Source organism: Psammomys obesus, unplaced genomic scaffold, assembly GCF_907164565.1.
Source record: "Psammomys obesus unplaced genomic scaffold, mPsaObe1.curated_primary_1811, whole genome shotgun sequence".
Lineage (NCBI taxonomy): Eukaryota > Metazoa > Chordata > Mammalia > Rodentia > Muridae > Psammomys > Psammomys obesus.
Window position 1 is genome coordinate 7,509,936 of NW_026596079.1, and position 63,923 is coordinate 7,573,858.

General features: G+C 41.6%; 1 pseudogene; it reads right to left on the reverse strand.

Moving 5' to 3' along the window:
* Positions 1-32,504: 32,504 nt before the first annotated feature.
* LOC129690813 (leucine-rich repeat protein 1-like) lies at positions 32,505-36,195 on the reverse strand (annotated as a pseudogene).
* Positions 36,196-63,923: the final 27,728 nt, after the last annotated feature.

The window sequence follows — 63,923 nt, forward strand, 5'->3', positions numbered from 1 at the left end:
AATTAAGAACAAGTTTTGTTGCTCCCGTTTATGTATATTTCTTATTTAACATTAGTTGTTTATATATTCAAAGTTACAATGATATAAAATGAATGTCTGGGTATAAGGAAATAGTAGAGGCAAAAGAAGGAAAAACATAAAAAGGAGGGATATAGGAAAGAAAACAAAGGAGGGAGGAATGGAGAGAGGCAGAAATGAAGGGAAGGAGCAAGACAGGGAAGAAAGGAAAGAGGCAGAATCTTTCCAAAGTAAAAATCTCTCCTATCACAGCAGATGTTAAGACTCTGCTGATCAAATTCTCAACAGAAAGAAGCTGAGCATTGGGAGCAAAAGTGTAAGAGCAGGATGACAGTAAGAGTCATGACAAGGATTGTGAGAAACAATGACCAAAGGCACGAAAAGAGAAGACGGTGAGAAGAAAGCGAAGTCACAGATGATCCAGTTGATGTGGGGTCTAAAGCAGCACCGCTATGCCGGGTTTACTGATTGGAGGAAGGCCTGTGATCTTTTATGATTGCCTCTTCTAATAAGTGCCGTCTAGAGAAACATGCTTCTATCTCCAAAACTCAACTCTTGTCTTAATGTCATGATCACAGTGATATTTATTTTTCAAAAAGAACAGAATATACAACAAATAGAAATTGTGATTCTGAAGAATACATTTATTTTAAAAAATGTTAAATTTCTGAGCTGCTGGCTGCCCTGAGTGAATACTGCTGGTTTTTGTTGCTGGGACGGGCTACAGTATAAACTGTCACAGGGTTCATAATGAACCAGAGACCACACGCTGCTCCACTGGTGCAGATTCTGTATCAGATGTACCTAACCTTCACCCACAGTAAACATCCTGAGTTAGTGTCTTAAAAAAAATCCTGCAAGAAAATCTTAACACTTACTGAATGAGAGCTCTCAATCTGTCATGCAAAACTCTTTTGGAACCATATATGTCTTGCTCTAGAGTATTACTAATTACCAGTCCTATGAAAACACTGCTACTATAGAAAATAAAGGGCTTTCTATCCACTTTAAAAATAACGTCAATAAGAAAAACAATAGGGCTGGAGAGATGGCTCAGCCGTTAAAGTCTAGGCTCACAACCATAAATATAAGAAAAACAATAAATGTGAGTCTGGGAATGTGGCTTCATTGATAGAGTGCCTACCTACTCTTTACGAATTCCTTGGTTTGATAGGAAGCACTGAAGACACAGGATAGCCTGTAAAAGTAACTTTTATTTTCCTGACATAATTGTCATCTCAGGGGCTTACTACCTCCATCTTCTACCCTAGGTCCAGTCCTGGAAGCTTTTAGCCTCCATACAATCTAATATAGACCTAGAATGTTTTCAGTCTCTAAGACTTACTAGTGAATAAATTCACCCTTTCTAGCTCTCTCTGAATTCTGGCTGGCTGGTTCACCTCAACTGCTCTAGCTCAAGCTCTTTTCCAAGCTGGCTGATTGAAACTGGCTTCTCTCAGCTTCTGACTGAATTGCTCTGCTTGGCCACCAATTAACTCTTAGAAGTATGTTCTAACCTCTGACTCCTTCTAATTCTCTTGCTTGTTCTGTCTTTACTTGTATCTAACTTGTTCTCTCTTCAACCAGTCTATGTAAAACTCTCCCAGTAAAATGGCCTCCTCTCGCTCTTCCTCTTCACTGCTTTCTCTTAAGTCACCTCTCTTTTCTCTCTGTTTTCATGACAACTGGGCATATCCCAGTCTGTCAAGTCTTTCTCTGATTCATCACTTTGCATGCCTTTCAATTTGACACCACTTTCAAACATTGTTCCTTCTTTTTACAAACTAACTTTAATGAGATTAAAGGGGTATACTAAGGGCATATATTCATTCCAGCTGGATCACACAGATGTGATGTGATCAGAGCATCCATGTTGCTGAATTAAAATTCTTCTCTAACAGCCATGATAATCTTGGGCATGCGGAAAACTTAATGGAGTATCACAAGCCCAGATTCCAAGTTAAACTACAGAGCAATTATCATTAAAATAGGATTATACTGACATAAAAACAAACATATTGATCAAAAATAGAACTGAGAACCCACATGTAAGCCTACAGTTCTACATCTGATACCTGATTTTTGACAAAGAAACCAAACACAAATATTGAAGGCATAACAGCAACCTCAACAAATGATGTTGTTCAAACTTTGATAACTATGTGTAAATTAGTGAAACTACATCCTTGTGTATCTTTCTGTATTACTCCAATGGATCAAGAACCTCATCATGAGACATGATGCTCTGAACATAATAGGGGAAAAGTAGTAAATAAGCTTGAACTGATTGTCACAGGGATAGAATTTCTGGACAGGACCACAGCAGCACAGGCATTAAGACCAATAATTAATAAACAAAAACTCATGAAACTAAAAGGTTTATTTACAGCAAAGAACATCAGCATTTGAGTGAAGATGCCTCCTATACAGTGGTAATACATCCTTACCAGCTATACATCCAACAGAGAAATAGTATCTAAAATATGCAAAGAAATAAACAAGTAAGCACCAGGATAAGAACCCAATTAAAAAGTGATCCACAAAACTAAGCATGTCTCAAAGAGTAAATGAAAAGTTGTAAGAAACATATTTTTAAATATTCTACATCCTTAGGTATCAAAGATATGAAAATTAAAACTATGTTGAGATTTCATCTTACCCCACTCTGAATGGCTAAGAGTAAATTAATAAAAATAAAACAACAAAGGCTGGAATGAATGTATAGAGAAGAGAACATTTATTCACTGTTAGTGGGAGAGTAAAGTGGTACAGTCACTATAGAAATCAATGTGGGCATTCCTCAAAAAGCTAGAAATAGATCTACCATAAGATCTTTTTCTACCACTGTTGGTATAATGTTCTTGTGGAATATATACAATTTACCCTTGTTCATTCAAATGCTGATTTCTTTACTATGTGGTTTCAACCCAGACATTGCTTAGAATAAGCATCATCTGTCTCAAGTTTGTGTAAACATGCTTACCATTTGTTCTCTGTGCTGCCAATAAAAACAACCAGCCAATGCTGAGCAATGAATCAAATAACGTGGGATATCCTGGTCCAGAGTGGAGGGGAAAGAAGAGCATGGGAGGAGAGATGGGAGTGGAGTGGACCAGGAAACATCAGGAGAAATGAATTGTACCTAAGATATGACTAAAAAGCAAGTGTAATGTGGAAAATCTGAATGGGAGAAAGCTATTTGGGCTTGGAGGTTTAGGATGGAGTAATTATTGCCCTGCATTCTGCTCTAGGTTAAGTAAATAAATCCTAGTCTCAGTGTGGTGATTTGGGTATACAGCTGGTTTAGGAATAACCACTGATTAAGTATAAGATAAATATATATTAAATATTAATAGTTATCAACATACCGCCCTTAGAAATACACAGGAAGGACTCTGTCCCAATAACAGAGATACTGCTCATCCATATTAACAAGAGTAATGAATTGATGAATGAATAAAGAAAACATGACACATTTGTTTAGGGAATTTTTTTTCAGCTGTTAAGAAAAATAAAATTATGAAAGTGTGTCCTTGTTAGAGAAAGTATGTCACTGAGTATAGTCTTTGGGATTTCAAATGTTTAAAAACCTGCGCCATTTCCAGTTTCCCCCTCCCCTCTTTTTCTCTCTCTTCCTCTTTCTCCCTGCCTTATGCTCATGAATGAGATCTAAGCTCTCAGCTACTGTTCCAGCACCATGATTGCTTACCTAATGCCATGTTCCATGCAATGAGGGCTATAGACTTATTCTCTGAAACTGTAAACTCTTCTACAAGTTGCCTTGGTCATGATATATCTTCTCAGCGATAGTAACTAAAACAAACTTAAAGAGCCAGAATTTGTCAGTAAGTACAAGGACAGCAATGCTGTTGAACAAATGAGCTAACAGTAGTTAAAATAGCATACACAAGGCCTGTACAAATTCAAGTTGGACAAAATACTATCATGGAGAGGGAGTGTGAGCATGAAATCCTACCTTTAGATAAAGAGCTATTGGTAACTGATATCTCCTGGGAGAAAAGTCAGTTTTCTTTAAGAGTAGAGCCTCTGAGTTGGCCACACTCTAGTAGAAGTCCATACATCCAAGTGTATCTGAATAGCACCAATTTTACATTATGGTTTAAGGTGAAAAAGGGATCACCATGTGTAGTGGATAAGGCATGGATCCACCATGTTTAGTGGATAATGAGCTTTGGAGGACTCAGGAAAGAGTGTGGATATGATCAAAACACACTGTACAAGATACTCAAAACTAATTAAAGAGTGAGAAAACTATTAAGGGAAGTCAAAACAATTATAACAGGAAAAACCTACACTGAGATGTAGAGATGAAACCCATCTCATTTCTAGCAGAATGATTATCCTTAAAAATAAAAGGTGTACAAATCCTGGTGATGATATGAGGCAAAAAAAAAAAACTTATACTGTGCTAGTAAGAATGTAGAGTACAGTCTCTATGAAATCAGTATGGAAATACTCAGAAATCTGAAAAAGGAACTACCATATTATCTATCCATATCTTTCCTGAAAATATGGCAAAAAGAATATAAATTAGCCCATTGTAGAAAGAAACACCTATTCATTCACATTTTTCCATAGCAGCTGTGGAAATAGCCTAGCTTCCCATCAACAGATGAATAAATAAGGAAAATGTGGTGCATATATGAATATATATAACATTATTTTATTCTGCAAAAAGGAGAATGAAACTATGAAATTTGTAGGGAAATAGTTGGAACTGGAGAATATTATGTTAGGGAAGATAAGTCACACTTAGACAAATACTGTATGCTTTCTCTCATAGGCACAAACTAAATTTAAAGATGATAGATATGTAAATAGACAGATGATAATATAGATGATAAATACATAGATACATATAGATAGATAATAGATTGAATGATGATAGATGACAGACAACAAATGATACATGGACATATATGTGCATGAATATGTGTGTGTGTGTGTGTGTGTGTGTGTGTGTGTGTGTGTGTGTGTACATATGAGAGAGAATCAGAGAGTTCACAACACATGTGAGCCAGGAGGTAACAAGAGAGGATCAATGGACATGTAATTTGAAAGCAAAATGAGCAAGTATTTGAGGGGAAAAAAGAGGCCAGAAAGTAGCAGAGAAGGAAGATGAGATAATGCCGTGGGGGAGACCTGAGTAAAAGCAACTTGTGACATGTATGTGTGAAGATGTCATAAGGGAGCCCATTGTTTTGCATAAATAAAAATAGCTGAAAAATGTTAAAATATCACAACCTGTATACTGGGCATCTCCATCCTTCCCCTTGTTGCAGAATCCGTCTCCATGGTGCTGGGGCTGTTGATGACTCTGGTATTCTACTACATGCAGTATTTTCTTTTCAAGTTCAAAGTCTTTGCGTGTTGCTTCACATGTACGTGAATATTTGGCTTTTTGTTTACACAGTTTAAAATGTTAATGTGGTCTGACCATTATAAAGCTATTCAAAACTTGTTTGTGAGCACAAGAATGATTTTAGAAATCCGTCAAACACTTTTGAAAACACAAAAGAAAGGCCTGCAGAGTACAGGGAATCATATGAAAGAAGGGGAGTTAGTATGATGGGGAAAGAATAGGAGCTCCACAAATACCACAGGGTCTTTTCTGAGACTGACATTCAACCAAGGACCATGTATGGATATAACCTAGAATTTCTGCTCAGATGTAGCCTGTCATAGCTCAGTAACCAGTTGGTGAGGGGAACAAGGACTATTTCTAACAAGAACTCAATGGCTGGCTCTTTGACCTACCCACCCCACAAGGGAGGAGCAGTCCTATGAGGCCACAGAGAAGGGCTTTGCAGCCAGTCCTGAAGATACCTGATAAAACAGGATCGGATGAATGGGGAGGAGGTCCTCCCCTATCAGTAGACTTGGAAAGAGGCACGGTGGAGATGAGGGAGGAAGGGTGGGATTGGGAGGGAATGAGGGAGCGGGATACAGCTGGAATACAGAGTTAATAAAATGTAACTGATAAGAAGAAAATAAAATAAAAAAAGAAAGGCCTGACCACAAATGGCTTTTAATATTCAAAATTGATATTCAATTTAATATTCAAAATTACACTTTAGTGTGTTTTGAAAAAGCATTCTGGAATATTTCCTAAAAACAAGAGATAATGTACAGACTCTTAAATTGTGTGTTTATAAACAATATATTCTTAGATCATCTATAAATCTATGTATTAAAAAGATGAGAATTCAATTAAAAATAATGGAAAAAAATTAAAAAGTGAAGGTGAAAAACAATAAAATGCATCTTGACATTTAGAAACAAATTATAACAAAAATTATTCTCAGATCACAAAAATGTGATTAGCTACTACAATTCAAAGTTAGCCCACTCATAGCAACAACATTAGCCTCCTTGAGTGTCCTATTTCTCAACTGCTGTAGACCAATGAATGGCTGGTATATATAAGTTGATAGTAATTCTAAGTATTTACATGACATGACTGAAAATGGCTCAAAAGGATGAAAACACTTTTCCTAAACTATCAGCATAAACATCTTAATCAGCAATGCTAGAAGAAAGATTATTTTACGCTTTCTATTTTCTAATCAGAAATTATTGCAAAACTGTCTCATAAAGAGCCAAAAAGTATACACTCCAAATCTCAGAAGAAATATACACTATAGCTGTGCCCTCTCAAAAATGCTTAATTAGTTATTTTTCCAGATTTCGTCGGAGGGATTTAGATTGTGTAGATATTAAGATACCTAATTTGTTACCAACGTTTTCATTTCATAGATAGATGGATTGATGAAGACAGATGAAAAATAGATAGATACATACATAGATACATTAATAGATTATAGATAAACAGGAAGATAAAGATAAATGGTAGATAGATAAATAGATGGATGACCGATAGACACATAGATACCCAAATAGATACCTAGATAGAGAGCGATAAACAGATGATAGATAAAAGGTAGATATTAGATGGATTATGATGATCGATAGGACAGGATAGGATAGGATAGGATAGATAGATAGATAGATAGATAGATAGATAGATAGATAGATAGATAGATACATGATAGGTTGATATTGAGACAGTGTCTCATATATTTCAAACTGTCCTCAAACTTGATCTATAGCTGAGGATGACTCTGAATTTCTAATTTTTCTTCTTCTACATCTCAAGTGTTGAGACTGCAGTAATCTACCACCATGCTAGCTTACACCATAGTGAGAATCAGTTTCAGGTGATTCATGAATATTATACAAGCACTCTATCGAGTGAAAGATATACCCTACCCAAACCACTCATTTTATATCTAATTATCTATTTTTAAATGTTTTCTTTTTCTTTTAAAATGCCCTGTAATTGTAGAAATTTCAGGTTCACAAAACCCATATTTGCCAGAAGTCTGGTGATGAAGCAGAAACAAGCAGAAAATGATGTCCTCTTCAAACATGCCCTCCCAACCACCCTCCTAAAATCACATCAACTTAACACTTTATTACACTTAGAACTGCAAAATAGTTGCACTGTTTTTCCTCTATAACTTGGAAGGGGAGCACCATGAAGACAACAGTGCTTTCTTATTCTATAGCATACCCACACTGCCTGGAGTATTCCTGATACACAAGAAAACCAATGTATTTTTAGAACCAAAGAGTATTAAAAGAAGGTATAAGCATATTTGGAGGAATATAAACACACATACCTGTACCTAAAGAACCATATAGAACAATCAGAAGAACACAAAAGAGTAATATCCAAGTTCTGCTTCTTCCTCTCATCAACCTGAGTTACTGTGATCAAAATACATGTGTTTCAAATTTCATTTAAAAAATAGTAATTATTGGGAAATTTTATTTATTCATGTTGATTGTCCTAACAAATATGAAAAATGGCAGAATACTTTTAAGTTATTAACATTAGACCAACAATGTCAAAAGAACGGCACAATCCTTTATAAGAGCATTCTATGAAAAGAGAATGTGCTATGGAACCATGGTAATAAAACCAGCATGGAACAAACACGAATGAAATAAGAGTTAAGTGTCCAGATACATAAGTCTCTAAAACTATAATCACCTCATTTTTTATAATGGGTACCAAAACTGTAGCTGGAAAAGACAGCATCTTCAACAAATGGTGCCACAAAAAATTAAAAATTAAAAAAAAAGATTTCAGTATACAGGAAAAAAATAATATTAGATTTTTATTGCTCATTCTGCATAAATAAAACAGTAGCTTAATTCAACCTTAAGGGGAAGATCAGGTAAGATGAGTTTAAACTCTAAACATACAAAAGTCTGTTCCCCTTGCTCTATTCAGATTTGTTCCCATTCTCAAGTAATTTAAAATTATATATATATATATATATATATATATATATATATACACACATATACACATATATGTATGTGTGTGTGTGTGTGTGTGTGTGTATTCTGTTTACTTTTTGTTGATGTGATAAACACCAGGACCAAAAACAACTTTGAAAAGAAAGTTTTCGTCTTGTAGGGCCCTCATCAATGGAAGCTGTGGCAGGAGTTCAAACATAAGAAAAAGAGAGGAACCATATAGGAATGCTGATTACAGACTTCCTCTCCAGTTCACTTTATTTTTAATTTTTTTTATTAATTACAATTTGTTCACTTTGTATCCCCCCATAAGCCCCTCCCTGATCCCCTCCCAATACCACCCTCCCTCCCCCTTCTTCACGCATTCCCCTCCCAAGCCCATTGATAGGGGAGGTCCTCTTCTCCTTCCTTCTGATCTTAGTCTATCATATCCCATCAGGAGTGGCTGCATTGTCATCTTCTGTGGCCTGGTAAGGCTGCTCCCCCCTCAGGGAATCAAAGAGCAGGCCAATCAGATTATGTCAGAGGCAGTCCCTCTTCCCATTACTATGTAACTCACTTGAACACTAAACTGCCATGGGCTACATCTGTGGAGGGGTTCTAGGTTTTTAGAACCTAGGATTCCTGGAACCACCAGAAACTAACCTCAAACACCTGAGATAGCCCAATGGGTAGAGGCCAGTGTAAAAGTTCAACCAACAAAAGCCAGAGCAAAATGGCATCTCCAGAATCCAGTTATCCAGGGGCAAGTAGCCCTAGACACCCTAGCATAATTGAAATTCAAGAAAATGACCTAACGTCCATGATCATGAAGAAGATAACAGAGGAAACAAATAAAATACGTAAAGAAATAAAGGGAGCTGCAGCCAAACAGTTTGTGGCCTTTAGAGAGGAAATGCTTAAATCACTGAATGAAATCAAAGAAACAGAGGATCATTCAAACAGCTGAAGGATTTGATGGAAAAACAGGAAAATACAGTGAGACAGATGAAGGAAACCAAAAAAACGACTCAAGATCTGAAGATAGAACTGAAAAAATTTAAAAACACACACACACACAAATGGAAGAAATTGTGGAGAGAAAGAACTTAGGGAAGAAAACAGGAACACAGAGGTTAGCATAAGCAATAGACTACAAGAAATGGAAGAAAGAATCTCAGGTGTAGAAGATACAATGGAAGAAATCGATGTATCTGTCAAAGAAAATGTTAAATCCAAAAAATTCCTGACACAGACCGTCCAAGAATTTCAAGACAACATAAAAAGACAAAACCTAAGAATAATAGGAATAGAGGAAAAGGAAGATTCCCTGCTCCAAGGCCCAGAAAATATTTTCAACAAAATCATTGAAGAAAATTTCCCCAACTTAAAGGAGAGACCAATAAGAATACAAGAGGCCTACAGAACACCCAATAAATTGGACCAGAAAAGAAAATCCTCCCGCCACATAATAATCAAAACAATAAGTATACAGAACAAAGAAAAAATACTAAAAGCTGCAAGGGAAAAAGGCCAAGTAACATATAATGGCAAACCCATTAGAATCACACCTGACTTTTCAACAGAGACTATGAAAGCCAGAAGGGCCTGGACAGATATCATGCAGACCCTAAGAGAACACAGATGTCAGCCCAGGCTACTATACCCAGCAAAACTCTCAGTCCTCATAGACGGAGAAAACAAGATATTCAGTGACAAAAACAAATTTCAACAATACCTACACACAAATCCAGCATTACAGAAGGTACTAGAAGGGAAAATACAACCCAAGAAAACTAGATACTTTCAAGAAAACACAGGAAATAATTAACCTCACTACAGTAAAACAAAAAGTAACCAAGCACACAATCTTATGACCACAGCCAACATCAAAATCAAAGGATCTAACAGCCACTGGTCATTAATCTCTCTCAACATCAATGGACTCAATTCTCCAATAAAAAGACACAGACTAACAGAATGGATGTGTAAACAAAACCCAGCAATCTGTTGCATACAAGAAACACACCTAAGGCACAAAGATAGACATTATCTGAGGGTAAAGGGTTGGAAGACGGCTTTCCAAGCAAATGGACGCAAGAAGCAAGCAGGAGTAGCCATTTTAATAGCTGATAAAATAGACTTTCAACTAAAATAAAAATTTTTATTAATTACAATTTATTCAGTTTGTATCCCAGCTGTGACTCCCTCCCTCCCTCCTATCCTCCCAATATTGCCCTCCTTCCCTCTTCTCTTCCCATCACCCTCCCACTGATAGGGGAGGTCCTCCTCCCCTTCCATCTGACCCTAGCCTATCAGGTCTCAATAGGACTGGCTGCATTGTCCTCCTCAGTGGCCTGATAAAGCTATTCCCCATCAGGTGGAGGTGATCAAAGAGCCGGCCACTGAGTTCATGTCAGAGACAGCCCTGTTCCCATTACTAGGGAACCCACTTGGATACTGAGCTGCCATGGGCTACATCTGAGCAGGGGTTCCAGGTTACCTCCATTAATGGTCCTTTGTTGAGTATCAGTCTCAGAAAAGACCGCTGTGCCCAGATTTTTGGTCCTGTTGCTCTCTTTGTGGAGCTCCTCTCCCCTGCAGGTCTTTCTATCTCCCCTTCTTTCATAAGATTCCCTGCACTCTGCCCAAAGTTTGGCTATGAGTCTCATCATCTGCTTCGATACCCTGCAGGGTAGAGTCTTTCAGGAGCCCTCTGTGGTAGACTCCTGTCCTGTTTCCTGTTTTCTCCCTCTTCCGATGTCCACCCCATTTGCCTTTCTGAATGAGGATTGATTGTCTTAATCACGTTCCTCCTTCTTGCTTAGCTTCTTTCAGTGTACAGATTTTAATGTTTGTTCTATATAATATGTCTAATATCCAGTTACAAGGCTCACTTTCATTCCTCTTTCTTATACAGCTCAGACCCACCAACCTAGAGGTGCCACTGCTCACAGTGGTTAGGCCTACCTCCATCAATTAATAATCAAGGTAATGTCTCACAGATACGCCCACAGACCAATCATATTTGATGGAAGGCAATTCCTTCTTTGAGGTTCCCTCTTCCCAGGTGTGTCTAGTTAACAACCAAGATTAACTACTATAATATGTTGCAGCAGATGCTAAATACAAGTCAATGGACTAATAATGGATGGCCCAGTCAGCAAGGAAGAACTATGACATGTGCCTACACAATTGGATATATCACTACAGCCAGAAGTGGGCATGGGAGAATTTGATGGTAGAATGGTTATTAAGCAGGAATTGTGAAGTCTCTGAAGCATTTTAGTCAAATGAATACAATTTTTAAGCCAACCTGTTACATACACATATGTGTGTGTATGTTTGTGTATATGTATGTATAGTGTATCTTGGTAGTCACACCTGACTCTTTTGCTTTTATTTCCCTGAGATCCCACAATGTGCCTCCCTCCCAATTTCATGTCCTTTTTTTTAAAAAAAAAATAATCCACTTATAATAAGTCCAATTAATGTTGTCCATATGCTCAGGAGCATGGAAAACCTACAAATAGCCACCACACCAAATAAAAGAGATCCTTTATTCCTCATTAGCCATAGACTGCCATGAGCTCCTCAGCTTGAAATGAGATGTTGAGAACCCCTCCTGAGTTTTTGCTGGAATATTTACTTTTAAATTTAATTTTTATTTACTCATTTTACATATTGCTTGTAAGCCACTCTCTCCTCTCCTCCCCGTTCTAACCTCCCTTTCTCTTTTCTGTATCATTCCTCTCCTGCTCCTCAGAGAATAGGAGCTCTCACTCAGCCACCTACCCCAGCACATCAAGTTGAATCAGGAATGAATGCCATCCTCTTCCCCTGTGACCTGATGAGGCAGCCCTGCTAGGAGAAAGTGATTGAAAAGCAGACAACAGAGTCCATATCAGAGTCATCCTCCAGCCCCCTTACTAGAAAACCCATATGAGGACTGAACTGCCCATCATCTATATTTGTGTAGGAGGCTTAGGTACAGTCCATGCATGGTCCTTGACTGTTGCTTCAGTCTCTACAGGCCTCCCTGGTCCCTGGTTAGTTGGCTCTGTTGGTCTTCTTGTGGAGCTACTGTCCCTTCTGAGTCCTTTTATCTCCCCACCACCACCACTCTTCCACAAGTCTCCCTGCCCTGCACCCAAAGTCTAGTTGTGGGTCTTTACATCTGTTTCCATCAGCTGCTGAGGCCCACTATGCCAGGCCCACATCTACAAGCATAGCAGAGTTTCAGAGGTAACCCATTGCATGAGTCTCAGGTTTGGCCAGTCATTGGTTGGACATTTCCTTCAAACTCTGCTTTATTTTTGTCCTGCATATCTTGTAGGCAGGGTAAATTGTGGGATGAAGTTTTTGTGGGTGATATGGTGTCCCTCTCACTCCACTAGGAGTCATTTCTAGTTAGGGGGTGTCCTCTTTGGTCTCAATGACTGCTGTGACTAGGAGTCTCAGCTAGAGTTGCCCTCATATCCACTCAGGATCTTACCTTGTCATAGGTATCTAGCTGGTCACAAATAAGTCCCCCCAACACACACACACAAGGTTTCTCTTCTCTCTTCATGCCCTCTGTCTTCCCACCCCTGTTCTCCCCATGTCTAATATAGACTTATTTCTCTCCATGCTCTCTCTCACCTATTAACTCTCTTCAACCACTTTCACTGTCTATTCTATTTCTACTTCTGAGGGGAGTTAAGCATCCTACCCTGGGTCCTCCTTGTTCCTTATCTTCTTTGAGTCTGTGAGTTGTAATATGATTATTGTGTACTAAATTGCTAAAATCCACTTATAAGTGATTAAATACCATGCGTGTCTTTCCAGATCTGGGTTACCTCACTCAGAATTATCTGTGCTTGCAAATTTCATGATTTCCAAGTTTTAAATTGCTGAGTAGTATTCCATTGTGTAACTGTACCACAATTTTGTTATCCATTCTTTGGTTGAGAGACATCTAGATTGTTTCCAGATTCTAGCTATTATGAATAAAGTTGCTATGAACATAGTTAAGCAAATGTCCTTGTTGTATGGTAGAGCATCTTTTGGGTACATAGTCAAAAGTTGTATAATTGGGTCTTGAGGTAAAGCTATTCCCACTTTTCTATGATAACTACAGACTGGTTTCTGGAGTGGTTCTACAACCACTCCCACCAACAATAGAGGAGTGTTTCCTTTACTCCACATTCTCATCAACACAAAGAATATATTATCTTCTCAACACATCATGGAACCTCCAAAATCAACCTTATACTTGGTCACAAAGCCAGCCTCAAACAATACAAAAAGATTGAATTAACCCATTATATCTTATCAGGTCACCATAGATTAAAGCTAGATTTCAACAACAATAGGAAAAACAAAAATCCCACACACTCATGAAAACTGAACAACTTTGAACTCAATGACCACTGGGGACCACGATGAAATAAAGAAATTAAAGACTTCCTAAAATTCAGTGACAATGACAATGCAACCTACCCAAATAGTGAAAGCAGTGCTAAGAGGAAAGTTCTTAGCACTAAGTGCCTTCAGAACTAAATTGGAGAGATCATACTAGCAACCTAATGGCTCACCTGAATGCTCCAGAAAAAAAGGAAGCAGACACACCCAAGAGAGGACAATAATCAAATTCAGGGCTGAAACCAATAAATGTGCTGGAATTTTTAACTGGCTTGATTTTGTGCAGCTCTTCCACATGTAACCATGACTTTTGTGAGTTCATGAGTACAATGGCCATGTAATAGTCACAAAAAAAGTGAATACATCATTCCTCACAATTTTCCAGCTCTTAAATTCTTTCTGCACATTTGTCCATGACTGAGGATCATATAATTTCAACAATAGAAAAGTAACCACACTTTAAACTTAATAAAGCATAAACACTGCCCACATAAATAGGAAGCCCAAAAGTCATATAGAATTCATATCAAGCCATTGTGCTAAACTCTATTTTTTTAATATTTCATAAAATTTTTATGAGTGTATGTTGTTCTACGGGTACTGGGTTATGTAAAAACATTTTCATAAAAGCACACACAATGTGAAGTCAGACTATGTGTCTTAATCTCCCAGTACCAATGATCTCTGCTTGGCATTGTTCTCATGTTTTCTTCACAGTGCTAAATGGCCTCAATAGCTCCCTATTGATGGGCTACTTAGAGCACTTGGCACAATAAAAATCAATAGACATTTTTCTTGATTACACTGGCAAAGTCTTGGGAAGCAATGGGATTATCCTTTTAGTATAGAGCTGAACTAGCCATTAGGAACAGATAATATATTTAACAGGCTCTTCTGACCAGGCAGAGTCTCAGGGAATTTTATCCCACATGGGTCATGTTGGGTAAAAACCACAGAAACCCAGTTAGTTCACAATACTAAGTTGAAATGACCTTCAGTTGCACAAATCCATGTCAGATAACAATCTTTGATTTTGACCTAACTTTAAATTATGTTACAGACCAATTATAATAAATATAGCACAGTTCTAGTACTTGGACAGACATGTAGATCAGTGGAACAGAATAAGAGACTCAACTGTAAACACATGTAACTATACCCACATGATATTCCACAAAGATGCCAAACATGTATGCTTGAGAAAAGACAGCATCTTCAAAAACATTGTGCTGGGAAAACAAGATGTTCATAGGTAGAAAAATAAAATCAGACCAATATGTACCTCTCTTCACACACTTATTAAAGCCAAATGGATAAAATATCTCCATTTGAAACCTGAAATGCTGAATCTTCTAGAAAGTATCAAAGGCACTACTCTACAAGATATAGATATAGGAAAAGACTTTCTGAGTACAACTCCACTAGCCCAGGAATTGAGGCCAACAACTGAAAAAAAATTTAAAAAAACACCTGGGACCTCATAAAACTAAAAAGATTTTGTATATATGAATAATATATACAAGTGAATAATATATCAAGTGAGAAAAAACCCAGAGTAGGAAAGAATCTTTGTCACCTATACATCCACTAAAGGATTAAGATCTAGAATATATGAAGAACTCAAAGAATTAAGAAGACAAACAAAACAGGTTATGGATCTGAACAAAATGTTCTCAAAATAAAAAAAAAAAACACATACATAGGAAATATCTTTAGACTGAATGTGGTAGTGCATGCCTGTAATCCCAGCACTTAGAGAGGCAGAAGCAGGCAGATCTCTGTAATTTCGAGGCCAGACTGGTCTACAGAATGGTCCAGGGCATGCAAACCTATGCAGAGAAACCCTGTCTCGAGAAACCCTGTCTTGAGAAACCAGAGAAAGAGTGAGGAGAGAAGAAATATCTTTAAAGGTGTTCAACATCCTTAGTAATTATGTAAATTCAAATTAAAACTACTTTGAGACTTAATCTTATCTCACTCAGAATGGCCAAGATCAACTGATAATAAATGCTGTGAGCACAAAAAATTGGGGGAAGGAGAAGATCCATTCATTGTTGGTGGGATTACAAACTTTCATAGACATTATGGAAATCATTTTAGATATGTACTGTTATTATTCAGCTACAACACTTCCTAACAGACATCCAAAAGACCCAAGGAGTCTGTGGGCTCCTACTTCACAAGCATTTGCTCAGCTATGTTCATTGCACAGACAGCATGGTATATAGATTCATAAGCTAAATTCAACTGTTCAAATAATATGATTCCATCAGGTGGTTGGCATAAATGAGTGATCAATAACATTGTTAGTCAATTACATGAATGAATGAGTGACCAAATGTACAGTACATACAATGGAAAATACCTGCCTATCTGGATGAACATTTGAAGGATGAGAGAATGTTATATAATCCTAATTCCTCCATTGCATGCTTTCATGATATGCTCCCTTGGCTCAAATGATTTATTTTCATCTGCCATACTTGTTCCTCTGTCGAAAAGGACAACACCCAAATGTCATGAGATGATCACTTTGCTCTGGATGATTACTCACAGACACTTAAAGCATGCCCCATAGTCAGCATTTCATGACCAAGTCAGGGCCAAGAACCCCCTAAAGATGGGAAGGATGCGTCTCTATAAGCCCCATGGAAGGGAGCCACAGTGAGAACCAAGCCAACCCAGATAGCAACACTCAACAAAATCAGAGGCTGTTCACAGTCTCTGTGTGAAGAAGCTGTGATAAGAAAGTGCTGACCTTATTCGCCTGCTAAGGTCTCTTCTGTGCTTGCCTGTGTCTTCTGTATTGGTTCTCATCTGTTATTTTCCATTCTACTCTCTGTGTGTTTCTCATTTACTTTTGCCACAGTCCGTGGTGTTTTTCCATTACCTTGCTGCACAGGGCCATCGAGAGTGTTCTAACCCATGACCTCCAGTGACCCTGACTGAATAAGACTACACAGGTGTCTGGCTCCTGCTGCCTGCTAGTTTTGGTCCTTCCTAGGTGGCCAGCTCAGATGCCCACCACAGCTCTGACCTGGAGCAGAATTTCAAGCACTATTCAGGTTTTCCACTGTCTTTTAAGATTAGGCATAACCAGGTTTGTGTCTGCTCTGCTGCTCATTCAGTGGTATTGTCAACGTGTTTAACCTCCTAGTTCTCTTTTATTCATTTGAATAAAAAGACAGTAAGATCTGCATCATGAGTTCAGGATTATAACTGTTTTGTGAGGACTCCTGGGCCCTGCATTTAGATCTGCTTCTGTGTACATCCATGTATGAGAGAAGATCTGGCATTTGTCTTTCTATGTCTGACTTATTTCATATAATCTAATGGATGATATGAGAGAAGGAAGAAAGGGAGACCGGATAACAGGTACCAAAACACAGTCAGGATAAAGTAATGACCTCTGGTCAACAAATACAATGAAGAACATGATTCATTAATTAGCCTGTCATATGAATTTTGGACAGCAGAAGAGAGGTGCTCAGGGCTCCAAACTCAAAGGAGTCATGGTAATGGCGTGGACATACTACACCAGTCTTACCAAGTACATCTAGTATAACAAAATGTCACATTCCATCTCATAAATATGTTCAATCATGCAGGAGTCAACACTTTAAAAGATGAAAATATTAAGTGTCCTGACTTAAATTATTACAACACAGAAAGATAGATAGATGATAATGACAATAGATAGATGATAGATAGATAGATAGATAGATAGATAGATAGATAGATAGATAAAAAGATAGAAAATAGATAAAATTTCATTTTATCTATTTTATTTTATCTAACTTTAAATTTGTTTATACAATTAAAATAATTATTTATAAATATTTAGAACAATGTAGGTCCCAAGAAATCTGTTGAACATCCAATAAGATTATAATACACATCATCTTGAGAAATTGTTGTGTGTTGTTTCAACTCAATTGAGAAGCTGAATTTTAAAGCAAAGCCATGCTCTATCTCCCATCTCAGACCCAACATATTTGTCTCAAATTATTTACTGATGACCCTGTTCAGAGATGGGGTAGTCCACCTTACTTTATAATAGGGAAGGGAGAAAAATGAAAACAGCCCAAGAATAAAACACCATGTTTTTGAAAACAGCTAGAAGGTAAACCATTACAGAGGTCACTATAGTTCATTCCATATACAAAGGTGCTGCAATGAGGAAAAAAAGCTGGAAGTTCAGACATGGGACCCGCCTCCACAGAGACATGGGACCCGCCTCCACAGAGACAGCTCAATCAGAAACTGCAGTTGGATGCCTCAGCCTCCTTAGTTGGATTCTGTTGACTGTTTTGTGAGCCCCCAATTTTATGTTGTTTCATTTCTTGTGTTACTTGTTTTTATCTTGGAAGCTTCACTTGAGAAGACACTCTGCTTTCCCCCTGAACTCTCTCTATTGAGAAAAGCATATAGATGGCTGTCTTAAAGAATCATCCCCAGCCAGATTCTGCTAGATATTTTAAGCTCCAGATTTGACGTTTTCCTGTCTGTAAGTCTTTCTATATTGCTATTTTTTCTTTTACTTTAGCTTGTTGTATTTTTTTTTCAGTTTATTTACTTTACATCCTAAGGGTGCATCCTAACCCTCCCTCCTCTCCTCCCAGTGCCCCCTTCCCCTTCTTTCTCCTTTTCCCCCAGAAAAGAGGTCTCCCTCCCCCCAATCAACCCTCCCCAGGACATCAAGTCACATCAGGACTGAGCATATCCTCATCCCCTGAGGCCAGGCAAGGCAGCACTGCTAGGTGGAAGTGATCCAAAGGAAGGCAATAGAGTCCATGTTAGAAACACCCCATCCCCTTCACTTGCCAGGCTCCGAATATGAAGACTAAGCTGCCTGTCAGCCACATTTGTGCAGGGGCCCTAGGTCCAGATCATGCTTGCTTCTTAGTTGATGTCTCAGTCTCTGTAAATCCCCATGGGCCTGGGTAGTTGTCACTATAGGTCTTCTCGTAAGGCTCCTGTCCCTTCTAGGTCCTTCCATCTTGCCCACAACACTTCCACAGGACCTCCGGAGCTCTGACCCATGCTTGGCTGCATGTCCCAGCATTTGTCTCAATCTGATGCTCTCTGGAGCCTCCCAGATGATAGCCAAGTTAGGCTCATGTTTGCAAGCATAGCAGAGTATCATTAATAGTGTCAGCGTATGGCTCTCTATCATGGGGTGGGTCTCAAGTTGGGACATTATTGGTTGGACATTCCCTCAATCTTGCTCCCTCTTTATCCCTGCAATTCTTGTAGGCAGGGTGATTTTTGGATCAAAGGTTTTGTCGGTAGGTTGTTGTTCCCCTTCTTCCACTCGTCCTGCCTGACTAGAAGGTGTTCACTTCAGTCTTCATGACTCCTCTCCCCGTTAGAAGTCTCAGCTAGAGTCACACCCATATCCTCCCAGGAGCCTACCCTCTTAATAAATTCACTCATTCAAAATTTTAAATATATGGCAATTAGAGATCATTCTCTAGACTGTACAGGAGAAAGGAAAAGGACGGACTTTATATTACTGTATTATTATTACTATTATTATTATTCAGCCTCAAATATTAGTCATGCCAATGCTGAAACAGTCTGTCCTTCAGTTTGTAGTCTATGTGACATTCCCTAATATTGCCCAACTATCTATCATTTATCTTCACAGTCACCACAAACAAGCACACACTAAACAAATGAACACATACAAAAATGGACACAACCATTTCTCACTTCTAAGATTCTGTTATTTGAGCAAGATACCATTGTTTCAATAGTGAAAATATAGTCATATATATGTTAAGATAAACCTCAGAGTTAAAAATATTAACATCTGTGCGGGAAGGTGAGGAAGTCAACAGCTGTGTGTATCATAGGATTAAATAAAAAGAGAATATTCCTTACAATTGAAATGTCTCTACCCAACGAAGTAGACTTTCCACAGTACAGAGATCCACCAAAATACAGCCTGAGATTCCATTCAGACCTTATTAGCTTCCAGCTAGGCAACACATATGAGTATACAGATGGAGAGATGGTATCTAGAGCCTCAAGTGGTTGTTAGAGTGCTGAGCTGAAGATTATGATCCAATGCCTCATTTTGGCAGATAGGCGCTCTTGATTGATTGGCCATGCCTGTATAGACATTGGGAGTTTAAATCATGCATGATGCACACCTGCTGACATTATTATATTCACCACAGTGGACTTTGAATTACACTATCTAGGACTGGCTTACCAAGAGAATCTGTTGCCTTGTATGGATCAGTCTGTGTGCCTAAGACTCCATCTATGTCCATTATGTGGGTAATATCAATCAATAAGTTGTGTTATATATAATGAAAATGTTTATTACTACCATGTGATTGAAATGAGATAATCTATTATGATGGTGTTTCTTGGGTTCCAAGATAGCCCTGGCCCTAGGTATCTCATATGATCCTGATTTTACAATGGGTGATATTCTGGGTGCATTTGGACAGCCTAAATGTGTATATGTGCAATGTGTTGTGTGGCAGTTTATGGGGTGTGTATATTGTTGGAATGATGTTATTTGGGGAAACAGTTATAGGTCATCCTCTAGGTTTATCTCAGTGCTCTAATTCTATATCAAGTGTGGGATGTTTTTGATAGTAAAAAATTGACAGAAGACTAAATTACTGTTCTAATTGGTTCCCTTATCAAATATGCATTAGATCCCTTGAGGCTGCATGATGAGAGAAAGCCCAGGATAGCCAAGTGGAAAATCTACAGGAAGAATCAGGCACAGTCAGCCTCCAAATGCTCTGTGTCTCACAACCTAGGTCACCATATAGTTGTAGAAGTCACCACAATTCTCAGTGCAGTCAAGTGCTCAAGTGGCTCAGTCCCAGAGACCATATGACTGCAAAATATGGGAGACAAATTAAGAATGATTAAGTAAATTCTACCAAGTGAAAATCAAAAAATTATGTCTCCTGTCCTGTTCCCTGTCTTCTCCTGCTACCAGTGTCTATCACATTTGAAGGTCTCTGAAAGACTCTACTGATTGAGGTATCAAAGCAGAGGCTGAGATTCATAACCAAACTTTGGACAGAGGGCATGGAATTTTATGAATAAGGGGTAGATATAAAGACATGGAGGGGACAAGAGCTCCAAAAGGAAACCAACAGAGCCAAAAAACAAAACAAAACAAAAAAAAAAAAAAAACAAACAAATCTGAGCCCTAGGAGCCTTGCAGAGACTGATAACTCAAACAAAGATAATGCATGGAGAGGACCTAAAATCCTGGCTCAGATGTAGCCCATAGACTCAATATCCAAGTAGGGTCTCTAGTAAAGGGAGGAGGGGCTTTCTCTGGCTTGACAAACTTAGTGACAGGCTCTCTTATCACCTCCCTCTGGGGGATGCAGCCTTGACAGGCCACAGAGGAAGACAATGCAACCAGTCTGGTTGAGACCTAATAGGCTAGGGCTAAATTCCTAACCAATTCCACTGATAGGAAGACCTAACCTATCAATGGACTAGGGGAGGGACATAGGGGAAGAGGGAAGAAGGGTGGGATTGGAGGAGATGAGGGAGGAGGCCAAAGCTGGGATACAAATTGAATAAATTTTAATAAATGATAATAAAAAGGCAATCAAAAAAAAGAAAAAAAAACTGTGAGAAATAACAAATGGTTATCTTAATCACAGAGTTTTGAAGCGGTTTATAGCTATTGGGACTGGAGTCATGCTGGGTGTGGCAGATTAGACAAGTCCAGAATTGTGTGGGTAGATTTTTTTTTTCATTTTCTAGGAGTGTCGTAGCAAACTACCAAATTTTCAGTGCTTTAATCAGAAAATAATTATTTATTGTTGACTGTTCTATAGGCTATAATCTAATAGTAAAGTTGGGTTTCTTCCTTCTAAAAAAATGTAAGAATCTTGCTCTCCTCCTTCTTCATAGCTGATGACAAGCCTTGGAGTTTCTGTGCTTCCAGAACATCCTCTGACCTTTGTCTTTAATCAATTAGCATTTTCCGTGGATAGGTGCCCATTGACAGATTCTTTTTTTTTTTAAGAACATCAGTCATGCTAGATTAAAGGACACTATAATTAACTAATTTTAGCTTGATTACTCTTTGTAAAATATTATTTTTACTAGTTCTTTGAGACTTCCATTCAATATATTTTGGTCATTTTCATTATCCCTCCTCCAACTCCTGTGAGATGCACCCACAATTTTCTATCTATGCAACACCGTGTTCTCTTTTTTATTTTATTAAACCCATTGAATCCTATTTATGCACAAATACTCTTAGGTTTTTGGGGATCACCCACAGGGCTGGTCAACCTACCAGGGTTCATACTTTTAAAGAAAACTGAATCTCTCTCTCTCTCTCAGCAGGTATCTACTATAGCTCCTCAACTATGGGTGGAATTTCATGCCTTCATTCCCCCTCCATTGTGGAATTTTATGTCAGTTGGGCTTATGTAGCTCATGTGCCTGCTATCACAACCTCTGTGTGTGAGTTCAAGTGCACGATTTCCCTGTTGTGTCTGGAAAACACTGTTTCCTTGTAAGTCATCTCCTGCCTCTCTTTCCAAATGATCCCTGACTTGTCGTGCAGAGATATGATAAATAAGTCCCATTTAGGCCTGACCACTCTACAGTGTCCTTTTCTCAGCATGTTGGCCAGTTGTGGGTCTGTGTTGACTGTCATCTACTACCAAGAAGCAGCTTCTCTGATGAAAGTAGACTTCCTAAAAAATTAAGAAGCTTATTTGTTGAAAGACATCTGTAAGAAAGTAATAAAAGGAACCGTAGCCTGGAAAAATAAATGTGGCACATGTCTCTGAAAAATTACTCAGATTCAGAATATATATGGAGCGTAAGGGTGTAGAGTGGCAGAGTGCTTGCTTAGTATACCTGAGGCTCTGGTTTTGTGTAAACATATCACACACACAGAGAGAGAAAGAGAGAGAGAGAGAGAGAGTAAGACAGAGAGAGAATTAGAATGTATATGTAGCTCCGGCAAATAAAACATCTATCAGTCTATTTTAAAATGTACCCAAAAGCCCATAATCCTAAGTTACTGCAAGCTATGGAGTATCTAGACCCACTTCTACACAGTCATGGGTGTGTGTATTAGTTCAGCAATGATTCAAAACAGAGAGTCTATGACCTAGAAATTCCCTTTCTTGCTTTTTTTTTTTTTTTGTAAGAGAAGTAAAGATTTATACCCGCCCAAAGTTAGATCCAAAACTGTTCATAAAAGCGTATACAAAAGAGTGTTTACTTGCCGTTCCATTCATAAGAAGTTTGAGAGTGGGTGGGAAATCACTTGATGGCATGGTTAGGGCTATCATTCCTTGAGCTATGAATAGAGAGGACACCTAGGAGAGTGTTGGGACATTGGACACTTCTTGATCATTATAGGCAACTTAATATGCAAATTCACTGTAGAGGGTGGTTGGTGTATGTCCTGATGAGGGAAAAGGCAAGAGCAGGGAGATGTAAAGGAGAGCCTGAGGGAAGTCAGAGGTAGAAGGATGAGAGTAGAGGGAGACTAGTGACAGTTACTGCGTGATGGAATGAGCGAGGTTAGAAGCCATCTAATGGAAAATGATGAAAGGGGGGCTAGGCTCAAGGGTCACTGTGATTGTAGCAACACAGGAACAAAGAGAGAGATGATGGGAGGTTAGAGGAGCCAAACAGAAGCATGAGCTACCCTAAGGTTAGAAGGATGGGCAGGAGTTTGTTTGGTAAGACTGGTATTGGAATGGAAGACCTGCAGGGACATTCATGTCTCCTGGCCTATTGTGTTCAGGCTAAAGGAAAGGTGTTTTTCTGTCTGTTTGTTTGTTTCATTTGTTCCCACACACACACTAAATTCCTTCTAAATGCTGTGATAACAGTCCAAATGTAGTTCAAAACAACAAAACAACAACAACAAAAATTCCACTATGTCTATTCGGCACAGGTAAAAGAGAAGACCCCAAAGTCGAAAAATAGCTAGTCCATTCCAATCTTCCTTCCAGACAGGAAAGGGGGGGGGCAGAAGGTGGTGGTGATTGTGTTGAAAATGCACGATGCTGCATTCTTTCAGGAGCGACGCTCTCTGAATCTGAAACCCACTTTATCACAGCTGTCAAAACAGACTTGGGAAGTACATAATTTATAACCCTGGGGTGGCAGCCAGGGGGAAGAAGCCTAAAATATTGGTTTATTTTTCTTATTAATATTTATTGCCTACGAAACAACTCTACCCCCACTGGACAAGGATCTGGGCTTAATTTGAAGCAGATATATTGGATTTGCATGTGTGAGCCTACGACTAGTCCTTGGGGCCTCAACATAGTTAAAACAGGTAGGTGACACCTCCACATAACAGGCCACCGCTGTGGTGGAGGCTAAGAATATAGAGACATTGTCCGAACTAACTAAATTTCACCCGAGTAAGCGTGCTCATGATAATGAAACAGGCAGAAAAAAAGTTAAGACATCCCATTATCATAGGAAGAGTCACAACAACTCCACCCTGCACAGATGCTTGGAGGGAAAGGGTAAAGTGATCCAACTGCACGTTGAAGGGCTGGTGGGACTTCCACGAAGCCAAGAGAAGAGGGGCCAGTATTTGCAAAGTGCAGATAGCAGGCAACCTGAAGGACTTGTCTCTCTTCAGGAATATTAAATATAAACATATATTCATATATAAATTTATACATAATTATACTCATGTAATTTTAAGAATTATATATTCTTAAAATATATATTGGGTATGGAAATTGGAGAAAAGGAAAGAAACAAGAAATCACTATTGGAAACAAGAAATCAAACATGTTGCATGTTTGAACCCTATGTCTATAGAGGTACCCTGTGTGACAAGGTTGGATGGGGGCACTTTACCAGCTTCTGGTGTCCTACATGATGTATTTACAAACATGTTACTTACAAACCATGAGGTTCTGCACATAGAAAGATCCACTGTCTCTCTTCAAGTGCTCTCTAAACCTAAGGCAGTGTGGGCAGGGGCTGCCATGTCTCATGTGATGAGTAGGGACTCTACAAGTGAGGATTAGATAAGAGATTCTAGCTTGGGGTCCACTGGACATGGAGTTTGATTCCAGACTCCAGACTCCTGAATCCAAAACCAGTCACTACTGTCTTCCAATACACTCCTACTCAACTGTGCTTCAGTCTTGATCATCCACCCAGCTTGACAGAAGGAAAAGAGGTTGAGGGAGGGCTACCAGACAATAAGACCAGACCTAGTAGGAGTCATACACACTGGGTCTGTGTGGATGCAGTTCTGTGCCAGGCATCAGGCTCCAACCTTTTGTGTCTTGCTTTCACTTTTTTTCCATTTACACCATCATCAACTAAAAAAAAATCAAGAACAGTACGGCCTAGTGCAATTCCTAGAAGCTGTTGGCAGGTAGCACTGTACCACATACTCAAAGGAACGCTCACTGGTGCCTGTATGCCCAGATCAGTTAGAGACGTGGGGGTGAAAAGCATAGAATCCTGACCAACCACATAAAAAGGAGAAGGAAGAGGCTTCCTCCTGGGACCATCCTAGCCCAGAGAATACTCTCCATAATGCTCTCCCCTCCACTTATACCACTTCCTTTTAAGTTTTTTTTTTTTTTTTATCTTCTGTGTTGCCAGGAGTCCACATGCTAGAGGCAAGGCTTCTGTTTTTAGGTGTGGTTTTTTGAGAAAGGCTTTTAAGATGTCTTTTTAAGAATCTTTTCTGGGAAAACTCACTCCCAGAGAAAAAGATATCCTTCCCTCAGAACAAGGGGCAGTAGGAGTGACAAATGGATCAGATGCTAATGACTTCCAGGCTCCCTGTCAGGGCTCTCAGCCATGCTAAGAATCCTCCCACCCTAGGCCCAGGATGTTGTGTGTCACTGTTAGCCACTCTCCCAGTAGAAACCCAGGAAGCAGAATTCCTAAAAGTTGGAGGGAAAGTAAGGGTTAAGCTGGAAATGAATACAGCAAGGCTATCAAAGGAGGCTGAGGGAGGGGAGAAGTGATACAAAGCCACAGCTTCCTCCCTGGCACACAACCCACTGTAGTGCACTGAATTGTGTCTCTAAGGAAACATGTTCAAGTCCTGACTGTATGAATGCCTATGAAGAAGCAATCACTTGGAAACGGTCTTTGCAGAGTCACTTAAGCTGAGAATCTTGGTATGAAACAGAATGGATTGAAAGTTGGTTCTAAATCCAATCAAAAGTTTCTTTCTAAGAAAGGAGAGATGCATTTTGAGACATGGAGAGTAAGCCTGTGAAGGTGGAGGCAGAAACTCAGTGTGATGTATCTGAAAGCCAAGGAAAACTAGGGCTTGCTGGCAGTCAGCAGAACCCTGGGGAAAAGCCTACTTCAGAGTCTAAGACGATACAAACCTGCCAGCTCCTCTGACCATGTAAGTGGGAGAGAATGAATTTAGGTTGTTTTAAGCCATTGTGTGTAAACCTGTTACAACAGCCTAGGAAAATAGTTCCAGGGTCATGAGAGGATTTCTTGAGGTTCCACAATAAGAGAAGACACAGGAACAAAGGTGTTGTCCCTTTAAGAACAAATTCCAACTGCTTCTGGGCCTCACCTATATAACTAAGAGAGTACCACCAACTGGAGGAGGGGCTCTTTCCTCAACCTGCAGGTTTTCAGGGGCCACATAGCACTCAGGAGCAAGCCCTGCTTTCTTCTGCCTACTTTTGAAGACATCCTCACTGAAGCAGACATCCAAGCTGCTAGGCCCTGTTCACAAAAAAAAAAAAACCCTCCTATCCTGGATCTGCATACCTTCCCTTCTGCCTCCTTGAGACACTATGGAGTATGAGGTAAAGGATTCAGGATGTGGCCCTGCCCTGTAGTCAGGAAAGAGATGTTCTGTGTGGTCTTGCTCTCTATGCCCTCTTCCTTCTCTAGACAAAGGAATCAAGCAAATGACACAGCTGCAGGCCTAACATCTCCTAGATCCAACAATCCCAGGTACTGTTTTCCAGTCTCTGTTTACCTGGAATCCCCCATGACACTTGAGACACTTCTGAGCACCAGAAAAGATCATGGAAAACTACAGAGCCATACAAATTGGTGAGGCCTGTCTGCATGTTTAATGTTTCACACAGAGAGCTGTTTCCCTCAGTACAGGTGCATAATTCATGCTTCTAAGTGTTTACAAATTCTGGTTCCTCTACCAGGCTCTCTTCATCTACATTTTTTTACCCTTCCTGTACAACTCAACCTCAGACTCCTTTTCCTTCGTGTCCCTGTGCTGTTGTCTATTCCTCTTCACTGAGCTACATGTTGACAGGTGAACTCTGCTTGGAAAGTTCTCTTGGCTGAAAGCACACAGCAAAAAAAGGATGTGTCAAGGCCAGAAGCCACATCCTGGAAGGGTGTAGCCTCAGCCCTTGTGCTGTGCTCCAGTAATGAAGGAAATGAGATAGGAAGGTACATGGGGAGCAAGTCTGACTTTTCAGAAGTATGAAAGCTCTGAAGTATCTGACAGAGACCATTACAAAAAGCCATAGCAGGGCAAAGTGCAGAGGACAACAGATCCTGAATGCCCATCCCCAATTGCTGTAACTATGACACAACCTCTACACCTATGGTTCAGGGAAAATTGTGAATAAGGGATCAGAAAGATTGTAAGAGTCAGTATACCAGATTTTTAGCTCAAGATAGCATCTTCTAAAGAGGAGAAGATGAGTATGAGAAGGAGGAAGCAAAAGATATGAAGTGGAGGGGGTAGGCATGAAGAGGGATCTTGGAAGGCTTGAGGATAAATATGATCAAAATATGTTATATGAAATTCTCAAAAAATTAATAAAATATTATATTAGTAACAAGAGACCAGCCCTCCCACTAGCTGAGCACAAGACGCTCTGGGTGCTGGAGCAGAAGTACAATCTGCCAGAGATGACGATAGAACATTGACGGAAACTTGGGGCTGGGAACTCCAGCCCGCTCAATTGTGAGCAGTTTCATTCTGACAAAATACTGCACACTCATGTCTGCCTGTCTGTGGCTGCTTTTCTGATTAAACAGTTGAGCTGAGCATTTTCAAGAGGCCTTCTGACCCTGACTTCAAGGTGGCAATATTTACTATCTGGCCTTCGACATAGACACCTTGGCAGCCTTGTTTTAAAGTAAAAGCAAATATCCTTCCATTTACTCCATCTCGGGAGAGGACTTACAACTTGTGCTCCTGTGAGTGGGAGCAAAGTGTACATTAAGAGCATCTCCCATCGGGATGCCTTTATGGTGGGGAACTTCCAGTCCAGGTTCCTTTAGATGGGAGCATCTTCAGTGTCTACCTTCAGGTAGTGCTCACACATGCTCAGTCCGATGAGAACTCAGCCCTGTGTTTATTGTTCTCTCCAATGAGGCAGGATGCGCAGCATTCAGTAGCCCCATCAGCTCAGCCCCATACTGAGTCCCTGCCTCTCTACCACTGGCACTGACTTTTCCCTCATGTGCCCAAGAAAGGAGTGGTTAGAGCTCTGTGACACCAGTTCCCCATTTTTTTGCTATAGAGGCTGAATGAGGATCAAGAGAAATCCATAATTTCCAGGCCAGCCAGACAGCCCAGCTTCTTGCTAGACACACCTTCAGGTACTTTCTGAGAAGGAAGACAATCAGGAAGGAATTTCAGGCTGCAGAGCAACTGTGGAGGGGAGCTAGGATGAAATATACAAGGTGTGGACCATGGCCATTTGAATACTTTATTGCCTCAGAACCTGTAACACCTGTCACACACTTTGAGTGATTCAGATGTGGCAGGCCTGGATAACATGGAGAAGAATTGGAACCCATGCTTTGTTTCTTAATGCTCAGGTCTCTGACTCCAGTTCTCCCCACTTTCCCTTCCATGTCACCATTTTCCTCTCCTCCCTTTTCTATCATTTCTTCCTTCCCCAATGGCTTCTACACAAGATGTGATTTACAAAAGCTTTACAAAATGCCTCATTCATTTCTTCAACTTCATTAGAGGAATGTAGTGGAGGGAGGAAAACTATCAAACATTTTTGTGCATGGCCATCTCACAAGCAGTCCAGTGAGTATGGCCTGATGGGAAACATCCCAGAGAAGTCTGCATGGCCATGAGTAGGGGACTCAGCAGGGTACAGGACATCTGCTGAGGTGATAGAAGTGGAATATAAAGAAACTACCAAGCCTTAGAAACTACCAGCTCACCTCCCCATAGGAGCCCCATGGTCTCCCATGGTCCTGGTTAGTGTCTGCTCACTTTTATCCATAAACACAAAGTGCCACAAATACAAATGACTTAACAGTTTGCTGACCCTCAAATCCAAGGTAAATCATTTTCTTGGTTAACATTGGTCACCAGAGAAAAAAACTATACAGAGTGAAATATAAAAGTATATTTTTATGCCCCACGGGCAGGTTCAAAGCGAGGTAGAACAGAACAAATGCAGCTCTTTGGGACAAAGAGCTGAAACAAATTAAAGCAATAAATCTGGGACAATGACAAAAGCCAACTTAATAGGACACTCCACCAAAGGTTCATTTGAACAAAAAGCACACCATTCACACAAACCAAACACAACAGAGACCATATAGAAAATACATACATAACACACAACACACATACATATGCAATATACAATAAACACACCCCACACACACCATATAAACATATAGAGATGATCCCAACTATACATACAATACACATACACACACAACTCGCATATATATGCAATATATACATACCACATACACAAACTATATACACACAACTTACATTCACATGCACCGCACACATACCGGGTAAGACCCAGAGGATACATACTAATGTACTATACACACAAACACACCATACACATATACATCAAACACACATACAATATATACACATGTCACTACCGTATGTCTTGTCTGGTATGTATGGGGTGTATGTGTATGTATGTTGTTTGTATATAGTTTGTATATATGCTACACAAGGCTTGTGTGTGTGTGTGTGTATGTATATATATATGTTCTGTATGGTCTGTATGTGTGTATTGTGTGTCTAATCTGTATGGCCTTTGTGTGTTTTATCTGGTGTGAATGGGATTTATTTGTATATATGTTGTATATGTATGTATGTATCATATGTATGTATGTATATATATGTATGTTGTATATGTGTGTGTTGTGTGTATGGTCTGTATGGTCCGAGTTCTTTGTTATGTACGTATTTTCTCTGTTCTGCATATATGTGTGATGTGTTTTTGTTCAAATGAACCTTTGCTGGAATGTCCTATTAAGTTGGCTTTTGTCATTGTCCCAGATCTATTTATTTAATATATATGTATATGATATATATGCCAGATATGCACAGGTGCCACACATACTTTATATCTACATGTACCATAAGCACATACCACAGGCACAGTTCACATGTGCACTGTATTCATACACACATTAGACATATATGTCATATATATAGACCATATATACCACATTACACATACTGTGCAATACCATGCTTCCTTCATGTATACACAGAATACATACATACATCATGCTTGCCACTCACCGTTACACATACCACAATGCTCACCCACATACATATTGTACACATGCAGTATGTATGCCACACACCATATATACAAACACCATACATTCCCATCACATAAACCCTATAAATACACACAAGCCATTTACCATACATACATGCATGCTTTATACACACAAATGTACAGCCAATATCCCTGTCTGTCCCTGTCATATCACCAGTGCTCCAGGAGCCAGACAAGAACAAATAACAACGGAGTGAGAGTCAGAGGAGTTATTTATGATGTGCACAAAGTGCTGCTTGTGATACTGTTTTCTGTTGCATCTAAGTCACTGAATAATGCCCCAGTCGGTTCTGCTCCCTCCAGTGGACTTTGTGCTGATGGCTTTGCAACACGTCATATGTTCAAGACACTTAGGAGGTGGCTGGGAAACCCCGCTTCAGCAGTGCATGGTGCCAATTCTTTACAATACCAGCGTTTTCATCAGCCTCATCACTGCTGTCAATCTTAAACCTGATTAACAGCAACAATAGCAATAGTTTTCATTGTTCCTCAGATTTGGGGGCTGAGGTCAAGTATAGCAACTGTTAATTCTCAGGAACCCATATCTACAAAGACTGGATCACAAAAAAAAAAGAGAGAGAGAGAATGGGGTTCTAAAACTTGATGCAAAACTTGTGCAAATCAGTTGCACAAGTTGTGCCTTGCTTCACTCTAGAGATGCATCTATGTTGGTCCCGGCCATGGCTGTGGATATTTCCTCAGAAGGTGGCAGTGAGAGGATTAAGTCTTTCTTCATCTCTGAGACTTGCTGCTTAAGTTTCAGTTCAAATCCAACACGAATCACATCCTTTCCCTGCAGAATCTTTCTTCATTGTGCCCTTCACCCTAAGCAGGGCCACCTCTTGTGTGGCGGTCTGTATAGCAAACATAAGAAGAAGGGTTTGGATATAGTTGTCCACTGCCTCCATCGTGGGTAGGACTACATCCTTCATGTGCATGCCAGCCTGGGAATCCAACAATGAACAAAGCAGTGTAGAAGAAGGCTGTTGGTACAGATGGCCATTAGCTGCCTCAGGGACCTGATGAGAAGCTTGGGGGTGGAGGGGCTTGCACTAGGGCAGCAGCCAGAGCCTATGCATAGAGCTCCCACAGAAGATCAGATAAAGTCAAGGAAGCAAGCTAATCACTGTGCAGTAGAGCTGGCTGAGATCTGAATTGAATGGACTCTGTCTATGGACCATAAGCTCCACCCATCACATGTGACCCACCAGCCAAAGCCTTGCTGTTGCTTGGTACAAAGAACTCTCTGTACCCATTTAGAACTCTCTAACCCTGGTCTTTTACATCCCCATTCTACCAGGGAGAGCTTTTGTGTCATCTTGGCATAGTTTTTAAGCAGACAAGTATCATTTTCAAATCCTTGTTCCATCAGCTTTTGGTTGAGAAGCCACAGAAACATCCATAAACTCTGGCTTCTTTTCCTGCCCTGCAGAGGCCAAGCAGCCCTTTGTTTAAATGATGGAAACAGAGCTGAGAAGTTCAGCTTCCCTCTGTGTCTGGTGCTTTGAGGAAACCCTACACTTCCCTAAGCCCAATTCTTTGCCAGACAGAGATATTAACAACCAATAAAAATATGTTTTAAAAGTGTTACAGCACAGTTCTCCACACAGTTAGCACTCAATAAGCCCTGTTGTCCATGTGACATACGTGATGCAGCCACTCCTCCATTCTCCATCATTCCTCTTCTATTTGCTTCTCACACGATTACTCACAGATGACACTATCAGAGCATCTATTGTGGACAGACTCTGATATATTTACAAGCGTGGTCATGGCCTTGGACATGATAGCTTTAAGGGCATATGAGCTCATAGACAAATAGACACCGCACACCAAAGTAATGATCTGCCAGCTACAGCTCTAATGGTGTTACATAACAAGCTACTTCCTAAGCCCCATAGCTGTCGTGCTACAAGAAGCACTGTTGTTACACATCAGGTCCCATGGGCTGGCTATAGGGGCAGCTGAATTATCCTGGGTGTCATTCATTGGCTGGCTGAAAGTTCTAGATTGGACTCTTTTTCCTGCCAGTCTCCTTTCTTTTCTTATTTTTAAATTCAACTTTAATTAAGACTCCTGAGTCAAATGGTTGACATAATATACATTTTCTTACCATGCAACTATACAAAAAGCTTTTCTTTCTCCAATTTGTTACTGTTAAAGCATAAATACTCAACCGATCTATGTCTAAAGAACTTTCTGTTACACTACTAATTACTTTAACATATCAGAAGTTAGAGAATAAAAGTAAGACACAATAGGAGCATCCATTCTACCCGTGTTATTTACTAATACACCGTGGGTAACAGGGTGTAGATTAACAGTGGTAGCTCCTTGAATGAAAGACTGTAGACAAAAATCTTCCAACAGGCAGTATCCAAATCCTGGCAAAGAAGGAAAGGAATGATATGAGGGCCAAATGGAATCCTATTGGATAGTATGGTTTGTGCAGAAGATTTTAGTAAAGTCAGTTGTACTTGAAGCTTTATAATCCAAAGGACTTCTGCTTTTTCCAAAAAGGTCCAGGTACTCCAGGGATAACATTTTAAATTCACAAAGTAGATTTCTAAGTTTGTTTCACGCTACTGAAAGAAAGCAAAGTTTTGTTAGCTAGCCTATCTTGAAAGAAAACTGAATCAATTCATTAACGTTAAAGTTTAAATTTGTAAGTTCCTGGAGTTGGCAAAACTGCACAGGGAGAGCCATGAGTTTACTCTTGCTGAAATCCAAACTCTCAAGTGACTTCTGGAGTATAGACTAACACAAGGGCACACTAAATGAATTCAAGTGATTGCCATCAAGCTTAAGCTCTTGAAGATGGGTGAGGTCTCCAATTGTAGCTGGAAGTGTTTTTTATACAATTTTGACTCAGGCCTAACTTCTTGAGGTTTTCTAAGGCGATCATTCACATATCAACTTAGACAAGCCTACAGTAAGAAGCCTTAAGATTTTCCAGGAAATACTGGAAGTTCTTGCTTATGGGATAACCCTTTTGGATGTGATAACCATTTTGTTTTTCAATTTTTCAAATTCTGAAGTCTTCACAGGTTTGAGTGTTGAAGTGGTATGCTGAGTCACAGCCTCTATAAGCCAGTCTCATAGCTGAAAGGAAAGTCTTTAAACTGTGAGGACTGGCCTTACTTGAACAGATATCCACAGTAGGCTCCTTTTACCGGACAGTCCCAAGGCTAGTAAGTGCCGGCTAAGGACCTCCACCTCACAACACAGCCTCATCACTTCACGAGCTGGCCTTCCAACTGCCAGGCTTTGAAACTTGGCACCTCTCGCCCCAGTCTCTTTTCTTATTCTCCTGTGCCAGCAGTTTCCAGGGCATGCTCTCCTCACTGATAGATGACCCTCACTCAGAAAGGTGGTTTCAACCAGGTAAGGACACTTGATACTCCACAGAGGGCTTGTCCTGTCATCTCAGTGCTCTAGGCCTGGATCAGGCTAAAGATCTATGCCCACTGTATCTACTTGTAATGAGGCAAGGATATGGAATATGGATGTGTCTAGATTGTGCCATTTCTCATAGGAGTCTTGACTCACAGACCTGGATGCAATGAACACAGGGAAGAGACAGAGGAATGATGACTCAAACTTGCATTTAGAAAGCACATTTGAGAATGGAGGAATTGGAAGCAGAGGGTATTTGTCATGGACCTTCCAGGTGCTCTTGAGGGTCCAGGTGCTCCATAGGGCCCCCTGATGAGCCGCCAGGGAGAAAGGCAGAGAACAGAACTGGATCACACCCTGTAATGCTTCCAGCTGGTCCTGAGTGCTTTCCAAGAAATGAAAATAACTCCCCGAGGTCACTTGATAACATTGGTGAGAGGGGTCAGAAGGGCAAAACGATTTTTCTAAGACTCCATTAGCGAGGATCAGACGACCACCAGGATGTGCTTTGCCTTTCATTTCTCACCAGCATGGGTTCCCCAGGCTCCTGAGGATGGCTGCCCTGAAAATGCAAATTATTAGTTGCCATTTGAGAAGTCTTAATTATCTGGATCCATTGGAAACAATGTCAGTTATTTGAAACCCAGAGGTCGATCGCTCAGATCAATGCTGGGCCATTAAGGCAACACGCAGTCAATAGAAACAGCCCCAGCTCCCAACACAAGGCTCTGGATGCCTGAGGATCTTCATTTTCTGAAAAGTGAAGAGAAAACTTCAGTCGGACAACATAAGCACTGAGGAGGCTGACCCGCACAACCGCAGTCCTCCGGGGACACAGAGTTAGATTAAGAGCTTGGAAAGTTTTTCCCTTTATCCATTGCAAACTTGACCAGCTTCAAAGTGAGCCAAGCCTGAGGGGTCTTTCTATCATCATCACTACTGCACCCCTGAGGAACCACAGAGCCCTGACAGGGAAGAGGAGGATTGGGCACTGCACTGCTTTGCTGGAAGGCTCGGTATTAGAGGGGACTCCAATATGATCTTCCCCACCCTAAATGCTCCAGTCAAAATGCCACCAAGCATGTCCCTCTGCTGATCCCCTTCATCTCTGCCAGTGGCACATCACTGGAGCACAGGGTAAACATTTAGGCACCATTGCTGGTGTCTCTCTTTACAGAAACAACAGCACAGCCACACTCATGCTCCCAGCAGGACCTGTCCATTCTGCCACTAAAACGTGCCCTAGATTTATCCCCTGACTTCTGTGGCCTTGTTCCTGCCCTGGTCTAGATTCCAAGTGGCTCTTGTAGGAATGACATTCGCAGCCCTTTCTGTTCTCCTGTGCTGCTTGTACTGTTCAGAGCAAGCTCTGCACAGCTGCACACCCTGGCCACTGCCAAACATCAGCTAAAGGAATTCATCACAATGGTTTCATCAGTGTCGCCTGAAAAAAAAAAAAAAAGATGTTGAGGTCCTATGCTTGTATCAGTGATTGTCACCTTACTCTAATCTTAAGTAACTTTTAAGATGAGGGGTGACCTATACCAGATGGCTCGAGTCCTTATTAGAAAAGCAGACACAGACACAAGAAAGAAGGTCATGTGAAGACAGTGGCAGAGACTGAGGCAAAGGACCTCCAGGACTAGATGCAGCCAGCAGGAACTGGGAGAAGCACCCTTTCCATCAATGTATTTTAGTTGTCTAGACATACTAATTATGGACTCTGTGCCTGTTAGCACATCAATTAATCTTCTTTCCCCAGAATATAAACCTGATAATACTAAAAATGCCATCCTTGTTCTTCATTTTAGAATTGGAGAGATGGCTCAGCTGGCTGCTTGCTGCCAAGCCTGGCCACCTGAGCTCTATTTCCCAGAGAAGTAGAGAATGCACACTTCTGACCTTCACATGCATTCATGGCACACACACACACACACACACACACACACACACACACGCATGCACACACGCATGCACACACACACACACACACACACATATGCAATAAACAAAAATAGTCCATACCTATCACATTATCAGTGAAGAATTACCTGCTACTCACTAGGGGACAAATGAAGTAGGTGGATAATGCTATAGAAATACTTTGATACTACTTCCTCATATGCTCATCTACAAACTTGTCTCATGGTTGACAGGTCCAAATTGTAGGGAAGTTCTCAGCATGGGACTTTGCACAATATGCTCCCTGCTCCTTCTAGTCCAGGCAGGAAGCAAACAGCTGTGAACAATTGGATGAATAAGGACCAGTGACCTCATGGCAAAGCAGGAAATGGGGTTTGAGTTGAAAATTCTTAGGCATACTTAGAACTGGCTGGGAGTCTGTCGGGAGAGAAGGCACTCTCATGAAAGAAGACCCCAGGAGAGCATTAAAGTTTCAGGTAAAATGTGGGAAGTCTGCCTAAGACCCTGGAGATGCTCATAGTCCAGGAACACATGTTGCAGCTGACGGTACCTTGGAAGCCAGTTCCTCTGTGTACATAGCACGCATACTGTGTTTGTAACCACCACATCTTTTTTCCAGGGTTTGGGAAGGAGTCTAGGGAGGAATAAAAGAAGAATCCTCAGGTAGATAATGTCCTTTGCAAGAAGAACTCAAGGAGTCTAACAACTTTTGCCTATATGACTCTTGTTTGAGTTTAGCCTTGTAGCCAATCCCAATTGCATAGCAGCTAGAAAATGAAATCTCTTAGCAGGTTATTGCTTCTTTAAGCCAAATTAGAATTCTGCTAGGTTTTTTCTTTTCTTTTCTTTTTTTCTTTTTTGGTAGAAGAGAGAAAATGAACTAATACAGGTAAAGTGTCAGAATATTTTTGTCCCAGGTGACACCTGCCCAGCTACCATCCTGACTCTGATGAACTTGCTCAAAGATGGCAGGCAGAGCACAAAGGAAGTGATGCAACAGAATCAGGAGGGGCCGGGTCAGAGACAGGATGACTAAGCTATGAGGGCTGAATGGGCCAGCTCACATCTAGAAGGTCTGAGCTGCCAATGATGAAGGATACAGGATCATGATATGCCTGCATCCTCCTAGCTAGAGTATCTTTTTTGAAAGGGAGATAAGAAGACAGAATTCATGATATAGAGAGAGGCATGACAGTTCTATGTAACAAATACATGGTCCTCATCAGGAACCAGGAGGAGTAACTCTTGCTCTCTGATTTCATAGCCTGGTTAGTCCCCAGGTCCTATGAGCCAATGTGCCAAGATGGAGAAAGATGTATAGTTTGCCACATTTTAAAATAAGCACCAGTGAGGAAGGCAGATGCCACTAAAATTTCAATTTTTCAAAATCCAAGTATCCCACACATCCAAAAGACATCTGCTCATGATCCCTGCCCATTTACATACCTTTCAAGTCCCATCTTGTGTTAAGTGTTAAGTGGGAAACATTTGTATCAGCTCTAGTGAGATCCCTGCCACCGCATCACACACCATGCCTGCTTGCTTCATTCATTCAACTGCTGATAATGCATTCAGTACCAGAAGATACTCTGGGCTCAGTGTATCAGAGATCTGGTAGTCTATACAGGAAAGACATGAGCCAAAGAAAGCAAAATATATGGGTGATATTAGCTGATTCATCATACACAACTGTGAGAACTCAGAAACCATGCTCTGGGTGATATGAGAACACCATGAAATACCTTAATGTCGAACAAACTTTTGCTGAGCGGATATGACAAGGTGGCAGAGAAGATCAGTATACAGACCACACAGGAAGAGGAAGAGCTTGTATAAGGTGTTATGGAGAATTCCAGGACTGCCAGGATGTGATAGCAAAGAGCAGAGTGACCAAAGGAGGCTTTCCCAATCACCCACCTTCCAAGGTTCCTTCTGAGGTAAGTAGTCTAAGATGACAGATTGAGTTGCTCCACCAAGGCCCCAAGCTCCATTTCCCTGTCTTTGAACCAGCTGAGCCAAGCTTTCTAAACTGCCTCTCACAGGCAAAAACAAAGGAGTTATTTGTGGAGGAGATGGCTGATGGCCTGGGAGTTATCCCCAAGTTCTCCTACAGTGCCTACAAAATAGCAGTCATTGCTGCCTGTCGCTTGGGTGAAAATATGGCCACATGTATGGAATTGATTTACTACCAGAGGAAGGGCCATTAATCCAGCTACAAATTCTCTCTGCTAGGACATGAGGTGGTAAATTACAGCTAGCTAGTCAGCAGCTCCAACTCTGTGTGAAGTGTGTGTGTGTGTGTGTGTGTGTGTGTGTGTGTGTGTGTGTTAATAAAGGAAACTTTCAGTTCTTAATTGATAATCATATTTTCCTATCTAAAAACCATAGCAGATAGCACAAATGGTATCAGTTTATAAAAGCACAAAGCATAGAAATGCTATCTTCTGGACTTTATTGACACTTCCAAACACAGTTAATTGAGTGAGCCTTTTGTCTGTAGTCAGGACACCCCATGGTTCTGAGTATCAAAAGAGAATTAACTCAGCCAGAATAATTTATAGAACACCCAATGCATGTAAGACAGCTTTCTAAGAACAAGGGCTCATGATCATAGCCATTAATATTATTACCCCTAAAACTTACTACGCACCTTTCATGTACTGACCACCTTGCATACACATCTTCTCAAAATTTTAAGCAACTGTGAAAGGCCATCTTCTATTTTTTCCTCTATTGAGGATGAGCCATGGGCTCTCAGGAGCAAAGTGACTTGTGCATGGCACAGACAGATTTGAGCCATATTTTTTGTACTGGCTGATTTCGTGTGCTAACTCGACACAAGCTAGTCATCAGAGAGGAAGGAGCCTCAGTTGAGGAAATGCTTTTATGAGATCCAACTGTAGGGCATTCTCACAATTTAGTGATCAATGGGAAAGGGCCAAGCCCATGGGTGGTGCTATCCCTGGGCTAGTGGTCCTGGGTTCTATAAGAAAGCAAACTGAGTAACCCATAACAAGCAAGCCAGTAAGCAACAACCCTCCATGGCCCCTGCATGAGTTCCTGCCTCCAGTATCCTGCCCTGCTTGAGTTCCTGTCCTGACTTCCTCCAATGATGAACTATGATCTGGAAGTTTTAAGCCTAATAAAAGCTTTCCTTCTTGCTTTTTGCTCATGGTGTTTTTATTGCAGCAATAGAAACTCTAAAACACTAGGCTTGTTTTTACATTTTTTGTTACATACATTAGACCCAGGCCTCAAGGTCCACAACTCTCCTGACATTCTGAGTTTATGTTATTGGTTATGTAACCCCTCTCTCACACAGTTAGACCAGCTAGTCCTCTACTTTTATGGGTTCTAAGGAAGATCTAATAGAGTTTTGTCCCAAACCACCTCTAACTCTTTATGAAAGTGAACCTCATGTGCTAATTAGCTGATGAAACACCCTTCTGAGAGTAGCCTGGAGGACAGTTCTGTGTGCCTGCAAGAGGTTAGCATTCAGATCGAGAGAGCAGAGAAGACTACACTGAAAGCCTTTAAAGAGGTAATAAGGAAAAACAAAGGTCATTGGGGGTAGTCTTTATTCAATCTATTTTGTGTCCATAGAAAGAGAACATAGCCACATACACAAAATACAGAAACACACACAAAATAAAGAAATGGAAAAAGACGGAAGGGTAGAATCATGTGGCTATAAGCCAAATAATACAAGAGGACCAGCAAGCTGCTAGGAGCCAGCAGGAGTCAAGGAAGGCTTTTTGTTGGGCCACTCTAAGGGAAAGTGGCTCTCCAAACATTTTGGCTTTGCTTCTAGCCTCCAGAAGGATGAGGTAGTTTATTTAAGCCAGTCAGAAAATAGAATTTCTTACTACAGTTCCAGAAAACAGTTGCAAGAGGCCAAAGCAATGTCAATGTGTTTGCTTTATCAGCGCTACACATCGAATGTACCCAACTTACAACCGACAGGTAAGACTCAAAACCGTGTCTTTTTTCCTGAGGCTCACAAGCTGGTAAGTAGTAGGGCTGCCTGTGAACAGAGCAGAATGCTCTGGACCCCTACAAACACCGTACCAGAGTTCTCTGAGATCCAAGGTAATTCTCAGTTTTCTGAATTACGAGTTGCTTTTTACCAGAAGATGGAGTGGCCAAGTCTGTGATCCACTGTCTACTTGTTGGAAAGTCACTGAAAACCCCAGTTTCCTATTCTGAGACGGGAAGAGCAGATGTTGTGAGCAGTATTGCAGCATCGAGTGACCAAACAGCACTGCAAAAAATAGCAAACTAAGGAGTAAGTAGCCCACGCTTTTCTGCAGAAGAAAGTTCAGTGGGTTATCAGAGGGAGAATGTCTTGAGCACACAGTATTCTGTGCATCTGCTGCACATACTCGTTAGCACACTCTCATCCCAGAATTATCTACTCATGGTTTTATGGCCAGAGCCAGTGAAATGATAGGGATGGGAAGTATGCATTCCAAGTTAAGTACAACTTCCACATTCCCAGGATGCTGATGGTAAAAGAGAGAGGTGAAAACAAAGCAGGAAAAAGAAGGAAAGGAGGTAGGAGAGGAAGGGAGAAAGGAAGGAGGGAGAGAGGGAGAAATAGATCAAGACTGAGAATGAGAGTCCAGCCCAACAGTAGTTCCTCCAGCGGCAAGCTGGGCCTCTAAAGATGGAAACAAGCAATCTATCAAGGAGGAAATTAGGACACTAAAGGAGGGAATTGAAAATGAAGCTGAGACTGACAAGGAAGTAGATGAAGTATGAAAAGAATTTTTCTTTTTATGCATTTATACATGAGCACATCAAAACTATCACATCTGAGAGAGGCCACATTTCCATTTGCACAATGAACTTACAGCACTAAAATTCAAGATGAAGGTTGCAATGGCACAAATGATGTGGTATCCAAGTGTGCCCTGGACTTCTGCTGCATGTACACACAGAGAGAGAGAGAGAGACAGAGACAGAGACAGAGACAGAGACAGAGACAGAGAGTGTAAGACAGAAAGAAAGACACCCAAAGAAAAAGACAGAAAGAATGCCTTGGGGAAGCCACTGGTTCTGTGAGTTCTGTCTGTTTTCAGGGGAGGCACCAAGGGTTTACAGTGAAATAAGCTTGGAGCCCTACTAAGAAGTTCATGCTCCCCTTCAGGCAAGCCTGCCACCATCATTTCAAGGCTGTTGCAATGCCCGCTGAGACCAAAGGACAGAGCAGAGACCTGGCTCTGACCTCTTGGTTGTCATCCAGGCCCCTGGCCCACCGTGGCCTGTCCTTCTAGCTCCACAGTGGATCCATCTGTGTCTTTATGCAGCTCCCAGAGCCCCTGAGACACAAAACTTGTTACAGCGTGTCACCTGGTCTCCACCTTGCACAAGTGCACCAAGGGAGCTGGGTACATGAAAGAGGCCAGCAAAAAAAAAAAAATAATTGCCAGGCTGAGAGACTCGATAATTGCCCAGTGACTGAAGTTTGCAGAGTGAGGGAGCTTTGGAGTTCAGTTAATTGATGTTCTTGACATGGGCTAAGAAACAACACGGCAGCCTGTAGTAATGATTGCAGGACTCGCTAGTCCCCACAGGGAGATGAGAGACTCTGTTTCTAACACCTTGATGTGTATAAATGTAATGCCTTCCCCCTCCTAGCAGCACAGGCGGGAGGCTCGGTTGCAGACTCAGCTTCTCTTCTGTCTCAGCTGCATGGGTAGCCCTTCGAACATTATTTGTGCTTCTTTAAAATACACTTCATGATGCACATATCAGGTCCTTCACCCTTTTTTAATTGGTTATTATTATTGTTACGGAGTTGTATCATTTGGACCATTGCAGTACTATTTATAACAGATGAAACATGAAAAGTGTCTGTCAGAAGTGAGTGGAGAAAGAATTGTGGCATATATACCATGTTGTTTCTGCCAACTCTGTGGAAAGACTCCACTTTATTGCTGAAGATGCCACACACTCTTGCTACAGGACATGGGGAAATCAATCTAAACAATACCGAGAGACCTCATCCCTACTTGGTGGCTTTCAGAGTTTCAGAAGATGCCGCGGAGGCTGTTGTTACCCAGTGTTGGACCCTGTGTGCTAAAATACTGAACCACCAGGCAAGAAGAGCTCCCTGATACAGTAGTGCCAAGACCATTATAGGACACCCCACTGCCTTCCGATCAGATTTGATGCCTGCTCTACAGGAGGGATGAATGCCTGGTACTGTAAATCTAGTCAAAAGCCCATGACTGGGAGAGCCTTGGCTCTAGGGGAGGAAACTATGGCTGTTATTTTGCTAAATGGCCATGTTGTCAAACTGCTTTCTAAATATTTATGTTTATAACCATAGACCTGGCTGCTCTCACCCATAGTAGAGAAAATTCTTATTGCACTAGGAAGCAATCAATGCAGAGACTTACCACTTGTCATAGTGTTGATAATGAGTGACTATTGGTGTTCAGCCTTAAATAGGACATATTTATCAACCCTCAAAGCTCAGAGAACAACAAGGAGGGGGCAGAAAAAATAGAAGATCCACACATGGTGGCACACACATTTAATACCAGTTCTCTGAAGGTGAACAGGTCTATAAAAATGGTGCCCATATCTACATACGTGGGAGGCCTATCACTAGAAAATAAAAATACCACCCAAAGAATAATGACTCTCCTTCCCCCTTGTCTATCAGCTACCAAAAACTCCCCACTAAAGAGTGGGGTCTCATGAGCTTCTGCCCCAGCTTGGTTAACTTAACAAGTTTCAGGCCAGCCAGAGTTGTGTGATGAGATCCCATATCTAAAACCAGGGAGGAATAAAAAGGAATGTGTCAGAGGGTGGTGAAGAGTACTATGAAATGCTGTCTTCTGGACATGAAATGCTAGAGCATTTATGAACTCAAAGTGGCTACAGTTGCACACACAAGAGCTACACAAGATTGAATCTTTCAACATTCCAGCATCTACGGACAGATTTTAAGTGGATTCATCAGTAAAGAAAAAGTATCCATGTGAGAAGATGTATATGTTAATTAGATACTGTAATCATCTCACAGTGGATCTGTGTGTTAAATAACTATGCTACATATCTTCCGTGTGTGTGTGTGTGTGTGTGTGTGTGTGTGTGTGTGTGTGTGTGTGATGTCTCCCAGGTAATTCTAAATCTATTCAAGCTTATTACAAAATCTGCTATAACACAGAGTGAAGCTAATTATCATTTCCTTCTAGAAACTACCAAAGTCCATGTCTATTGAAGAGTAATGTTACATCACACTTGAGTTCTTAGTGGCAGAGCACCACCCCAGATGATTTCTGTCAATCCAGCTGTCATCTGGATGTGGTGAAGCCCATCCTGTTTCTGGGAGGCTCTTCAGATGGAGGAGAAGAGTGAGTCTTTGTTGGTTGTCGTACAAACCTACAGCTGAATCAGACAAGAAGCAGCAGACCTTTGGGGGTATCACTGGATTCCATGTCATTGTATGCCCACTGGGATTCTAACCTCAGGTGTTCATAAATGAAGCTTTCTGTTCTACTTCCCTGAGGTCTCAGTATGAAGACAGTGTGTTCGGTGGCATGTAGAATACTGAAAGCCAAATATTCCAAGGACCTGCTTTGTTCAAAGAACCCCCAGCCTATGGCCTTCTTGTTGACAAGGAAGAAAATGACACCCCTGGGGAGAACAGTCTCAATTTAATCAGCAGTGAGGAGTGCTGAAGCCTTCACACTTCCATAAAACATGAGCACGGGAAACAAGAAGCCAAGGGCCAAGACAGAGACTCTTTTACCACTCATTTAATTCTTCTACCTGAGTGTGCAACACCTGAGGCATTCGGGGCACACAGAACACTCCAACTGATTACTTATCTATTTTTTCCTTGAAAAATAACCGAAAAGTGAAATGATTCATCTCAGCACTCATTCATCATTTTTCATGCTTCTCCCTCAACAAGCAGGCATAGTGAGAACTCTCCTTTGTGTCTGCTCCTAGCACTCCCAGGCCTTGAGAGGAGATTCAGAAGTTCAGATCTTGGCCTGGGAAGTTCCTTTGGAGTTGGCTGAGTGACACTAATGCTATCTGTGCCATCTGCTGACCTGCCCACCTGTGAGCCTGGGTAGAAAGCCTCACTTGTCTAGACACTTAGCTTTCCACACATGGTCTCATCATATAGGACTCCTACTAATAGCTTACATTTCAATAGGATTTCAATAGATTCCAACTGGGAAAGGCTCAGGATGCGGTACTTAAAATAGCTTTTAGTTTTAAAAGCTATTTAAAGCCATTGTCTCAGATGTGACATACCAGGTATGAGCACATAGGTCTTGCAGGGGATGCAGAGACTGCCGCTGTGTGGTTCTGCGTTCAGGGTAGCTTTCTCCACCAGGGTTGTAATGCCAGACATCCAGATATCTCTTTTAAATAATGACTGCAAGTGATGCAAGCAGCTCTCATGTATTCAGTGCATTTGTCAAGCTTGGAAAGAAACCAGAGAGGCAGCGCCTAAATCAGCCTTTACTTGCTGATACCTGCTGTACACTGGTACATCTGAGCTCCATGTTATGAGGTGGGCTACAGGTAGGGTGGAAGGCTGGCAGGAGTCTGTGAATAGAGAATCCCACAGGGTTGGAATCTCCCAATTTAAGTGTGACCTAGAAACAGAAAAACACCCCACAGAGAGACAGCAACACCCTTTGCATCTCCCACATCAGCCCCAAGTAGAAAATCAAAGCATCCCCTAGAATCCATAACAATAAGCAAGCTCGGTCACATGTCTGTATACTCAATTATTATTTTTAGTGTACGTTCAAGGACCCTGAATTGTTTGGTTGATGTTGCCATAACAAAGTACCTTCAGTTTATTTCTGTGAACAAATCAGTACCTACCTTCAAAGTACCTTCCAGTCAAAGACAGTAGAAATATTCGTAGTTTAGATGCAGCTGCTCTGTAATTAGAACTAATTGTGTATGCATAGGCATTCAAACACAAAATTATGACATCATTGTTTATTATAGGAATAGTATTAAAATAATAGAATTGTTTGACTAAAAAATTGATGGCATGTCCAGTTGGTAAAATAGCGTGCATCCAGTACCAATGGTTTGCTATATATCAGAGTTAACAACCTGGGTATGAAACTATGATGAGAACTGATAGACTAAGATCAGAAAGAAGAGGAGAACCTCCCCTATCAGTGGACTTGGGGAGTGGCATGCATGCAGAAAGGGGAGGGAGGGTGGGATCGGCAGGGGAGGAGGGAGGGGCTTATGGGGGGATACAAAATGAATAAAGTGTAATTAATAAAAAATTTAAAAAAAAAGAAAAAAAAAGAAATTATGTGAATGGATACTGCAATGTCCCATGCCCTTAGTTAAAAAAATAAATGCAAAGAAAACTAAAAAAAAAAAAAAAAAAAAAAGATCTGACTAACTCAGTGAAGATGCCTACATGGATTCTAAAAGTAAATTAAAAATATTCCCAAATTTTCATGGTTATTTCCAGTTAGGACACTACATAGTTCCCTACTGTTCTGTACTTTCCTGACCTTCAAAAATAGATATCTATTGTTTCCAAAAATGAAAATCAAGCACTTAAGCATGATGTCATCTTGTTTTATAAAACTTGAAAAATTGCTGAAAGAGCTTATCTTGCCTTCCCTCCCCTACAGAAGGCTAGAACTCTGATTCTGAGTAACTTGTCCTTCTTTCCAAAATAGGTTCGAGATCTCGTCCATGTTCTCAAAGTCCTGTGGGTTCTTGGTCTCCAAGGAAAAGAAACTATTCCCCTGACATTGTCTGGAACAGGATCTTCTCCTAGTACAACACTCACGCAGTGGGAAACAACATGCTTCCTCCATCCAATGCTTAGCCCAGTATTCTCCATTTACCTGTGGTGGATGTGCTGGAAACTACCAGGATGCCCAATCAGCTCTGAGGAATTTGTTGCCTGAGGTGCTGAACATGTTGTTAGCTGATAGACCTTGTAGTAGTTTGAATCTGGAAGGGACAGAAGCTCCACAAGGAGAGCAATAGAATGAAAAAATCTGGGCAAAGGGGTTTTTCTGAGATTGATACTCCAACCAAGGACCAAGGATAATCCAAGGATTCATGGAGATAACCTAGAACCCCTACACAGATGCAATCATGGCAGCTCAGTGTCCAAGTGGTTCCCTAGTAAGGAGAACAAAGACTATCTCTGACATGAACTCAGTGGCTGGTTCTTTGATCACCTCCCCCTAAAGGGGGAACAGCCTTACCAGACCACCGAGGAAGACAATGCAGCCAGTCCTGATGAGACCTCATAGGCTAGAGTCAGAGGGAAGGGGAGGAGGACCTCACCTATCAGTGGACTTGGGGATGGACATGGGAGGAGTTGAGGGAGGGAGGATGGGATTGGGAGGGAATGAGGGAGAGGGCTACAGCTGGGATCAAAGTGAATAAACTGTAATTAATAAAAAATATAAATAAAAATTTTAAAATGACTCCCATAGGCACATAGGGAGTGGAACTATAGAAGGTGTGATCTTGTTGGAGTAAGTATGGTTTTGTTGAAGGAAGTGTGTCACTGGGGGTGGAGGGTGCTCTGAAGTCTCAGAAGCTCAAGCCAACAGAGGCTGGCTCTGTCTTCCTGCTATCTGTCATCTAGTTATAGAACACTCAGCTACCTCTCTAGCACTATACCTGCCTATGTACTGCCATCCTTCCTGCCACAATGATAATAGGCTGAACTTTGGAACTGTAAGCCAGCCCCAAATAAATATTTTGCTTTATAATATAGTTGCCTTAGTCATGGTGTTCCTTCACAGCAATAGAAACCCTAAAACAATCCTCTTGTGGAATTGCCTTGGTTAAAGAAAGCTACCTTGTTCAAGTTCAAGGCATTTCCTTGGTTATTCCACATCCATTAGCAAGTCAATGTTGGAAACACAAAAGCATATCTTCTTCAATTCACCTCTGAACTACCAGGGAGTACTCTTTGACCTGAGAGCCCCAGGTAAAGGCTCAACGTGACTTCTTTACCTACTGTTGAATCCTTCTTCTGATACTTAACACCATAAATGTGACTCCCAGAGCAACCAATAATAAACTTTTCCCACACTCACGTCGATCCCCAAGTCTTCATTTCAAAAGAGGGCCTTGTAGCACCTTCAGACTCTTCGCCTCTCTTCCTGGGATGCTGGTTCCAAGGACCTCATTCTGCCTGACAGTGATTTGTTCAGTGTTACCACTGAACAAATTCATGCTGGAGCCCTGACCAGTCCTGACCTCATCAGAGAGTCAGATCCCTACTCACTGTCCCAGTGACCTATGACTCCCCTTCTGGTCCTTTTGTACTCTTTCAATGACATATTTTTATAAGCCTTACAACCTACCAAATACCCTGCTAACTCCAGAGAAGACAGGTATCTTTCTTGTACTCTTGGAATTTTTAAATCAGCAGAGGACACAGATGTTAATCAAGTTATCACATAAATTCATACATATTAGTTTGTATGATATGAAAATTCCAGTATTAAGATAGTTTAACTTATATAACCCGTACTTTGGGTTGGCTCAATGTGAAAATTATAAGTTGTGTTAAAGTCCTATATCTGATCTTCCTAACATGAGAAATAAATCAATCCTAACAGTTTTCTCTATTTATTATTAATATTTGCTCAGTACTCAAACTAAACACTCCATCCTGTTTTTCTGTTTCTTTTCTCACTTCTGCCTTTGTCATTTTTTTTTAAAAAGAAAGCCCAGTGTTTCTTTTAAAACTCTGGTTGTATATTGACTTTCTTTCTTTTATTTACTTATATGATGCAACTAACATTAGGATTGAAATTTAAAAGGGAGTTTAGAAATAAAAACCAAAGCTAAGCAAAAGAAAAAAATAATAAATAAATTTATAAACATCAGGGCTATTTCTGCTGATACGTCTTTTTTTTGTATACTTTTAGGATTTGATGGGTGTCTTCTCCATTTGCCTCTGCCAATCTCAAGTCAGTTTAATGACAATGTACTGAAGCCATTGCTAACATAAGCAAGATTATGTGATTACCACACCAATACGAAAGTCTATTTCCAGAAGAACAGTTTGCAGAGGTCTTAGGGGACTGGTCAGGATGGTCATGTGGGAAACGTGGGATATTCTTGGTGAGACATTGACAGTTTGTACAAGAATCCATAGTGCATGGATGGTACAGAGAAGGATGAAGTAGTAAGATAATGGTGAGTAGTTGCCCATTGTGTTCTTTGGAGAAGAACCTTTTATTTCCCCAAATGGTACAAGCTTGATTTCTTCTTGTCCTATTTCTCAGATGTGTGTTGTCTTCAGCAGTAGAGTGTCACTATAAAGTTTTGGAAGGTAATCAAAAGAAATGGCAATAGACTATAATGTTTTGGGCAGTTTATGGAAAGCCTACTTAGCCACAATTCAAAGAAAGGTACTATAGAGGCACTGGGATTTTTCTTTAATAGTCAGTGACATCTGGGAGAAACACTGTCTCCTGTTATAGGGCAACTCAATTTAAGCTCATTTTAAGTATTATACATGTATATTTTTACTGCAGTAGATATGGATTAATGCAGAGATACATTATCCAAATGTACAAAATTGGATACATACAAAAATCCAAAGTACTGAGAATAAGCAATTGTCAGTGCTCAGCCATAGGTGGGACATCTGCATCAAACCCCCTATGACCAACACTCAGAGAAAACATCAGAAGATGAGACAGACAAGATGTAATAATAAGAGGATGGAAAGGGGTGCTGTTAAATGCTTTCTTCTGGACATGAGCTAACAGCAACAATGGTTATCTACATAACATTCTTTTAAGATCAAGACAATAAAAAATTCCAGCATAGACGATGAGACCCTGAAGCCCCACCACAAACTGGGCGACTATTGGCAGCTGATGGATTTGGGGAGAGGAAGAGTCACTTTTTTAAAATTTTAAGATCCTCCATGCTGCAGGGACTGATCCCAGGTAGCATTACTTAAATCCAGAGGGTCAAAACCTAAAAGGACAACTCCATGAGTGAAAAAAGGAAGGATAACACAATGAAAACAGTTAGATTAATAAACAAATAAATAAATAATTAAAAAAGAGGATATAAAGTTGAGAGGGAGATGAGATTGGGGAGTCTCGGGGAGAGGAGTTGGAGGAGAGGAATAGTGAGTGGACATGCAGAAGATAAATTGTATATAGGTATGAAATTTTCAAAGAAAAAATAAACATAAAACTTTAAAAGTTACCCAAATTTACTTAAAATAAATATTTGAACACATATTTAAATGCATTCAATGTCACTTATTTTATATGCACATATACACATTTATCTTTTGGAACAAAGAAAGAAAGGTCCTGAGCCTCCAGAGGAGCTGGTGCTGTTCCACAGGTGTTGAGTCTCTAGGAGCAGGGCTTGAGGAAGGCAGTAACACAAAGGGAAGGGAAGAAAACTTGTGTCTAAGATGTTGTTCTCAGGTCGTGTAATTCAAGTAGGCCTCTTAACTTCTCTGAAATGCCTATATCCTGCCCACTTGGACAAGAAATGTGTTCAGCATGGTTTTGTTGAGACAGATGCCAATGGCAAGGGGACATGGATTTATTAGTATTATGTTTTTAAGTTAAATACCAGGATGAAGGCAACTTAAGGAAGAGGGAGTTCACTTTGACTTATGGTTCCAGAGAGAGAAGAGTTTATGATGGCAAAGTAGAGGCATGGCAGCAAGCAGCAGGTATGGAAGTATGGGAAGGAAACAGGCAGCAAAGCACAGAGTGAACTAGAAGTAGATGAGGTTTTTTAAATCTCAAAGCCCACCCCTGATGACATACTTCCTCTAGCAAGGCCTGTACCTCTTAACTTACCCAAAACCATCATTACCTTAGGACCAAATATTCAAAGGCCTAAGGCTATAAGGAGATTGTGCAATCTACACTACTACAGTACTCAGTCTCCAGTTCCTTCTTAGCTACTAGCTATATCCACAGTGACTGTTCCCAGATCTCAAGACAGAATCTCTTGGAAGCTCCACAAGTCAGAACTACCTATTTCAACTTTCTTCTTTAGGTAAACACATTATGGCTCATTCACATAGTAAGTATCCAGTAAATTTTGTGCAGAAGACAAAATGATGCATGGTAGTTAAATACATCATCTCAGAAGAATGTAGAATGCAGACACTTAAGAAAAATGAGTTACAAAAATTGTGACAAAGGTCTAGCAGTAGCAACCACTCTAGGATACATGCCACTTGCAAAGGATCTCTTTATCCCTTTACAGAAGAGGAGAAGAGGAAGCATAAGAAGAACTACATAGAAAAGAGCTTTGATCCTCACTGTGTGCCTGTGAAATGCCTAGAATGATACACAGTCTTTATGCATAAACCATAGTCTTGTGTATTGCTTGCTCCACTGGCCTCTGTCAGCCTATAGGTACAAAAAGAAGGCTTACAGAAGGATGATCCTTTGGAAAGAAGCACATTAAAAGCACCCGAACCAAGATGAGTGGGAGCCACCACCACACCCAACCCATCTGGTTATGTACTAAAATCACTAACAAGGACAGATAAATGGTCCCACCACCAACCCTCCCTCCAACACACACATAATAGTTACATTGGGCAGGAGGCAAGAGAGCGCAACTGAATGGTACAGTCAGGAGCACGAAAGCTAGCATTAGACTTTTACGAGGCTCAAAAGGAAGTGCTACTAAAATATATATATATATATATATATATATATATATATATATATATATATATGAACAACTCTGCTTCCTCTGAACTGATATTCTCAAAGATTCAAATAATTTCCATCTTGTCACGAGTAACCGATGTAAAATATTACCATATTTCTATGAGTTAACAAAAGTCTTCCTAGTCCATCCTGCAGTGCACTGAGGTTCTCACCTCCTGGACACATATACAAGTCTTTCTGATACCAAACAAAGGCCAGGCTATTTCCAGTTTGCTACATGATGTGCAAATGTGCTATGCAATTGTCCTAGACTTCTATTGTTTTCCTTGAAATGCTATTCACAGTTCTGCATTAACTTTCTGGCGACCATATTTTTAACTTATAAAAAGTATACCAAGATCTTTGTGAAGATCTTAGTTAAGTATTACAGATCTGAGTCCCCTTATCTTGATGGGGGCCCATTATTCATATGTTCCGGCATACTGTTTGGAGCATAGGGGAAAGCTGGGCAACTCAAGAGGACAAGGCTCCTGGTCTTTCAGCAGCCTAGAGTTCAATGGAAGAGAGAGAGAAAGTAATCCACAACATATGGCAGACAAGGACAAGCAAAGGGCGCCAGGGCTTGAAACTGCCCAAGTGACAAGAGCGAAATCCAAGGGGATAAAGAGTCAGGAAAGGCTGCAAGAGAAAACAGACAGGGAAGAGTCCAACCAAGGGCAAAGAAGTCCATAGATTTTAGCTCTTTAGGAACTGTGAAAGCATATATTGCTATTTCTAAAGCACAGGACGGGGAGAAGAATCTCAAAAGGGCCAAGAAATCACCTCATCCATGAGATGCACATTTGCCTATTAACTTTATGTCTTCTAAAACAAACATCAGCAAACTTCATCATAAAACAATAAAATAGAACCCCACCCCAAGACCCCCAAAGAATAGCTGAAATGTCAGATTCTACTGAACTCTTTATATACAAGTCCTGTTCTGCAGGGCTCTATTTTGGCCAGTGATGAGTCACATACACAGTGGTAGTCCCATGTTGTATCACCTAGTGACTCTCTAGCTATCTTAATTTGTATAAATATGTTAGGATAATCACAGAATGACATTATCCCCTACCAGTATGTTACTCAGAGCAAATCCTTCCCCTGAAGGAATGATATTTACTCATATAAATATATGAGTAAATAACTTTACTATGGTAAAGTTCTACTTTTACTTAACATACTCTAATGAGATCACTAGCATTGTCAGTCTTATACTTTAGGACCATTATTAAATAAAACAGTTTTGTGATCCCATGACAGCTAACCTGAGCATTGAAATATCTGAGTGACTAACAAGCAGACTGTATATGTAGAGCAGATACATCAAAGAAATGCTGATCCAAAGCTTGGAAAAGTTGAATTGGAGATGGAATGCTTGTTTGATCAGAACCAAACCCAGGGTATCCACTGGAGCAGGGTCTATGTGGTCAGAAGGGACTTCACCTCTTCAGATGACTTGGAGATGTTCCTAATTTATTTCTAATTACTGAGAGTACTGTAAACATTATTTCCTGTGGATGTCATATCCCAAGGCTCAAAGATATGGTTCATTTTAGCTAACTGAATTAAGAAATATTTTCATAAGTTGCAAAGCATCATTTGTGAGTATTCTATGCTGGTGTTTCTATAGAGTGGCATAGGTGTTGGAGGTGGGTGGGGAAGACCTAACCCCAGGTGTATCAGGGTACCAACAGGTATGCTGAGATCTCAGAAAGAACAAAAAGAAAACAGAAAAGTATAATCTCTGTTTCACTGTTCCAGAATGCAGACACACTTGTGCTGTTGGGTGACAGAACTCCGGGTCTCCATCTTTGAACTCAGAAACATCTGACAATGACTACTGGGTTCTTTGGCCTTCATCCCTGGACTAAAAGTTGTGTCATCAAGTTCTCCAGCTCTGAGACCTTTGGATTTATATTGCACTTTGCTATCAGCTTATTTGGTTCTCTGTATTATAGATGGCATGCCATGAGGCTTTACTAGCCTTCATAATTATGTGATCTAGTTCCTCAATAAATCTTGTTCTGTTTGTCTGTCTATCTACACATCAACATATCCATCCATCTTATGGAATCCATCTCTCTGGGCAGCCATACCAATACAGTCTAATAAGAAAGGCTGAGCCCTTACCTCTGCCAGAGCTATAATAATATCAACAAAGTCAAGTCTTAAAGAAGGTTTAGCTTAAATGCTTGGGAAGAGCCCCAGGCACAATTTCTTGCTTAAAGAATTTCATCATCTAAAGGGAGAAGTAGATACAGAATGGGTTGATGTTGCAATGATGGAGTAAATGGGATCACAGTAGAAGCCCTGCTCCATTACAGGTAGCCTGTAGCAATAAGCCCTGGAGATTCAGGGAACTGGAGAGACTGACGTTCTGGATGAGTGACTGGGCTTGCATCCTGTCAGCACCATTTGTCAGTTGAGTCACTTTTGATGCCTAATCTTTGTTTTAGCGGCCTTGACTGGATAACCAGGTAACGGTAGAACTGTTTCAACTGTTAGAGGGGCTGGGAGCTGGAAGTCATCACATGCTACATGTTCCTGGAGAAGGGCAGGGCACACTCACCTGAGCGATGTCCTAGGGTTAGTCTGGGTAGACAATGGGGAAAAACTATTCCTTCTACCCTCATCAAGGCCTCCTGTGCTGCCTTGTCAAAGCTTAAACTCCTCTTAAACAGGAGCCCCTTGCTGATGAGCTAGCCCACAACCATCTATGTTTGACCATCACCCTTCCAGCTGCATATAGACAGGTGACTGCTATCCATCCCGCAAGCCTTTCAGGACATTCCTGTTGCCCAGAGTTAAAGCAGCCTCTTCCATTCTTTGAGGTGTCCTTTGAAAAAAAAAAAAAGACGATGGAGATGGGGGAGAGAGTCAGGCATTGTCTCACCAGACCTCAAGACCTTGATCCACTTCCCCGCCCTCAAGCTCAGAGTCAAGGGCTGGGTCATCCATCATTATTACAACCTGGTCATCCTGCCTTCTGAGTTGCTGCCTGGGAAACTTCTGCAAAGAGGCAGACTCCAACGCCTGGATCGATTCTAAGCCTTGCCTGTTGTTTCTAATCAGAACAGCTCTGCCTGACACCAAGTCCACTCTTCTCAGAACACATGGGGCTTTCTGAAAGGTGTGCAGATGATGATGAATTAGGGCTCAGGCCCAGCCTAATGAAGCCAATGTGTCTTCATAAGCTGGGACTGGAAAAGTGGCTGTGAATAGAACTGTGGGGTGGGGGCATGGCTGTATGCTGGTTGGGCATATCCACCTCCTTTGCTGGGCACTGAGCATACACTGAGCTAGGTCCCTGGTAAGGAATGTCTCATTCAGCCTTCCGATGCAGAATCAACCAGGGACAGTAGGACTGAGCAGTTATGAGGAGATGCAGAGATGGGAAGATGGGATGTGAATGTGAATCTAAGATCCCCACATCTTCCTTGTATGAAAACAGATGAGTTATGCTTGACACATAGCAATGCAGGATCATGAGGAGAAATTCAAAGATGCTCTTAGGTCTTTGCTTGGCTTACAGTCAGGGCTTTACCTAAGGAAAAAAAAAATAAGGTTAACACAGGCTTTTGGCACATGCATTTCTCACTTGTGTCTGCCTTTTCTCTCCATTTAGTTATTGAGGCAGATGCTGGATGTGTTCATGTAAGCTTTGACATGCGATTCTCTCATAAGTCTTGCAAATCGACAGAATTAGTCACATGTGATTCATGAAAAGAGAAGCTCAAAAGTGTAAGGTGACCTTCCTCAGCTATGCCACTGTAGATACACCCAAGGGGACAACTGAACCATCATTCACAGTGGCTTAAGGTTGAGGATGGACAGTAAGAAAAACTGCCAATTTTCAACATTGCAGACCATGTACTTCTGGTAAAATAGTTACTATTGCCACCATTCCACCACGTTAGCAGTACCCCAGATGCTTATTGTGTAAATACAGCCTCAGGCTCATCTATGATTCAAGCCCCAAGCTTTGGGTCCTGCCCACATGTGCAATGGGAATCACAAATGAGCCCAAACCCAACTTTATACAAAGCATCAGTGAGATATGATGGAGAGACATCAGGTCTTTGGGCCTTATGGTACCTCTGTTTCTGCATGCCAACCTCATCAGGACAAGTCCCATGAGTGCATCTCAGTGTCTAGTGCCTCAGCCCTTCTCTACTCCTGAGCAGTTCCCCTGGCTTGCCAGCTCTGCTGCTTCTTTGGAGTGCAGCATTCCATGGGAGCATGCAGCCTTTATCTATAGGAAAACCAGCAGGAATTTTCCTGAACTGGGCAGATTCTCATGTTTCTTTCCTCTTTTCACTCTCTAAGCAGTTTTGAAAAGTCAGAAGCCAGTATCAGCTTGGTGGTGTGAGAGGGAGGCGTACTTGAATCCTGAGCCATTGTTCAGGACACTGTGGCCTGGGGGAGAGAGAACTTAACAGCATCAAATTTCTTATAACTGGTTTATCTGCTTGCATCAGGCCCCTGTTCATATTTACATTCTCTCTCTCCAACTGTCTGTACCTCCATCTTTCCCTATCCAGACTTACATACACAGAAGTATCCCTTGCTGAGTGCCCTGATATACCCTCCATTTAAGATTCTCTCTGACCCTGGACCAGCAACATCATCCTCATCAGGCTCACTAACCCTGGAACCCTGGAACCCTGGAATCTTCCCAGAATCCCTGTTATGACTACCTCAGGTGACGATGATACAGCTGAAGTTTGGGATGCATTTGCTACTAGAAGTGATTATTGTGTGTCTCATTTTGGTAACAAAGTGGCTAAAGTTGTCAACCTAAAGGAGAGGTATGTTTGGATTCATAGTCTCAGAGAGCTCAGTCTATGGTTGTTTGGCCTTGTTGCTCATGTCTGTGTTGAGGTAGAAAACCTCCTGAAGGGAGCTTAAGGAGGCTCATCCTATAGTAGATGAGATGGGGATGGGGAGGAGAGGTTCCAGTGACACAAGATGCCAAGGGCATTCTGCCAGTGATCTAAGTCTCTCTCTCCCATCGTGTTCCCTCTCCTAAAAAACCCTGTAATCTCCAAAGAACACTGCATGCCAGTGGTGACTAAGTCTTCAGAACATAGCCTTTGGGGAACATTAAAATGTTGAGGAACTTTAGTCAAGCAACATAGCTGTTCTGATCACATCCAAAGACCTTCTAGGTCTGTGTGATCTGGCTGGAATGCAGACACACCTTTAGTACACACCTTTAATCCCAAACACTTTGAGAGACAGACAAAGTGACAAACTAGAGAAAGGTTTGACAGAATAGAATATGCTCAACTCTCATAAGAACACCACAGGAAGAAAGGCAGTTGAGTTGAGTTGAGTTGATTTCGGTTCAGTTAAGTTCAGTTCAGTTAAGTTGAGGTCAGTCCGTTGGCAGTCAGTTGAGAGTCAACAGTGGGGAGTTACTTGAGAAGCAGTGAAAGTGAATTTGAGTTTATGCAGTTCAGTGCAGGTCAGTAGAGGCTGTTGAAGCCAGAGAATAAGAAGGAGCCTGAAGATTAGACCAAATTGCCAGAGTTAATTTGAGGCCAAGCAGAGCAATTCACTCTGAAGGAGAGAAGTCAGATAGAATCAGTCAGCTTGGAGATTTTGAGCCAGAACAGCTGAGTTGAGCCAGCCAGAAATCAGAAGAGCTAGAACAGGTGATCTGGGTACATCTGGATAATTAATATACTTTTATACTAAGTCCCAAATCATAATACATCTCTAGATGCTCCTCACCTCTCTGTGGCTTCTCCTGAAGCTATGCTTACTGCGTTTCTCCAGCATCCCACTAGCTCTCTGCTTTCCTGACTATAAACTTCAGTGTCCACCAGGGTTTTACAGCATGTGTGTGTGGAGAGTTTTATACTCCTGTGGCTGCCCCACCCAGCAAGGGCAGAAATCCACTCTGTGTCTCCACCTTACCTTCACAGTAGTGTAAGCTAGTTAGCAGGGTTAGTGTCCTATCTATACTGTTCCATCTTTGTCCATGCCCACTAAGAATCATACACACAGTGGCTATTCCTGATGTGACTCTTTTGAGACTCAGAGGCCACCTTGAGATGGAAACCACATAGTGAGGGCTACAGAGCAGTCAAACAAAAGGAGCAAAATCTCTCGAGTGTGGTGAGGCTGCCTTAATACAGATAATATCGGGAGAGCTCAGGCATGACGGACTGCCTGCAGAGATTCTCATCTCTGCTATAAAATGTTGGCAGGTTCCTTAAACTCACCAAGCTTCTGTCTCCTCATTGGAAGAAGCAGACTGTGAATTGTAACATCCCCAGAGAGATACATATTCCCAGGAGCCAATGAACGATCAAACATCAGATATTTGTCCCAAACTTGGCCAAAATTCAGTGTTCTCAGAGACCCACACTATAAACAGAAAATATTAATTTGTTTGAACCTATTTTTGAGTAGTCATGAGCAGGATCAGTGAGATGAGAGACTGTCAGTGTCAAGGGCTGCCCAGCATGAGAGAGAACAAGTTTGCTGTCACTAGACGGTTTGATGCTCCCTGGACAAATACACCAAAGAGTCAGGATGGACGGGTTCCAGCACAGCTAGACTGGTTGTCATGTTAACTATTCAGCTATAAATGGCTGGCCTGACCCCAGTCCTGCTCAAATAGGATCCTTCCAGAGAGAACCCAGGATTCGCCTCAGAGCATCCTGCGCAGCTGGCTGTGTTGTAGTGCCAGTATGAAAAACTCTAGCTGTATGCTGGTCAGTAACCTGGATCAGAAGTGAGAATGTGAAAGTCTGTCTCCATGAGTCTTCAGTAGGGTTTTAGTTTCAGCCCCCCCCCCTTCCCAGCACCTCACCTTTTACAGGAGGGGTTTCTGCCCACCTCAAGAGCGTATGATGAAGGAATGCCACATGTTTGGTCCTGAAGTAGTCTTACTAAGCTTCCAACCCTTTCTCCTCCTCTGCCTAACAGGGTCACAAGAGGAATCTATTCTAGACACCTTGTCACCAGAAAAAAATTGTGGTTGGAAGCTGCCCTTTCCCACAGCTCCCCTGAGGTCAACCTTGGATGAGGAGTCTCTGCCAGCCTCAAGAGCTGTTCCCACGTCTCCTCCTCTCATGCTCCTCCTCCTCAAGCTCAGATATACTTAGGCTGCATCCACCAACTGCTCCTCTCAGAGCCCCTTGTCTGCCTCTGGTTGCCGCTGCAGAGATGCTCCCAAGGCTGTTCTCCATTAGCTTAACAAGGCAGACAAATCTACAAACTGTAGTGTGTAAACTACTAGCAGTCATGTGTTCTCTGGGGCTTGTGTCCCCATAGTCCATCATGATAATTGAGAAGTGCTGGGCTAAACTGTTCACACCTGCTACAGAGCATCCTCCTTAGTAATTCACTAGCCTCTGGAGGCAGCTGCAGGCATGGAGCTGATGGCCAGAGTAAAGGGGGGCAGGGCCCAGAGACCCCAAAGTTATTCCCTCCAACCCAGCAGCAGCCAGGTGTGTAGCAGTCACCTCCAGGTAGCTTGGAGCTAGATTAATAGCTCAGAGGCAGAAACAACTTCAGCCTAAGTGCTGTGTACGCAGGTATTTTTTTTTTCTCTTTAAAATTATCTTTATTTTGTAGAGGGTTATTTTTTGTTTCTTTTATATGGGTTTTAATATTGTAAGACTTCTCAAATCCTTTCTAAGGGGTAGACAGAATATAAATAATAAATGAATAAACATATAAATAAATAAGGAAGATACAAGCATCTTTTCCAAAGCAATTTCTCATTTCTTCTTTGTGCCTGTCACTCAGCGGAAACTCCCTGACTGTTGTATGGCCCCTTTCGTGTCCTTGTTCACCCCCCGATGTAGGAAGCTCTCTCATCAGGCCCTGGGATACACTGTTGTAGCTACACCTCAGCAGCCACGTTAGCTAGAAGGGGGCTCTGGGTTAGTAATGAGACTGCCCCAAGAGGTGTGAGGTGTACTTTCTTAATTGGTCCTCCTAATGGAGTGTTGATAGAAGAACTAGTGTTGGTAGAGACTCCAGGGTCTACAAGTCTATGCTCTACAAACCTCAATCAGCCCACAGACATGCCCCAAGCCAAGAGAAGTTAGAGACCAGTGGGGTTACTCACTCAGATTAGAACCTGAAAAATGACACTAGGAAGGAGACAAAAGGCTTCATTAGTTTTTCCCTTGTCTCACATGGGTTTCCCGGTGTGGGCCATTACTAAAGCTGCCTTCTGTCAAGATGGAGAGGACTATAAAGACAAGACTGACAGTGGGGGAGGTGGGGATTAGGAGTAGAGGGTGGAGGTGGAGGCTACAGCTGAAAGCCCTTTATTAGGATACTACTGGGGATTCTGTCATACCATACCTTCCTTCATATGCAGAGTTCAGTCAACTCTTTGCTTTGATCTTGACTCTTGACGAAGATTCTTCAGTGTACCTGGAGTCTTGCCTTTTGACATTTTGTTTGGCAGAAGTGATTTCCCAAAACAGAAGCTAAGTATTAAGGCATCCCCTATCCATAAGCAGGGAACTCCATGATGGAAACTTGCAGAAAGCTGGAAGGCCTGTATCTGACATTGTATTAGAGAATGAACAACATGTAGCCCCCAAGTTTGTGTAGGGAGTCTCAGAGCAGGGTGGGTCCTACAAAGGGCACTGCTCCTTGCGGCCTGGGGGCTTTCAGTGCTTGGAAAGGGAGTTAATCCAGAGGGAGTTCTCAAGCACCAGTTCCACGAGAGTGACTCCAATTCTTCTGGTTGATTGCATTGATAAGATTTCTTAGAAAAGAACTGAGCACAGGCAATTACAACAAACGGTAGGAGCCCCTCCCAGCTTGAGCAATCTTGCATCTCTCCTTAGCTTCCAGGTGGTCAGAGAGCTGATGCAAAAACTACATGTCCAAGGTCATGTGGTCTCCATGTCCAAGGTCAGAACTGATTAAGAGCTTGGGAGTCAATGTTGTGCAGGATCAATGCAGCTTCTTCCACTGAAGTAGGTGCTGGTGTTCAAACAGTATCCATTTTCTCTCTTTCCAACAAGGGACCACCTCCTGAAGACTATACACTCCTGTAAAATACTGCACTGTCAAGCCTTCCTCACAGCCAAGAGTGTTTGCTAAGCATGGCTCAAGAAGAAATAAACCAAAACGTCAGACTTTCAAGGAGACTACATAGGGGCAGCTGGCTTTGCTGGTATGGTCCAGGAAAGCTATGCATAAGCAATGACCAGGACTCTAGCATCTGCCTTAGCCTATAAAATAACTTACCAAGATGAAAGCTCTCATTCTGACCGACAACCCCTCACTGCCCTCTTTGTAGCTAAGCAGCTAAGGAAACAGGAACAAAGACTTTCCCACCTGTTTTCCCATGTGACCCTGACATGACTCTGAACTTACTCTTTTGCAGCTCATTCTACAGATGAGGTTACAGAGGCCCCCAAGGGTAACATGGCCTCTGAGGCAATAGGGCTCATCTTGAATTGGCCTTGGCCTTGAGGCTAAGCATCCCAATGTCCAGACTTTTTCTCCTCCTCCTTAGAGGCATATGGCACTGAGGCCAAGTAGTGTGTGCCAAGGGGCACAAAGAATAGTTGCTCTGGAACCTGGTCAGATCTGGTTTTGATCCACAGCTGCTGGGAGGTCAGGTTAGATGCTTGCTTCATGACTACTGGCATGACTACCCACCTTTGTCAGGCCTCATGGTAGAGCTCTGGGCCCAGAGGCCCAGAAAAGCCAACCATTTTGTCTAGGAGAACCACAGCTTCACAGGCCTGTGCTGTCATTGTTTGTCTCTCACAGGCATCCTTCAGTTGATCATATGGCCTCAGGCTATAAGCAAGTTGCAAGGTGTGCTCTTCTGACAGAGTTGCTAGTGCCCTGCAGCACTGCCAATGATGGCAGGAGCTGTTGATGCTCTGGCCTACACTCCCGAGACTCCTCACTGACCACAGGGCAAATTCTAGGTCCTGGGTGTGGTATCGGGCCTGATTTATCCTGGACATACCCTGTTCTACAGTGTGAGCACTGCCATTGCATCATACACATCTGCTCTCCACAGTTGCTCCTGTTTTCTTCTTGCATTGCTTTTCCATCTTTCCTACTCTCCTCTAACTGGCAGCTGTAGCCCAGGTCTTGCCTCATCTAAGATTGCTTCTCTTCCTTCCTGCCCCATTCCTCACTCCCTATCACCCTGAAAATCCTTCCCCCAGGCTGATGGAGTGTTTCTGGGTGTTGCTCCACACTCTGAAGGGTGTTTCTTGTGGAGAATATGTTTTTTAGTCACTTTGTCTTTTTCACCTTGACTGCTGGAATGCTCAAGGGCCTGTTTCAGGCATGTAGCCGCCAGTCTCACCTTCAGGCTATATGCCATTTCTCCAACCTCAGTAATCTTCCCACTACTTTCTTATCTGTCCCTTCTGCCCTTCTGCATTATAATATACATTGCAGGAAACCTTAAGTTCAGGTGGGGGAATGGTGAACATCAAACACAGAATTCAGTCAGCTAAAATAATGAAAGTCCACCCATTTCTATGAATTCAATTACGCAACTAATAAGGACAATGAATTTCTCTTGAGAGGCAATGAGACAGCATGCTTTCTTCCCACCCAATGTAAAATGTTGTTGGTATTTTAGGGAAATGAAAAATAAATTGCCCTAACTTCTCCCTATCATTTATCTCCTGCTGAGGTTCCTCTTAAACAGCCTCAAAAAAAAAAATCTATCTGCAAATCCAGGTCAGAAAATTAGGAGTGACAGATTGCAGAGTGCACCAGGCTTGCAGCTCACAGCAAAAGCAGCGTCATCAAGGCAGGACAACCCAGCTCTGAATGGGCTGCTTCCCTGTGCACACAGGGCTGCCAACATCTCATAGATGTGTGCATATGTTTCCATGACCACCAAGCCTAGAAGCTTGCCACAGGACAGACTGCTCTCCAGCTCAGTATGTTAGAAGTTCAATATGAGTCTCATGAGCTACAGTCCAGGTGTGAGGAGTATCCGGCTGCTTCCTAGAGTCTACAGGAAAGAATCCATCCTGCCACCCTCCAGGATGGATTCTACCATGCTCCTTGACTCAGTGAATCTTACTCTATCAACACATCTCCTCATGGCTCCTCTCCCTGACAGTGATCCTCTCAGTGTCTTCTTGAAAAGACCCTTGCGACTACACTGTGTCCCAAGATCTACCAGTGTCTGCCTCCCCAGAGTCAGGGTTAGAAATGCAAGCCACCTACCTAGCAGTGCATCAAAGCAGATGCTGAGACTCATAAACAAACCTTGGGAAGAGTGCAGGGAATCATATAAAAGAAGGGGGAGTTAGTATGACCTGGAGAGGACAGGACCTCCACAAGGACCAAATATATCTGGGCACAGGGATCTTTTCTGAGACTGTATTTCCAACCAAGGACCATATATGCATATAACCTAGAACCCCTGCTTGGATGTAGTCCATGGTAGCTCAGTACCCAAGTAGGTACCCTAGTAAGGGGAACAGGGACTGTTTCTGAAATGAATTCAATGACTGGCTCTTTGACACCTTCCCCTGAGGGAGGCCACAGAGGTGGACATTGCAGCCAGTCCTGAAGAGACCTGATAAGCTAGGATCAGATGGAAGGGGAGGAGACCTCCCCTATCTGTGGACTTGTAAAGGAGCAGGGAGAAGATGAGGGAGGGTGGGATTGGGAGAGAATGAGGGAGCTGGCTATAGCTGGGATACAAAGTTAATAAACTGTAACTAGTATTTAAAAAATAAAAAAAGAAATGCAAGCCACCATGGGTAGCTTTTTGTGGGGGTGTTGGGAATTGAACTCAAGTCCTCACAGACTGAGCTATCTCCCTAACCCCCAGTTTTCCTACCTTTTTGGTTATATTTTGAGCAATTCCAACAAAACCCAGAAAGCTGATTTGGTTCAAATGATGCCCTCAACATGCCCCAGAAAGGGAAAAAGTCCAGGCCTCCACCCTATAATATTCTCCTTTGCCCCAACTGCTGGCCTTTCTGCAGCTCTTCACATGGCATCAATATTCCAGAGGACAAGGAGGCTGCAGCCCCGTTTGATCTGCCTGTCCCCTGCCCCACCCTTTCCCCTGTCCCCCAGAATGGCTGTCTGTTTCTGTGAAGCACCTATTTACAAAGCAGTTCACAAACAGACATCTAAAGATAGAAAGTCATTATGGATCAGGCAGGTGTCAGCACGTGTCTTGCACAGGCTGAGTCCCTTCTGCTTCCCTCCTTCCTGTGTCTCTGCCCTCCACACCATCTTTTCAGTTGCACTGTCACGGTTTGAAGAGATTGACAGGCACTTTGAAGATGGTATGCTGTTGGGCCCAGGATAATTCCCCACCCCTAGTTACTCTGTGAGGGCCTTGGAAAGGTGTTCCTTCACTTATTCCTATGATTCCCACTAAGCTAATGCTCTCATTCCAACTTGTCAGCAGAGGGAAGCTGAAGCTAGTGGGCTATGGGACTGGCCCTAAAGCACAGGTCCAGGATGTGGTGAACTGTGTCCATGTCAACAAAGGGTACTATCACTGGGGATAAGTGTCATTACCCAGTGACTGGAAGAACAGTCTAGAAATGTGGGCTCCAGGCCTGCCCTCTCTCAGTCCTGAGGCAGTGTTGGCTCAGAGGTATCCCTGAACTGAGATGAAAAGCCCCCACCTTACCATGCACATGCAGTGTGAAGCCTGCCTATGTAGCAGAGGCTCGGCACAGTGCTCCTGTCAGTGGTGACAGGGACCAGCCAAATGCATATTTTTCTTGTAGGTTTTGCCCAACTAACTTGCTAAATCTGAAGTCCACTGTGGCCCTCAGTCCTCACCCTGGCTCTTCCCTTTACAGCTATCTTTACTCTACACTCATGTGCTTAGAATGTGGAGTGTGTGCGTTTTGCTAGCTAATTGGATTTCCTCTTCTTGCAATATAGTGAAGATAAGGACCCAGTACTTGAACCAGGGGATCAAATCCAAAAGCAAATACAGTCACATCCAAACAGTTTCCAGTAAATGGAGAAACCAGGTCTTGGTTAGGTTAACAGAAGCTGGGAACCCCTCTTAGACAGCACTCCCCACACCCCCAGGAAACGGACTCCTGCAGAAGGCAGCCTATTGATGCAGGTCACTGCTTCACAAAGGGAAATCAGAAACCCAGATGTCCCTGTGGACTGGGGAGGTAAGATTCAACACCATGTGAGACAAATGCGACATGGCCACCATGACAACATGGAAACCAAAAATAAGCACCTTGTTTAATCTCTGCTTAATGGGAGGAAAAAGTTTTCTGAAGCGTCTACAATTTGACCTCAGTTGCTCAGTGTAATGGATTTGTAGAGCAAAGATGTGGGCAAGGAGCACTGTGTGGGATGGAGGCAGCCTTGGGTTTAGGTTAGAGAAGTTAAAGTCTGGAAGGAATGGTTAGCCTCAGTCAGTCTTGCATGGTCTCAGGAGTGATTGACACAGTGTTTTGTAATATAAAATAGCACTTGGGTCTTATTATTGTCATTCTGTTCCAGCACTGTGTCCCTCACAGACAAAGGCCCAGAGAGTTCTAGGTGGAGCTTTCCTGAGAATTTCCTAGATCATACTGTTCCTTCCTTCCTTCCTTCCTTCCTTCCTTCCTTCCTTCCTTCCTTCCTTCCTTCCTTC